A 71,758-nucleotide genomic window follows, 5' to 3' on the forward strand; every position below is an offset into this window, starting at 1 on the left:
TGTTCCAGTCATTGCCTCTTTCTAGAACAGCCTGCTCAACTCCCTCCTGGTCTCCAGCGGGTTTCTGATCTTTTACTTATCCTAAAAGCACCTCCTACAGTCTAACATCGTTTATAACTCCTTCTTTTTGTTGTTGTTTTTTGTTTGTTTGTTTTGAACAAAGATAGGAGATAGCAAAGCAGCCTGGGTCTTAACAGAACAGCTTGGAATTCCAGGGCCTAAATTTCTTTTGCAAACATAAACACACACACAGCAACCATGAGAAAAATGAAAATTAAAAATGGCATCCAATTCAGAATGCCAAGAGGCTCAGCCTAAATGGCCTTCTGCATAATTCACTTTGGACACTTTCATCCTCTGTAGGTGAGGGCAACAGGTCTGGACCAAGGTTAATACCTTAAATGGTTCAAAATAACTGACTTTGGGCCGGGTGCAGTGGCTCATGCCTGTAATCCCAGCAGTTTGGGAGGCCGAGGTGGGTGGATCATGAGGTCAGGAGATGGAGACCATCCTGGCTAACGCGGTGAAACCCTGTCTCCACCAAAAATACAAAAAATTAGCCAGGTGTGGTGGCGGGCTCCTGTAATCCCAGCTACTCGGGAGGCTGAGGCAGGAGAATGGCATGAACCCGGGAGGCGGAGCTTGCAGTGAGCCAAGATTGCACCACTGCACTCCAGCCTGGGCGACAGAGTGAGACTCCTTCTCACAAAAATAAAATAAAATAAAATAAAATAAAATAACAGACTTTGAAATAATCAGCAGGGTCACCCAGTTATTGCTAAAAACACCTCATCTTCTTTTTTATTTTTTTCAAATTTTAAGTAATAGATTTAATTATCACATTATGAAATATTATAAAAAGAGAAGATGACTTCTTCTATAACCTCCCTGGGTGAGGTTGACCAACCTTCTCTGTGTGCCCTTTATTCTCTTAGCTTCTATGAAGCAGGTCAAAAAAATCACATCATTGAAATTACACTCTCCACTAATAAGGAGCTTCTGCTAGATAAGATGTCTAAGTGGTATTTTCTTTGGTGTTTTTATTATGTGGTGCTTTCTCCAACATGTATTTGTGCCATTGGTATTTTAGAGGCAATCCTGAAACATGACATTGTCATTTATCTTATTTTGAACCCATAGCTCTGGCTGGGCAAGGTCCGAATTCTGCCTGATTCTGATTCCCTGTAGTTTGTAATTATCACAACATTGTATCAGCTATAAATCTGGTAAGTATACTATTTATATTACACTGGTAAAACTGTAGAACCCTACAGAGATGGGGTTAAGTTCTGTGTCAAGTCACAAGAAAAGCATGTCTATTAATGGTAATAGCCTGAAGCTCATCACTCACTAGATTAAAAATTTGTCTAACATGTTCGCAATATTAACGTGTATTTTGCACTAAATGGTTTATCCAAGTAAGAGACATTTCTCTCTCACTTCCCTAATTTAGCAGTCCAGGAAATTTGTTAGTGAAAGAGAGTGTGCCAATTTTATTCTTAGTAAATCCAAAGCAGGGCTTCATGCTCCCTTAAACTTGCCTTAAGCATTATCCTAAAACATTTTTAGATTTGACGTCATGCTTTGTAGCAAGCACTTTTCAGAATCCATCTTCCCTAACTGGAAAGGTGTTCATCCATGGTTTCCCGGCACTATTTTTACTTCCTCAGGTTTTCAAAAGCTACCAAGGATATGAGATGCTCTAAGGGAGCTCACGGTTTATTGGATAAGAGGTGGGCAGATGGCAAATTGTTCCCCTATGATCCCTGCCTCCTGGTATTTATGGCCCTGTATAATGTGTGTAATGCCCTGTCATCAACTGTGACTAGTACTTGTGTCTTTATTCTAAACAATTGACTATTGTAAAGAAGAGTGATATTATTTCCATCATTAGGAAATACAAAATTGTAATTTCCATTGTGCTAGGAAACTCTACTGTTTTCTCAGTTTTCAAACTTTGATAAAATTGGTGGCAACATAGGAGAGGCTCACATGGAGAGGAGCTGAGTGGGCCCTCTGGTCACCAGCCAGCTCAAAACTGAGGCTTTCATTCAGACAGTCCAGAAGAAACCAAACCCTGCCAGTTCCCCCCTGACCTTGGAAGCAGGTTATTCCCCTCTAAGCCTTCAGGAGACCCTGCTTTAGACTTATGCCTTTACTGCAGCCCATTGAGGATCTGAGCAGAGGTACTAGATCAACTCTGCGTGGCTGCACACAAGTCACTACAACCTTAGCAGCTTAAAACCTACACAAGGTGACGGAGTGCAAATGGCAATTATAATACAGCACAGCACCCAAGGAAACAGAAGGACATGTGCAATTCTGGAAGAAGGGGTGGAAGGAGTGCCAGAAAATACGTTGCAATGGCCTCCATGGGACATGTTCAAGAATTATATGAAAGTGTATTTCATTCAAAAATAAATAGTGAGTAGCTATAATGTGCAAGATACTGTTGTAGGCATTAAAAACAGACAAAAATCTAAGCCTGCATTGAACTCACTTTCAAGGAGAAAGAACTGGACAAAAAACTAATAATTACATAGAATGAAAATCATGTTGTATGATAGGAAGCACTGTGAAGGGAAAAAAGTAGGGAAAGGGGTAGAGTATGGAAAGAGTGCAGGGACAATTGAAATTACAAATAGCTTAATAGCTTAAGCAGGGAATCCTCACTGAGACAGAGACATTTGAGAAAAGACCTGAAGGAGCAGAGGAAGCCAGCCTTGCTGACAGCTGAGGGAAGAGGGCTTCAGGCAGAGGGATCCTGAAAGGCATAGTCCCTGCAGCCAGGGAAGGCCACATGTGATCTGGGAAGAGCAGGGTTAGGAAAGAGGTCAGAAAGGAAGGGAAGGCCATGTTTAGGCAGAGCCCTGTAGGCCACTGCAAGCATTTGGCTTTCACTCTAGGACAGATAAGGAGACACTGGATGAAACTGAGCTGCTGTGTGGAGAGTAGAATGTAGGTTGGTAAGGGATAAAAGTGGAAAACTAGTTAGGAAGCTATTTAATAACCAATGTAAGAAATTGAGTAATTTGGAACAGGATGGTTGTAAAGCAGGTGAGGAGAAGTGGTCAGATTCTGGGTAATTTTTAAGGTGAACATCGGAGGCCTTGTTCACAGATTTTATACTGGTTATGAGAGAATATTAAAAGGCAAGAATCACTCCCCAAATTTGGTTCTTTATGATGGAAAGAAAGAATCATTGAGACTGTGAAAATGTAAGGTGGAGCTGAATTGCATGGAGATTAAAGAAATTTTTTTCTGGGGCATCCTGAGCTTGAAATGCCCATTAGACCCTCAAGAGAGGTACTGAACGGACAATCTGTCATTCCAGTCTGAATTATTGGGGAAAGGTCTGAACTGGAGTTCAGATTACAGGCTGCTGAAGGTTCAGATGGTTGTTAGCATTTTGTAACAAAATTTTTTTAAAATTAAGGTATGTACGTTGTTTCCTTAGATACTATTGCTCACCTAATGTATTACAGAATAGTGTAAGCATAATTTTTATATGCAGTTGAAATAAAAAAATTATGTAATTCATTTTTGTGCTATTTTTTATGTTGGTGGTCTAGAACCCAACATTTAGTATCTATAACATATGCCTGTGTACTATGTCTTGATTATCTCTTGTCAGAGTTTTTGACTAAATTGTATTGTGTCTGGTCCTAGTATAGCTATCACAGCCCTTTTTTGGTTACTACTTTCATACAATACCTATTTTTGTCTTTCATGTTCACATTATTTATGTCCTCACCTAAAGTGAGTTTCTAGTTCAGAACATATAGTTGGGTCCTAGATTTTTAAAAATCCATTCTGCAAATCTTCCTTTTAATGTGAAAATTTAAGCCAATTTCATTTAATGTACAGTTATGAGACACACAACAACATTCTGATAAAGGATGAAACACAGAAACAATGGTGGCTTCCCCCAATTAAGTAGGTGTTATCCCTGGGATTCAAGGTTGACTCAACATACACAAATTAAAAATGTGATTCATCACATTAACATAACTAAAGACAAAAACCACATAATCATCTTCATAGATGCAGAAAAGGCTTTTGATAAAATTCAACACTACTTCATGTTAAAAACTCAATAAACCAGATATTGAAGGAACATGCCTCAAAATAATAAGACCCATATATGACAAACCCACAGTCAATATCATACTGAACAGGCAAAATATAAAAGCATGCCCTTTGAAAAGTGGCACAAGACAAGGATGCCCTCTGTCACCACGCCTGTTTAACATAGTATTGGAAATCGTGGTTAAGAAATCAGGCAAAACAAAGAAATAAAGGGCATCCGAATAAGAAGAGAGAAAGTAAAACTACCCCTGTTTGCAGATGACATGATTCTATATCTAGAAAACCCCCTAGTCTCATTCCAAAAGCTTTTTAACAAACTGATAAACAACTTCAATGAAGTCTCAGAATACAAAATCAATGTACAAAAATCACTGGCATTTCTGTACACCAACAACTGTCAAGCCAACAGCCAAGTCAGAAACACAATCCCATTCAAAACTGCCATAAAAACAATAAAATGCCTATGAATACATCTAATCAGGAAGGGGAAAGATCTCTACAATGAGAACTACAAAACATTGCTCAAAGAAATCAGAGATAAAACAAACAAATGGAAAAAACATTCTATGCTCATGAATAGAAAAAATTAATGTCACTAAAATGGCTGTACTTCCCAAAGCAATTAATAGAGTCAATGCTATTCCTATTAAACTACCAATGGCATTCTTCACAGAACTAGAAAAGAACTATTTTAAAATTCATATGGTACCAAAAAAGAGCCCAAATAGCCAAGGCAATCAAAGGAAAAAGAACAAAGCAGGAGGCATCACACTTCAAACTATACTACAGGGCTACAGTAACCAAAACAGCATGGTACTGGTACAAAAACAGACATATAAACCAATAGAACAGAATAAAGAGCCCAGAGGTAAGGCCACACACCTACAACCATCTGATCTTCAATGAAGCTAAGAAAAACAAGCAATTGGAAAAAGACTTCCTATTTCACAAGTGGTGCTGTGATAACTGGCTAGCCATATTCATATGATTTAAATCGGACCCCTTCCTTACACCATATTCAAAAATGAACTGAAGGTAGATTAAAGACTTAAATGTAAAACCCCAAATTATAAAAACTCTAAAAGACAAGCTAGGCAATACCATTCTGGACACAGAAACGAGCAAAGATTTCATTACAAACACACCAAAATCAATTTTTATAGTATATATTTTTTAAACATATATTATAATAATGGAAAACAAAAGTGAACAGAAGTAGCCATTCTTATGTAAGTTGAAAGTGACTTTGAACTGAAAACAGTAGAAAAACACAATCTATCCTAAATATATATATATATGCATTCAACTCTGAAGCACCCAGATTCATGAAACAAATACCACTAGACATATGAGAAAAAATTTGCTGCTATACTTCCACACGCATAGATAACACCTGACAGGTCATCAAGGCAGAAAGTTAAAAAGAAACTTCAGATATAAACTAGCCTCTAGACTAAATGGATCTAATGGGTATTTACAGTACATTATACACAACAACCACAGAGTATATATTTTTCTTATCTCTGCGTGGAACATTCTGCAAAATCAACCACATGGCTGACCACAAAGCAAGTCTCAATAAATTCAAAAAATTGATGTTATATCAAGTATCTTCTCAGTCTACAAGAGAACAAATTTAGAAATCAATACCAAGAGAAATTGTCAAAATTATACAACTACATGGAGGCTAAAAACTTGTCTTCAATGACTTTTGGGTAAACATTAAACAAAGGCATAAGTCAAAAATATACTTTGAAAACAATGAAAATAGAGGCACAACTTACCAAAACTTCTAACATACAGCGAAAGCAGCGCTAAGAGGTAAGTTTATAGTGTTAAATGTCTACATCAAAAAGACAGAAACAGGCCAGGCACGGTGGCTCATGCCTGTAATCCCAGCACTTTGGGAGGCCAGGGTGGGTGGATCACAAGGTCAGGAGTTCGAGACCAGCCTGGCCAAGATGGGTGAAACCCCATCTCTACTAAAAATACAAAAATTAGCAGGGCGTGGTGGTGGGTGCCTGTAATCCCAGCTACTCGGGAGGCTGAGGAATGAGAATCACTTGAACCCAGGAGGCAGAGTGTGCAGTGAGCCAAAATCATGCCACTGCACTGTAGCCTGGGCAATAGAGCAAGACTCCATTTCAAAAAAAAAAAAAAAATAGAAACATCTCAAATTAACCACCTAATGTCACACCTCTAAGAACTAGAAAAACAAGAACAAATCAAACCGAAAGCTAGCAGAAGAAAAAAACAAGAAACATTAGAGGAGAACCAAATGAGATTGAGACTAAAACAATGATGCCAGAATCAAAGATATTAAAAATATGTTATTTGAAAGGTTAAACAAAATTATAGACTGCTGGCTATATTAACCAAGAAAGACAGAGAAAATTCAAATGAGCAAAATCAGAAATGACAAAGGCAACATTGCAACTGTTAGAACAGAACACAAAAACTAACAAATATTACTATGAACATCTCCGTGCACACAAAATAGAAAACCTAAAGAAAATGATTGAATTTTTGGAAATACACAACTTCTCAAAATTGAACCAGAAATAAATAGAAATTCTAAACACACCAATAATAAGCAAGCACATTTAATCAGTAAAAGAGTAAGAACAAAAAAATCCCTGGACGAGACGAATTCACAGCCAAATTTTATGAGATGTACAAAGAAGATCTGAAACAAACCTTCCTGAAGCTATTTCATAATATCCCTCATTATAGGAAACAAGTGTCACCTTGATACCAAAATCAGGCAACAACATGACTAAAAATGAAATCTAAAGGCCGATATCCCTGATGAACATGGATGCAAAAGTTCTCAACAAAATACTACCAAACTGAAACAAAGAGCACATCGAAGAGATAATTTATCATGATCAAGTGGGTTTTGTTGCAGGAATAAAGGATGTTTCAACATTCACAAATTAATAAATTTGATTCACCGTTTACCAAAGTTTAAAACAAAAACCATATGGTCATCTCAAAAGAGACATAAAAGTATTACATAAAATCCAACATTTCTTTCTCATAAAACACTTAACAAACTATGTATTGAAGACATATCTCAAAATAATAAGTCATACATAACAAACCTGCAGCCAACATCTTCCTGAATAGGAAAATGTTGAAAGCATTCACCCTACAAACTGGCAAAAGACAAGAATGCCCATTGTCACCACTCTTATTTAACATAGAACTGGAAGTCCTCACCAGAAAACCCAGGCAATAGAAAAAAATAAAAGCCATCCAAGTTGGAAAAAAGAAATTCAAATTATCAATTTTTTTCTGAGGACATGATTTTATACCTATCAAACTATAATGACTCCTTCAAAGGACTGCTAGACTTGATTGAAAAAAAAAACTTCAATAAAATTTGAAGATACAAAATCAATGTAGAAAAATCAGTAGCATTTCTATACACCAATAATGTTGAAGCTAAAACCCAATTAATAATTCAGTCCCATTTGCAATAGACAAAAACAGAATAAAATATCTAGATATAAATTAAATTAAGCAGGTGAAAGATCTCTACAAGGAGAAATACAAAATACTGATGAAAAAAATCATGGATGAAACAAACAAATAAAAAGATTACCATGCTCATGGACTGGGAGAATCAATATCATGAAAATGATCATACTGCCCAAAGCAAACTACTGATTCAATGCAGTTCCTAACAAAGTACCAACATTATTCTTCATATAATTACAAAAATATCTAAGTTTCATAAAAAGGCAATCCTAAGCAAAAGAACAAAGTCACAGGTATCACTTTACCTGACTTCAAATTATACTAACAGGCTATAGTAACTAAAATAACATGGTACTGATACAACAGTAGACACGTGGATAAATAAGAATAGAGAAACTAGACATAAAGCTACATACATACAACAAACTGATCTTTGACAAAGTTAAAGAAAAACAAACAATGAGAAAAGGACACCGTAATCATTAAATGGTATTGAGAAAATTGGCTAGCCAAAGCAGAATAATGAAACTAAACCCCTATCTCTTACCATTGGCAAAGTTAAGTCAAAGTGGATTAAGGACCTACAAGGAAGATCTGAAACTATGAATGTCCTAGGAGAAAACCTTGGAAAAACTCTTCTGGACATTGAGCTAGGCCAAGATATAATGATGAAGACGCCAAAAAGGAAATGTAACAAAGACAGATATGGGAATTAAACTAAAAAATTTACGGGCAGCAAGAGAAATAATCAACAGAAAATCTACAGAATGGGAAAAATATTTTCAAATTTAGGCTCCAACAAAGGACTTTTACTTAGATTCTATAAGGAACTCAAACCAACTCAACAAGTAAAAAACAAACAATCCCATTAAAAACTAGGCAAAAGACATGAACAGACATTCATCAAATGAAGACATACAAGCAGCTGACAAATATACAGGAAACTGTTTTTAATAATCATCAGAAAAATGCAAATTAAAAGCACATTGAGATATCATCTTGCACCAGTCAGAATGACTATTATTAAAATGTCAAAAAACAACAAATATCAGTGTGGATGTGGAAAGAAGGCAAAATGTGCATATACATACTAATATGCATTATATATATATACACTAAATGTACATACATATACTAAGCATATATGCTTATGGAATACTAAGCATCCACTAAAAAGAGTGAAATTATGTCCTTTTCAGCAACATGGATGGAACTAGAGGATATTATTCTAAGTTAACTATCTTAGAAGCACATCAAAATACCACATATTCTCATTTATAGAGGAAGCTAAACAATGGGTACACATGGACATAAACATGGAAATAATAGACATCAAGTACTTCAAAAGGGAGAAAGGTGGAGACAGGGGCAAAGATTACAAAACTTCCTATTGGGTACAATGTTCACTATTTGAGTGATGTGTACACTAGAGGCCCAAACCTCACCAGTATGTAATGTGTCTATATAACAAACCTACACATGTGCCTATTTAATCTAAAATAATTTTTAAGATTTTAATAAGAAATAAAAATCTGAAAGTCTTTCCTTACTAATATCAATGCCTGTAATTCTTCACAGTTTCTGTCAGTTTATTTTCTTCCTCTTAATGAACCCTGTTTTCCTGTTTCTTTGTAGCTTTGTTATTGTTTTTATTGCACATTTGAAAAACAGCCACATTTCATAATCTATATATATTCTGCGTCATGACAATGATCAGCTAATATGCTTGGCATATTCTTAGTCTCAACATCAGCTCTACATGAAAACTTAAGGTCTTCTCAGTTCTTTTCTGAACGTGTATCTGCCTAGACTCTGCGTGCCCTATTTGATTTCTCCAAATACCCAATGGCTTTTGAATACCTTATCATGTCAAAAATTCACAGTTCAGCTTCTCCTAAGTGCCATAGATGGCCTATTGTATGTCTCTTCTCCCTAGTCTCTTGCCAGCGGCTTCTGTGCATCTATAGTCACCCTGCATCTCTACTGAGCCACTCTATAAATAAATGAGTTTATTTTAGTTCATTTCAGATTGTTTTTTGATAATTTGAGAGCTTTCTAATCTACCATCCTGCTGATCACACTCTGTGTGAAAATTTTTAAATGGCTCTATTATATTCCATTGCTTCAATGTGTAGTAATTTACCTAATTATTTTCTTTTATTGTTTCTTTTAGGAAGAAGTGAATAGAAGAAAACAGGGTGTTGCAAATCAAAAGCACATAGAGATATCATCTTACACCAGTCAGAATGGCTATTCTTAAAATGTCAGACAACAACAGATATTGATATGGATTCTTCACAGATGTTAATCATTTTCCTTTTTTTTTTTTTTTTTTTTTTTTGAGACAGTCTTGCTCTGTCGCCCAGGCTGGAGTGCAGTGGCCCAATCTTGGCTCACTGCAACCTCTGCCTCCTGAGTTTAAGCAATTCTCTTGCCTCAGCCTCCTGAGTAACTGGGATACACGCATCCACTACCACTCCAGACTAATTTTTGTATTTTTCATAGAGACAAGATTTCACCATGTTGGCCTTGATTGGTCTCAAACTCCTGACCTCAAGTAATCCTACCGCCTTGGCCTTCTGAAGTGCTGGGGTTACAGGCGTGAGCCACTGCCCCCGGCCTAATCATCGTGTTCTGATCTGCCCTCCAATGGGAGAAACAAGTAAAATTATGCCATGTGAGGATTATTCACCGATTTATTTTAATTACTTTTTTCTTTATAACATTTAAAAAGATCACAAATTATATAAAATAGTTATCAGTTTTTTGGGAAGTTACTTTTGCTGGTTTCTTATAAAACTGATGGAAGATACAAACACTATTAAAGAACTGTCTGTATGTTGCAAATGATGTCCAAAGTCCAAACATTGTTAATAATTAATACTCCAATAAACATCATGTCAGAATTTGTTTTCTTTTCCCTTTGAACCTTTGCAGGATTGCCACATCATCAGGACCGCACCTTCATCAGGAATGAATATTCCTACTATAATTAAAGAAGAAACAAAATTAATTTGCTGGTGAAAAACGTAAAAAGAGAAATTTTCTTTGGTTTTGTTTAATTTCTTTATTGAGGGTCACCATTAAAAAAAATGCTCACTGGCCATTCTTTTGAATACTGTCTGAGAGAAAGATGTAAGATGGTTGATTATTTCAAATGACAGAAGATAAAGATGGGATATCATCATGGCATGAACAAAAACGAGATTTGTAGCTGGAGGTATTTTATAGTCTAACATGATCACCAATCATTCTATAAATCTGTTGGATGAGTTTATTAGATAGATAGAGAGAGAGAGAGACTGATTGATTCTGAATAGAAAATTTCACTTTAGAAAAAAATATTTTGACTATATAATAATGTACGTAAAAATTCTCTTTGATAAGAAACAAGTGAACCAGATTCAATTTTCTTCACAGCCTGTGTAATACACCATCACTTGCTTCCTCCTACATGCCATTGATTAGCCCCAGGGAGCAGTGCAGCATTGCCTGCCCATTTTTTACATAACCCCTGAATATAAATGCCAGATGTTGCTGAAGGAAACAGGATCTGCTTAGTGAAAGAAGTGGCATGCAATGGATCCCAAATATCAGCGTGTGGAGCTAAATGATGGTCACTTCATGCCGGTATTGGGATTTGGCACCTATGCACCTCCAGAGGTAATAATCACATTTTCAGCATTGAGCATTTAAAAGAGCAAAGCTAGAATAAGTGGACGATGACCTGGGTTGTTCAGCTTTGTGTTTCTGTTACCCTGAGTGACTCACCTGGTCTGTCTTACTGGGCTAGAGCTATTCTATGTTCAAAGAGAAAAGGTAGTCAATGTTTGTTTTGCACTGAGGTCTGTCATACGGTAATTTACTGCTTATTTTTATTTTGTACACTGTTTTTATATGCTGTTTCTGTGTATTGTCCAGCTTGGCAGAATATATAAAACTCAACAGTGAAGAACACTGCCTGGCAGTTCCCTTTCTAGGAGATGACTGCAGTGAGAATGGTTTCTCCATTTATTTCTGTGGTTGAAGAAATCTTTTATTCTTCTACTAGACGTGATCAAAAGAAACATTTGTGGTAACAGCACCTAAAGATGGGGTGTATGAAAACTGTTGGGAGAGTACTGCTGAGCTGCCGCGCGGCCTTGAGCATGACACAGTAATACTGGTCCTGGACTTAATACAAAACCCTGGACAACTCTCACCTCTAGGAAAATTACCTGAAAGGAAAAATAACTTTATTCTAAGGAAAACCTAGAACCTCACAAGAAAAATTTTAAATTTTTGGTCCGTGTTAATATGCATCAGATTTGTATCAAAATGATAGGGGTGGTCCTCTGAAACGGAAGTGGGCAAAATGGAGACATTTTTTCTAGACTGAGCTATTTTACATTGGAAGAAAACTTGTATTCGAAGACTACTAAGTGTGTTAATAAGGAGTAATCACATAAAATTTGTGTCTAAATTTGATCAACTATACGTTGTAAGAATTCACAGAGAAACACCTTGAAGACCATCGACAGGAGTGGCTCACTTTGTAATGCAAATTGGCATGAAGAGGAAGTAAGGAAAAGCACAACACAGAAGCTCTAGCCTTGGTAAACCTTGAGTGCCTGCACAGCAAAGAGAGGATCAGGGTTGGTATCAGGGGAAGGTAGTGAGACCTGGCATCTAGTTCCTTTTAATTTCACTAGAAAAAGAAAGCTTCTGAAATGCTTATATTAAAATAGAAAATTGTTTCATTTACGGTTTTGTCATTTAAAAAATATACCTTTCAAATCTTTATCCAAATTTGGTAGATAAGTCAATAATTTTAAATTTCACTGAAATTATATCATTCCTAAAAGAGTTGGTCTTATTTTTTAGGGATAAAGCGTACCTTACTAATCTCTCACAGGTTGCAGTTAATTTCTTGGGTATAAATCTACGTACTTGGAGTATATGTCTTTTCTCCTAGTATTTAGTTCTGTCATGCACACAGAATGGCTAATGGCTGTGTAGAAAGGAGTTAACACAATAGACTGCCACCTGTTTTCAAAGTTTGAGCCTGGCTGGTATCTGAGAAGTTGAATTTCTCACCCCTTCCTAACTGATAAGGGTAGCATCTATAATTAACTGGTTGTACAAAGTGTGGGGTTTCTGTATACCTGCTTTCTTTACAAGACCGGAAGTTTGGTGTGTGCTATACAGACTGGGTCAATTTAACCAGCACCCAGTTAAAATCTTGGGAATTGAGTCTCCAAATAGCATCCCTTGTAGTCAACATTTCCCCTATGTTGCCAAAATGTGATGCTGGAGGAAGTCAGTGTGTTTCCTGAAACATCACTGAGAGACGAATCATAGGAACTTACACGGTATTCTTACCATAATTTCTTCCATGTGCCTTTTTCCATGTGTTAATTTCACTATATTAAAAATAATTAGGAGTGTGTATGCAGTGACTCATGCCTGTAATCCCAGCACTTTGGTAGGCCAAAGCAGGTGGATCCCTTGAGCTCGGGAGTTTGAGCCTGGGTAACATAGGAAATCCCGTCTCTACCAAAAATACAAAAACTTAACCAGGCATCTTGGTGCCTGTCTGTGGTCCTAGCTATTTGGGAGGCTGAGGTGGGAGAGTCACTTGAGCCCAAGGTGAAGAAGGTGGGGGTGGGGGCAGATTTTGTAGTGAGCCAAGATTGTCCCACTTTACACCAGCCTGGGTGACAGAGTGAGACTCTGTCTCAAATAATAATAACTATTTATAAGTTGAGTCCTGTTAATTTTTCCAACAAATGACTGAATCTGAGGTTGTTGTTGGGAAACTCCATGCTAGTGATTAACCAGTAAGTGCCTGGGACTGAAGAGTTCCAGGGATACCCAATCTTTATTACTAACCAGGAAAGACTTAAGCCAATTGGGATGGGTTTATCACCCCACATATAGAACCAACCCAAGACACGAGGATAATGTGATTTTTGTGAAGGTCAGTGCTGGTGCCTGAACTACTGATAGGGATGTGCTGGGAAGGGAAGAGCGTGGTCCCTTTAAATGATACAGAAAGCGGGAAGAGAAGTGCTGGCTAGAGGAAGACGTGGTCCCTGGCTACGGCTCCACCTCCACGGACCTAGGTGAGGACAGGCATTTTTGTTTTCCTGCCCAAATGTTGCATTTCCCAAGACCACCCTGGCCTGCCACGCCCCCATCCTGTGCCTATAAAAACCCCAAATTCTAGCAAGGCGGAGACAGAACCGGATGGACTTTGAGAGGCGCACGTCGGCAGAGGAACACACAGGCAGCTGGATGTCGAGAGGAGCACATCAGCAGAGGAACACACAGGCGGCTAGACATCTAGAGAAAGGCACCAAAAGGCACCAGCACACCAGGGGGCCACCTACTGGCAGCAGCAGAATGACGCTGAGTTTGGCTGGGGCAGTCAGAAGACAGTCCAGGCTGCTGAGCAGCCAGATTCTAGGGGAAAACGTTCCTACTCCATCCGCTTCTGACTTCCCCCCAAGCTACCTCCACTCAATGAAACCCTGCACTCATTCTCCAAGCCCAGGTGTGATCCGATCCTTCCGGTACACCAAAGCAAGAACTCCGGATACAGAAAGCCCTCTGTCCTTGCCACAAGGTAGAGGGTCTAATTGAGCTGGTTAACACAAGCCTGTAGATGGCAAAACTTAAAGAACAAAATTAAAAGAGCACCCTGTAACACATGCCAACTGGGGCTTCAGGAGCTGTAAACATCCACACCTAGACACTGTCAAGGGGTCAGAGCCCCACAACCTGCCCCCATCTGTATGCTCCCCTAGAGGTCTGAGCAGCAGAGCACTAAGAAGTGAGCCACACTCCCATCGCACACCCTGTGAGGACAAGGGAACTTTTCCTATTTCACTACCTCTCAAGCACATTGATCATCTAATACTACCTTTCGTTGCTCTTTCAGGTTCCGAGGAACAGAGCTGTGGAGGTCACCAAATTAGCAATAGAAGCTGGCTTCCGCCATATTGATTCTGCTTATTTATACGATAATGAGGAGCAAGTTGGACTGGCCATCCGAAGCAAGATTGCAGATGGCAGTGTGAAGAGAGAAGACATATTCTACACTTCAAAGGTACTGTGTCTATGATGAGCATGTATGCACATGTATTTAATGGGATTGTGTGGAGATGACAATTCTGTAACTGGTTCAGTAGTTGTGGGTGAATTGTGCCTATTAGTTCCAATTTATTCACACATATTCATGTATTAAAACTAAAATAAAAGGCAGAGAATGATGATGCCTTTCTCATCATTGTTGTGTTCAAATTTACTACTTGAAAGTTACTTTAGGTTTTGAGCCTCAGCTCAGATCAGTATAATTATTTTATGAATTCATATTTTAATTTCAACAGGTTTTGGGGTACAAGTGGATTTTGGTTACATGAATCAATTCCATATTAGTGATTCTGAGATTTAAGTGAAGCTGTCAGGCGATCACTGGACATCATACTCACTATGTAGGCTTTTATCCCTCACCTCACTCCCAACCTAACCCACACTGAGTCTTGAAAGTTCATTATATAATCTGTATGTCTATACATCCTCGTAGCTTAGTTCCCACTTATAAGTGAGAATGTACAGTGTTTGGTTTTCCATTCCTGAATTACTTTACTTAGAATAATGGCCTCAAACTCCAAGTTCCTGCAAAATATATTATTTCATTCCTTTCTATATATACACTATTCCATGATGTATATATATATATACCACATTTTTATTATTCATGCATTGGTTGATGGGCACTTGGATTGGTTTCATATTTCTACAATTGTGAACTGTACTGCTGTAAACATGTGTGGGTATGTGTTTTTTATATATAATGACTTCTTTCTTTTTGGTAGATACCAGTATTGGGATTGCTGAATCAAATGGTAGATCTACTTTAAGTTCTTTAAGGAATCTCCATACTGTTTTCCATAAAGATTATACTCATTTACATTCCTACCAGCAGTGTAAAAGCATTCTCTTTTTACTACATTCATGCCAACTTCTACTGTCTTTTCAGCTTTTTAATTATAACCATTCTTGCAGAAGGTGATATCTCATTGTGATTTTAATTTGTACTTCCCTGATTATTAGTTAGGTTGAGCATTTTTTCATATGTTCGTTGGCTGCTTGTATACTTCTTTTGAGAAATGTCTATTCATGTTATTTGCCCACTTTTCAACAGGGTTATTTGTTTTTATCTTGGTGACTTGAGTTCCTCGTAGATTCTGGATAATCAGTCCTTTGCTGGATGCATAGTTTGCAAAAATTTTCTTCCATTCTGTAGGTTGTCTGTTTATTTGCATGATTATTTCTTTTGCTGTGCAGAATCTTTTTAGTTTAATTAGGTCCCATTTATTTTTGCTTTTTGTGCATTTGCATTTTGGGGTCTTAGAGATAAATTCTTTGCTGAGGCCAATGTACAGGCCAATGTAAAGAAGAGTTTTTCCAATGTTATCTTCTATAATTTTTATGGTTTCAGGTCTTAGACTTAAGTCTTTGATCCGTCTTGTGTTGGTTTTTGCATAAGGTGAGAGATGGCTTCCAGTTTTATTCTTATACATGTGGCTTAACCGTTGTCCCAGCACCATTTATTGAATAGGGTTATTTTCCCTAATTTATGTTATTGTTTGCTTTGTCGAACAAAGATTAGTATTTGGCCTAATTTCTGGGTTCTCTATTCTGTTTCATTGATCTAAGTGCCTATTTTTTATACCAGTACCATGCTGTTTGTATAACTATAGTCATGTGGTATAATTTGAAGTCTGGTAATGTAATACCTCCAGATTTCTTCTTTTTGCTTAGTATTGCCTTGGCTATTGAGGCCCTTTTGTGGTTCCATATGAATTTAGAATATGGCCATTTTTATACTATTGATTCTTTCTATCCATAACCATGGGATGTGTTTCTATTTGTTTATCATTTCTTTTTAGTAGTGTTTTGTATTTTTTTGTAGAGATCTTTCATGTCTTTGGTTAAGCATATTCTTAGGGATTTTATTTGCAGCTGTTGTAAATGGAATTCTTAATTTGACTCTCAGCGTGGTTGTTGTTGGTGAATAGCAGTGCTACTAATTTCTGTAAACTGATTTTGTAACCTGAGACTTTATTGAATTTGTTTGTCAGAGGAGCTTTTTGGATGAAGCTTTGGGGTTTTGTAAGTATATGATCATATTACTGGCAAACAGCAATACTTTGGCTTATTCTTTTCCAATTTGGATGCCCTTTATTTTTTTACCTTGCCTGATTACTCTGGCTAGGACTTCCAGTACTATGTCTAATAGAAGTAGTAAAAATTGGGCATCCTTGTCTTGTTCCAGTTTTTAGGGGAATGCTTCCAGTTTTTCTCCATTCAGTATGATGTTGGCTATGGATTTGTTATATATGCATTTTATGCCTAGTTTGTTGAGGGTTTTTATCATAAATGGATGTTGGATTTTATTAATTGCTTTTTTGCATCTATTGAAATGATCATATGGTTTTGGTTTTTAATTCTCTTTGTGTGATATATCATATTTATTGGCTTGTATATATTATAGCATCCCTGCACCTATGGGATGAAACCCACTTGATCATGATATATTTTTGATGTGCTGATGGATTTGGTTAGCTAGTATTTTGAGGATTTTTGCATCTGCGTTCATCAGGGAGATTGGTCTATACTTTTCCTTCTTTTTTTTTTTTTTTTTGTTATGTCCTTTCCTGGTATTGGTATTAGGTGATACTGGCTTCATAGAATAATTTAGGCAGGATTCCCTCTTTCTCTGTATTTTTGAATAGTTTCAGTAGGAATGGTGCCAATTCTTCTTTGAACATCTGGTAGAATTCAGCAGTGAATCCACCTGAACTTGGACTTTTTTGTTGGCTATTCTTTATTGCTGATTCAATCTTGCTGCTTGTTGTTGGTCTTTTCTGGGTTTCTATTTCTCCCTGATTTAATCTAGGAAGGTTGCATGTTTCCAGGAATTTATCCATTTACTCTAGATTTTCTAGTTGGTGCACATAAAGGTGTCCTTAGTTATCTCAAATGATTGTTTTGTATTTCTGTGGTATGGTTTGTAATGTGTCCAGTTTCATTTCTAATTGAGCACTTACTTCAATCTGCTCTCTTCCTTTCTTGGTTAATCTCACGAACGGTCTCAATTTTCATCTTTTCAAAGAACCAGCTTTTAGTTTCATTGATCTTTTGTGATTTTTTAATTTCAATTCATTTAGTCCTGCTCTGATAGTCATTATTTTTATTCTGCTGCTAGCTTTGGGTTTAGTTTCTTCCTCTTTCTCTAGTTTATAGAGGTGTGACGTTAGATTGTCAATTTGTGCTATTTCAGACTTCTTGATGTAGGCATTTAATGTTATGAACTTTCCTCTTAGCAGTGCTTTTGCTGTATCCCAGAGGTTTTGATAACTGTGTCACTATTATCATTTATTTCAAAAAATTACTTATCATTTTTATTTTATTGTTAACCTAAAAACATTCAAGAACAGATTACTTAATTTCCATGTATTTTTGTAGTTTTGAGAGTTCCTTTCAGAGTTGATTTCTAGTTTTATTCCACTTAGTTTTGAGAAGATATTTGATATAATTTGGATTTTCTTAAATTTATTGAGACTTGTTTTGTGGCCTATCATATGGTCTATCTTGGAGAATGTTCTATGTGCTAATGAGAAGAATGGATATTCTGCAGTTGGTGGGTAGAATGTTCCATAAACATCTGTTAAGTCCATTTTTTAAGAGTACAATTAAATCCATTGTTTCTTTGTTGATTTTCTGTCTCAATTATTTGACTAGTGCTGTACAGTAGAGTATTGAGTCCCCCACTATTATTGTGCTGCTACCTTATGTATTAGGTCTGGTAGTAATAGTTTTATAAATCTGGGAGCTCCAGTGTTAGGTGCATATAAATTCAAGATTGTAATATCTTCTTGTTGGATTGATTCCTTTGTCATTATATAATGGACTTGTCTTTTTTTTTTTTTTTTACTATTTTTGCTTTAAAGTCTATTTTGTCTGATATAAGAATAGCAACTGATGCTCACTTTTGGTTTCCATTTGAATGGAATCTCTTTTTTCACCCTTTTACCTTGAGTTTATACAAATCCTGATGTGTTAGGTGAGTTTCTTGAAGACAGAAGGTATTTGGTTTGTGGTTTATTATCTATTCTGCCATTCTGTATCTTCTAAGTGGAGCACTTAGGCCACTTATGTTCAATGTTAGTATTGAGATGCGAGACACTGTTCTATTTATCATTTTAGTTGTTATACACTTTGGTTTTTTGTTGTTGTGTTATTAATAGGCTTTGTGAGTTTTGTGCTTTCAGGAGGTTCTACTGTGGTGCATAATGAGGCTTTTGTTTCCGGATTTATAACTCCTTATAGAATTTCTTGTAGTGCTGGTTTGATAGTGGCAAATTCCTTCAGCATTTGTCTGAAAATCCCTTTATTTCTCCTTCATTTATGAAATGTAGTTTTGCTGGATACAAAATTCCTGGCTGACAATTGTTTTGTTTAAGGGGGCTAAAGATAGGACCTCAATCCCTTCTCGCTTGTAGGGTTTCTGCTGAGAAGCCTCCTGTTAGTCTGATAGATTTTTCTTTATAAGTTATTTGATGCTTCTGTCTTACAGCTTTTAGAATTATTTCCTTCATATTGACTTTGGATAGCCTCATGACCTTGTGCCTTGGTAGTGATATTTTTGCAATGAATTTCCCAGGGGTTGTTTGAGCTTCTTGTATTTGGATATCTAAATCTCTAGCCAGGCCAGGAAAGTTTTCCTCAATTACTCTCTCAGTTAAATTTTCCAAACTTTTAGATTTTTCTTCTCCCTCAGGAAAACTAATTATTCTTAGGTTTGGCTATTTACAAAACTCCCTATTTTGTGGAGATTTTGTTCATTTCTTTTGATTCTTTTTTATCATTGTCTGATTGCGTTAATTCAGAAGCCTTCTCGTTGAGCTCTAAAATTCTTTTCTCTACTTGTCCTATTGTTGAAACTTTCCACTGCATTTTGTATTTCACTAAATGTGCCTTTCATTTCCAGAAACTCTGATTGGTTTTGTGTGTATGTGTGTGAGAGAGACAGCTATCTCCCTGGAAAATTTTTCATTCATATCCTGAATTTTCACATTTCTTTAGGTTGATTTTCACTTTACTATGGTATCTCCTCGAGTAGCTTACTAATGAACCTTCTGAATTCATAAACTGTTATTTCAAAGATTTTATCTTTGTTTGGATCCATTGCTGGGGAGCCAGTGTGATGTTTTGGGAGTGTTTTGGGTGACTCCTGGATTTTGGGTAACAAAATAACATTTTGTCATGTTACCATGATTACTTTTCTGGTTTCTTACCATTTTGATAGACTATTTCTTCTAATTGTTCTTGAATTTATTTATTTTGTATTTTTTTCTCCTTTAAGGATCTGACTGTAATGTTTATACTTTATAGTAGCCTAATTTGATCCTTAGTGCTATTAGATATGAAGACTTTTATGAGTTCCTTGGTTATATGGAGTCTTTGTATCATGGCTTCCTCAGATGCTGGGTGTAGTATCTACATACTCAGCATGTGGGCAGGTTCACTGTCTCCTATGGGATTGGAATGGCAGCAGTCTCTTGAAAGCTCATCTCATTCTCCTGTTGTGTGCATTTTTTATTTATTCAATTTTCCCAGTATTTTATATTAAATTTATTTATTGAGTATTCCCAACCAAGGATATCATCCCAGGCCAGTAGAGATTGTATCTCTGGATAGGAAACATTTGTAGCCAAAGAAGCTTGCTAAATGCAGTACCCAATGGTGGGCGGAGGTCCCAGCCTTGATGAAGATAGTAGAGAGAGCTCACAATTGGACTCAGTATCTTATCAGGGTGAAGGGTGGGAGCTACCTCAGCTCACCTGCCAGGCTAACAGGAAAGCTATCCACCTCCCAGCCTCTCTTTTATCCCAGTGTTCTGGATATTGAGATCAGACAGGCACCACTTTTCATCTGTAGGAATGCTGATGTTCCAAAAGTAGGGAGAAATCATGACTGCCTCTCATGCAAGTCTGAACCTGGGAAGTGCTCCTCCTGTGGTGATGCAGTCATGCTGAGATGTTCCAGGAAGGCTGGCTGTAGGTGACCAATGCTGAACTCCTTTGGGAGAAGCCCTAGGTATGTCTGCAGTGATGGACAAGAAGGGAAAGAAGACCCCTTCTCTAAGACCTTTCATGAGCACCAAGGCTGCTTGAATGTTGTGGGTAGAGGTTTAGACTTTCTCTACTGAACCCAGCACTGCCATTGTGTCTCTGCTGAAAGAAACTTTCCACCTATGGAAAGATGTGGGACTCAAGGCCTGCTCTCTGGATTATTTTGTCCCACGGAATGTTCCCTTGATGTGATGCTCTCCCCCTTACCCTGAGAGTAGGAGTTCTTGAGAGCCAGACTACAGTGATTGATTTTTATTACTATTCTGGGTCTAGCCAGCCAGTAGTGGGGTTGCCTCACTCTGGGCTAGTGCTGGTGAATATCTGCAAGGGATTCAGTTATGTGACCTGTTTTCAAGTCTCCCAGCAGTGGGTGCCAGCTCCAGCTGTCATGGGGGAGGCAGGGAAGTGACATAGACTCTGTGAGATGCCTTGATTATAGATAGCCCTGATGTGCTGGCTTTCTCAAATGTTGGTTGTAATAGTAGTAAACTTGTCCCATGGACACACTCAGGACTTCTGGCTAGCCAGGTAGTTGCAGGCAATAGTGGTAGCTGAGATCATGCACAAGTTTTCTCCTACCTGGTTGCAGTGTTACTCTACTTGAATATTCTGTGATGGACTGTGTTGGTTGCAAGAGATGGCACTTGCAAAAGAGCACCAGCTGTGGTAGTAGCAGTGAGATTTGAACTTGCCTTATGTTGCCCTGAGGAGGTATTCTGGTTTCTCAGGTGATGGGCAGGGCCATCAATTTCCTAAAAATTTATTGTGTGTTAAGCTACCAGGGTGGGTGGAGGAACACAACCAAGTTTGATCAGGGTTAGGCAGGTATGCACTCTTTCTGGAGACTAGCTACAGCTGCTGTGAGGGTCAGGGGATGGTGCTCAGACCACTGGGGTAATGTTCCAAAGGGGAGCATAACTGCCTTTGCCGCACAAAAGCATTCACACAGAGAGTAGGGAGTAGCAAGTGGCAGTAAGCCTCACCGAGATCACCTGCAGTTGGCAAGGCAGATCTGTCCCACAGTGCTCTGCTAAGAGCACTGGACTAAGTTCCAAGCAGCCTGTGCTCAAAACTCAGACTTGCCATGGGCCGTAAGCTTTTCCTGTGGAGATAGCAACTTTGGCTTTCAAGCTATGACCCTCCCCATCCACCTGCAAGGCCAGGTGCCAGGCTGCTGCATTTGTCTGCAGCACACTTCCTGCTTTCCCCCAGGGTTCTGGCCAAAGGACCTCATTCCCACTTGAGATAATATTAATATCATGAAATTCAGTTAGGAGCTTCTTTCGATCTGTGACATGTGCCTGAACTCCCCAAGTTCAGGTTGGCTGACTTCGCTGATGTTCCCTGTGAGATAAAATAAATGGCTTCCCTCAGTCCATGCTGGAGATTGGTAATACCTTTGTGGCACTTCTCACTGCTGCTTCTACTTTATTTCTCACCTCTCCCTAAATCAGCTTTGGGCCTGGGTAGGCTTAAGGCCTTACCCATAGCCTGAATTCTCAGATTCCCTGGTGGGGAAGAGTATTCTGGAGGCAGTTTCTCCCCTTCTCACACTCTGGGCACTTACAGTTTTTCATCTGTCTCACAGTGTTGGCTGCAGTCTGCCACTTCTTTCAAAGCGTCTGTGAATTCTTTTAGTTTTCCTATTAAGTTCCTGCATTGCTTCTTGGAAAAAAGTTTGCAGTGTGAATCTCTATACACTATTCTGTCTTTCCAAGTGGGAGAGGCATGCTAACACTGCCTCCAATCCACAATCCTGGGAACAAAAAACTCAGACCAGGATGGTTTAACATAGACTACAGATTCATAGAGACCTATAATCATATTTTAGTTTTTCTTATGTCTGAGATGACTTTCTTCAATATCTTATTCTGAATCTCAACTGTCCTTTTCATTGAAGAGTGTGGGAGGCAGGGAGATGCAACATAAGAGATGTTATGAGTATGAAACAACAGATAACAAAAGTATCTTGAATGATGCTCAACACATGTCAGCATGTAAAAACTTTTTGCTCTTCAGTTTCTAAACAGGAATGCTTATTCTTGCCCATCGGGTTCAATGGATGAGAAAATTAGACTATTCAAATGCTTTATAATTTCTCTCAAACACAATTCAGATAATCAGAATTACTTGATATCAATTTTTACCTATTGAAAATTTTAATTCCATTGTTCAGCAGTTGTACCAACTACATATGCAATATGTAGTAGCTTTCATATGGGTAGGTCATATCAAAATAAAACAAAGGGAATTTTTGCCAGAGGTAGTCTGTTTGGAATGGTGAAAAATGTCTAAATATTCGGTGAAGCAAACTAATAAAACTAGCTCATGTTTTTATTCAACATAAATCCTTTATTTTACCATGCAGCTTTGGTGCACTTTCTTTCAACCACAGATGGTCCAACCAGCCTTGGAAAGCTCACTGAAAAAACTTCAACTGGACTATGTTGACCTCTATCTTCTTCATTTCCCAATGGCTCTCAAGGTAGGGAATTTGTGAGATCAAACTTCTGTTCTCAGCATGACCATCCTTTATGATGGTTGAATTGAGCTTCTTCTAAGGAGGGTTTAGGTATTATTACATGGGAGAAGAGTCCTAAGTATAATGCCTAAGCCATTTTATTGAAGAGTGAAACCTTCCTTCTGTAACGTATGATGACAACAGAAGACAGTACATCAACCTCAAAGCCTCTGCTTCAAAAACTCAAGAAAATAACAATAGCCCACCTTCAAGGCTCTGTCTTAATTGGGGTTCCTGAGTCCATCTCTTAGGATGTTCACAGATACAGAGGTCCATGCAGCTGTGGTATCCCAAAAAACTGCTGCACATGTGGTGTACAGTGAGTTTCCATTATCTTTCCCCATTTTAAGCTGAAGTAGATTTGGTGGAACCCACTCTGGGTGAGTTTTAAAAAGGAAACTGTAATAGGACCTGAGAATCCTTGCCTTTTTCACTAAGGCTTGTTTCACAATGGAGTTTGTAGCTTTGCTTAGTCATGAATTTCGGTTGTGCATAACTTTTAAATTTATAGAAAAAAACTCAGGCTAGTTTATTTAAAAAAGAGTTTATTGCATGATGCAAATGGGTAGTCACTGCCATGAATACATTTAAAGATTTGACATAGACTCTAAAAATGTGAACTTTTCTCCATAATTATCTATGAACTCCAAGAGGTTTTCTGGATTTTTGTCCCAGCCTTTTTGATTGTCGGCAATGATAGCTTTGAGGCAGCTCAGTGCTCATGGTGATTAACATAAAAGAGCCTCCGTGGGTCTTACAACTTTCAAATTAATATTGAAAAGAACTTCCATTTGAACATGTTTAGTTTATGATCCTGCTCATGGACTATCAAGTCTTCAGGGGGATAAGAAACTCTTATTGTATCACCTGGATCAAGAATACAATCCCTTATTGCTGGATATCAAGGGCTGTTTGAGTCAAAGAGGCATTTCCCCAGAGAAAATTACAGGATCAGACAAAAGTAACAAAAGTCGACTGTGAAACCCCATTAAAACCTGTAAAATGGTTATTAATATATATAATGGAAGTAGGAGATTAAAGGAAGCCTGTCTCCTAAAGACATTCCTTAAAACTTTGTACGTGAAACACTTGGCCCACATCACTTTCTAGAACATTGCAGCGCCTACCTCACGGTGGATTATTATCCTAAAATGTACATGGGAGCATGCCTATGGGTGGAGAAGTTAAATTGTGACGTTAAAATGACTGCTTCTACTTCAGCCAGGTGAGATGCTACTACCAAAAGATGAAAATGGAAAAGTAATATTTGACACAGTGGATCTCTGTGCCACATGGGAGGTGAGTGCTTGGAGGACAGAGTATAGAAAAGGAAGACAAGAAGAGGTAAACCTGTTCCCCAGCTTTCATATGCAACAATGGAATATGCACCATTGGAACTAGAAATTAAGGAGCTTGACAAAGGAAGTTTTGCTGAGCGGTAGGGAAGAATACATGACTGAAATAGAATAGCGGGAAATGAAGGAGATAAACTGGGGACAGGGAAGACAGGTATCCCTCCCCTTCCATGTACATTTATCTCTCCAGCTTCCTAAAGAGGATACACAAATTCTTCTTGCTGTCACTATCCTTTTGTTATCTGTTGTAATTTTTTCTCTTGAGAATCACTGCTATTTTCATTGTCATATCTTAACAGTTGTTGCTTTAACAGTTCTGTCTTGCATTTATCATAATCTGCAGCCAACTGCACAAATAATTCCTCACAGCCCCTTTCTCCCCAGGTCATGGAGAAGTGTAAGGATGCAGGATTGGCCAAGTCCATCGGGGTGTCCAACTTCAACCGCAGGCAGCTGGAGATGATCCTCAACAAGCCAGGACTCAAGTACAAGCCTGTCTGCAACCAGGTGAACACCCTCAGCCTCCTCTCCTTTCTCTTCTCAATGTCCATCTTCCTGTCCTACTGCCTGGCTTCCATTTGTTTTGTTCCACTTACATTTGTGAAACAGAAGATTCTAGAAAGCAAAACATCTGTCTAGAAGAAAACGGAAGACCCTTAATTGCACCTCTCCTTGGAGAAGTCTTAAGGAAAATGGTACAGAGACCTTCATGCTAAATTGTGTGTAACATTTTTGGGGGAGGTAAATTTCATCAAGGAGGACTGAAATGGTTAATCAGAACTCAGGGAGAAGGTGGACTTATCTCTAAGGTATGAAAGACCACCAGAGAGTAGATTGGTAAAGATGATGTGGAGTAACATGTATATAATTATAGAGACCATAAAAACATGGGATGAGCAATAAATCAGGAGAGAGTGAGAATAAGAGAAGATAGGTACTACGGGTTTAAATAGGGTTTAGATGTCTGAATGCTTTTTCTTGGCATCTCTGTTTTTGTAGTTCTTGAGCAGGTACTAAAAATTAACTGGAAACAATGAAAGTCATCCAGGTTAGGGAGAGGAAGTTACCCATTTATGAGAGCTGCTGGAGAGATAAGCTGAAAGGACACGGCGTGCTACCCCCACCCCTGCCTCGTGTAGAAAAGCCTGCCAGTGTTGCCTCATTTAGACCTAGACTCCAAAACGGGAGTCTTATAGCTGGACCACCTGGGAAGAGAGGTTCTAAAGCACAAAAAAGAAAGCATTTTGTTTTGGGACACTTATTTGCAGCTGGAAATGGGGGAATGAGCTAACTGGCTAAACTACTATCTTGTCCATCCTGCCTTCATTTCAGTCCTTTCACATTGCTATTTGGTGTTTGGACTGTGCTGGAAGAACTGTTTTATACAGGCTGCTATTCAATAAATTTGTAAATACCATACCCACCAAAGAATTTAACACTGAAAAGATTAAGGTAACTTTGGAAAATTCTAAAAGTCACTTTTCACTCCTGAGATATAGGTGGTCAGGAGAAATAAGGAACACTGTAGAAGCCATATGCAAGATGCATAGATGGCATTGTGTTTGTTGTGGACTGTTGATGTTAACAGGATGGAAGAAGTCAAAACTGAACTTTGTAAAATAGGGTATAATAAAATAAAGATGTCCCTGTACTTACAGGTGCTAAGAAAGTAGACTTGAAGAACTTGTCTCTCAGAAATTGAGAAATTGTTAGCAATGGTTGAACTGAGCTCATCAACTCCTTGGCATTTGCAGCCTACCTGTGCAATCATAGGACATGAAATAAAGGAAGGACTTGAGAAACTCCATGATGTGATAATGAAAAGAAAAATATTGCAGTAATATAAAAAGATGAATATGATACCTTTTCTATATATGTAGAATAGATTTTCTCTGGTCTGATCTTGACAAATGCAAGACTGTCTACAGCCTAGTTTTCCTGTATGCCCTCCTGGGTGCTATCAAAGCTTCATTTCATTGAACAATCAGATGCCCAACTCTGTGGCTTTGTGAAAGATGAGTAAATGCAGTAATGCTTGAAATGGTCTCTTCTCCCTAGCCCACAAATATTTTGGTACTATCATTTTGGGAAGCCAAGCAAGTATAGTAAATTAACCAGAACACAATTGTGGAAATTTGATGCAAAGTTAGTGAAATAAAACTTTAAAGAGTGAAAAAACGAAAGTTAACTATTTATGGAGATAACTAGTTATGGTGGATGAAATCAACACTAGGAAAATTTAGCAGAACACTGAGCTGACCTTGTGACTGCCCACATCTTATTCTGATGCACTGCTTTGCTTTCTGTCATCAAATCAACTGTTTAGAAGCATTTATTCTGCATATGGTTCTGTTCTCTTACTCTTTTACTACTTAGAGTCAATGAGTACAGGTCTACAGTTGAAACATGTATTTAAAATTTATGTATTTGGTAATATAATACAAAATCATGATTTTCAATTAAAAAGGAATTAATGTGGTTTTAATATTAGTTTTACTCAATTTTTATTATGACAACTTTCAAATTTTAGAGAAATTTGAAGGGATAATACAGGACATCTACATGTTACCATATATTTCCAAAATTGTCGACAGTTTGCCAACCTGGCAAATATATAGGCATATATGAGTATATCTGCATCAATACATGTAGTATTTGTTGAATCTCTTCAAAATATATTCCAATGATCACAACTCACCTCTACAGACCTTTCAAAGCATGGCATAGGAATGAAGATATTCTCCCAATAACAGTGCAAGTATTATATCTAAGGAAATAACAATAATGCCCTCATATCATTGATTATCCAGTCAGTATTCATATTTCCCATTGTTTTATTGAAAGATCTCTTATACCTCTATTTTAACCATAAATAGAAGATGAAAAAATTTAAAGATACCATATAATAAGATATCAAGTACCTGAAATTATACCTAATAGAAGATGTGTATGAGCTCTAAGGAGAGAATTATAAAACAATGAAGAGTAAATAAAAGATGTATCATGAAAACAAAAACAACAAAAAAAATCCAATTGTGACTTTCAGTTTGTTGTACTTTGGTCAGTTAACTTATTGCTCCAAGTTTTTAAAATGTAAGTTTGTGTAGGTTAGAAGTTATACTTGAATGCTTTATATCATAGAAGTTAAACATTTTTGGTGAGAAACTGCCTCTACATTGCTGTATCCCTGAAATTACACCACAGTAGGCAGCATGAAATGACAGATAGTCCCACAGTTAGTGATGCTAATTTTGATCACTTGGTTAAACAAGTGGTAACCAGATCTAATTTCCAGAGACATGTGTTCTCCCCTTTGTAATTACTAGTAATCTGCTGGGTGAAATAATCAAGAGGGAAAGTTATATTACACAGCAAATTTTCACATGATGATTGAGTATATATCAATGATGTTTTACATTTTTATATTGTATTATTGTATTTGTTCTTTCCTTGGGGCTTTAAAGTAATTATTTTCAATTTTAACTACAAGTTTTACTATTCTTACTTTACATTTTATTATGAAAAAATGTTTTTCATGAAGTCAAGAAAAGAAACAATTACTGCTCTCAGATATGCCAAAAGCTTAACTCCTTCCCTTTAATTATTCATGTCCTAGAAAAAAAATTATTGTAATGATCACTGTATTAGTCCATTTTTATGCTACTGATAAAGACACATCCAAGACTGGGACTTATAGTCCCAATATGGCTGGGGAGGTCTCACTATCATGGCAGAAGGCAAGGAGGAACAAGTCACATCTTACATAAATGATGGCAGGCAAAGAAAGAGCTTGGGCAGGAAATCTCCTCCTTATAAAACCATCAGATCTCATGAGACTTATTCACTATCTCAAGAACATCATGGGAAATATCTGCCCCCATGATTTAATTATCTCCCACCAAGTCCCTCCCACAACACGTGGGAATTATGGGAGCTACAAGATGACATTTGGGTGGGGACACATAGCCAAACCATGTCATGCCACCACTGGCCCCTCCCAAATCTCATGTCCTCACAATTCAAAACTAATCATGCATTCCCAACAGTCTTCCAAAGTCTTAACTCATTTCAGCATTAGATCAAAAGTCCACAGTCCAAAGTCTCATCTGAGACAAGGCAAGTCCCTTCCACCTATAAGCCTGTAAACTCAAAAGCAAGTTAGTTACTTCCAGGATACAATGAGGGTACAGGCATTGGGTAAATACAGCTGTTCCATGTGGGAGAAATTAGCCAAAACAAGGGGGCTACAGGACCCATGCAAGTCTGAAATCCAGCAGGGCAAATTTTAAAGCTTCAAAATGATCTCCTTTGACTCCATGTTTCACATCCAGGAGTCAATGGAACTCTATTTACATCCATGCTGATGTAAGAGGTGGTTCCTATGTTCTTGGGCAGCTCCACCACTGTGGCTTTGCAGGGTACAGCCTCCCTTCTGGCTGCTTTCATGGGCTGGCATTGAGTGTCTGCAGCTTTTCCAGGTGCACAGTACAAGCTGTCAGTGGATCTACCATTCTAGGGTCTGGAGGATGGTGGCCCTTTTCTCACAGCTCCACTACGTGGTGCCCCAGCAGGGACTGTGTGGGGGCTCTGACCCCAGTGCACTGCCCTAGCAGAAGTTCACCATGAGAGTGCAAGCCTAGCGGTAAACTTCTGCCTGGACATTCAGGCGTTTCTATACATCCTCTAAAATCTGAAATCTAAGTGGAGGTTCCCAAACCTCAATTTTTTTTTTTTTCTTTTTTGAGATGGAGTCTCACTCTGTCACCCAGGCCCAGGCTGGAGTGCAGTGGTTCAATCTCAGCTCACTGCAACCTCCGCCTCCCGGGTTCAAGTGATTATCCCGTGTCAGCCTCCTGAGTAGCTGGGATTACAGGCACATGCCAACATGCCTGGCTAATTTTTGCATCTTTATTAGAGACGGGGTTTCACCATGTTGGTCAGGCTGGTCTCAAACTCCCGACTTTGTGATCTGCCTGCCTCAGCCTCCCAAAGTGCTGGGATTACAGGCGTGAGCCACTACGCCCAGCCCCATACCTCAATTCCTAACTTCTGTGCACCCATAGGCTCACTACCACATAGAAGTTGCCAAGACTTGGGACTTGCACCCTGTGCAGCCTTGGCCTGAGCGGTACCTTGGCCCCTTTTAGTCACGGCAGGAGTGACTGAGATGCAGGGCACCAAGTCCCTAGACTGCACACAGAATGGAGACCCTGGGCCCAGCCCATGAAACCATTTTTTCCTCCTAGACCTCCACACCTCCCTGTGGACCTGTGATGAGAAGGGCTGACACAAAGGTCTCTGACATGCCTTGGAGACATTTTCCCCATTGTCTTGGTGATTAACATTTGGCTCCTTGTTACTTATGCAAATTTCTGCAGCTGGCTCGAATTTCTTCTCAGAAAATGGGTTTTTAATTTTTACTGCATCATCAGACTGCAAGTTTTCTGAACTTTTATGCTGTTTGCCTTTTAAAATTGGATGCTTTTAACAACACCCAAGTCACTTCTTGAATGCTTTGCTTAGAAATTTCTTTGACCAGATATCCTAAATCATCTCAAGTCCAAAGTTCCACAAATCTGTAGGGCAGGGACAAAATGCCACTAATTTCTGCTAAAACATAACAAGAGTTACCTTTGCTCCAGTTCCCAACAAGTTCCTCATCTCCATCTGAGACCACCTCAGCCTGGTTACTATCAGTATTTTTGTCAAAGACATTCAACAAGTCTCCAGGAAGTTCCAGACCTTCTTATACTTTTCTGTCTTCTCCTGAGCCCTCCAAACTGTCAGAACCTCTACATGTTACCTAGTTTCAAAGTCACTTCATTTTCAGGTATCTATCTTTCAGCAACACCCCACTCTACCATATTAGTCCATTTTCATGCAGCTGATAAAGACATACTCAAGAGTGGGGAAAAAGGGGAGTTTAATGGACTTACAGCTTCACATGGCTGGGGACACCTCACCATCATGGCAGAAGGCAAAGAGGAGCAAGTCATATCTTACATGGACGGCAGCAGGCAAAGAGACAGCTTGTGCAGGGAAACCCATTTTTAAAATCATTAGATCTTGAGAGACTTATTCACTATCATGAGAACAACACAGGAAAGACCCATTCCCATGATTCAGTTATCTCCCCTGGGCCCCTCCTACGCATGTGGGAATTATGAGAGCTACAAAATGAGATTTGGGTGGGGACACACAGCCAAAACATATCAATCACCATTGGTGAAGGCAAATACTTTTGATCACTCTGTCTTTTAACCACTCAACACTATGAAGACATGGATTGTTTTGCTATAATTTGTGATTCATTTTATTCATTATTGGTTTTTGATGCTCAAATCTATACAAATGTTACTGGGATTCCTATAAAACTACTTTTTTCTTTTAAACCTGCCCTTATGAGTCTTTAAATAAATTCTTACATTCTGGCACAATTTGATGTTCAAAGCTCAGAATCTTAACCTATCCCAAGTCTAGAATTGGCCATGTGCACTTCTAGTGGTCAAAGGTTGTTAGAAACTGGCTCTGGTTCATAGAGCTGCTTATGCTCAGAAATAACATTTCTATATATACTTTTAGACCAGCAATATAAACTGTATTTTTATAAAATGATCGTTACTTGACAGTAATATTCCGATCAAATTTAATGTTATACTTTATTCAGCTTATTTTAATCTTTATATTTACATATCTGTTTTGAATTATCTGATGCTTTTCTGTCTTGATCATCTGCAGGTGGAATGCCATCCTTACCTCAACCAGAGCAAACTGCTGGATTTCTGCAAGTCAAAAGACATTGCTCTGGTTGCCTATAGTGCTCTGGGAACCCAACGACATGAACTATGGTAATAAAAGCAACAGGAAGTTTACCTAAAATGCCATTTTGATGAAAAATTTTAGTTATAGCATACTCAGTCTCCTAGAGTTCACTCTCAATGGGTCAGGGTAAGGGGATGATTTGCATTTCTTATGAGATCCCAGGTGATGCTGTTGCTGTTCAGGGGCCTCACTTGAGAGGCTCTTGTGCAGAATGAACACCTTGGTCTGTTTAGGGAGCCTCCTACCAAACTGAATCCAGCCTCAAGACTTCAGAATTTCTGGCTTTCCTTCCAGGGTGGACCCGAACTCCCCAGTTCTTTTGGAGGACCCAGTTCTTTGTGCCTTAGCAAAGAAGCACAAACGAACCCCAGCCCTGATTGCCCTGCGCTACCAGCTGCAGCGTGGGGTTGTGGTCCTGGCCAAGAGCTACAATGAGCAGCGGATCAGAGAGAACATCCAGGTGATGAGTTGGGTGGGCATCAGAGCTCCTACACAGTGTCCTTCACACATGTGCTTCTTGTAAGGTTCTCAGGACACCCTTGGACTAAGTCCACTTCCTGGGCATTTCTTATGCACAAATGCTTTGTGTGCATAAGGGTTTTCTACTCTACCACAGGAGGGGCAGCATGGGTGGAGAGAATCAGGATGGGACCAAAACCAGGAATTTTGGTTTCAACATAAAATTGGCAACTTAACTCTATCCCTCTGCTAGGGACATCACCTTTTCTTCATTTTCTGAAGTGACGAGTTGGGTTAGGTGTTCTCTAATCTTCAAAAATCATTGCAGATTTTTTTTCATGTCCTTGTTTACTCAGTATAAATTTCATATATTTATTCTCTTAGAATTATTTGTTGAGTGCCTGTTGAAGTCTTTGGGTATTTTATTAGGTTGCATGTCTTTTTCTATGTGTAGAAGACCATAATTATACTAAGTAAACTTATTAAAGAAAACCTCTCAACATAGAGGTTTAATACAAAACCATTTATTTAACTGACAATTCCATGGTTTGAAATTTAGCCTAAGCTCCACCTGAACTCAGTCTAGTCCTGTTTCTGGCTGGGCTCTCACGTGTGTACAGGGCAATGAAGGAGCTCTACAGAATTAATCCAGAATTCATATTCTGGATATTCTTTAGAGCTTCAAATGTATTGTTGAAATAGCCTCTCCCAAAATGTACCCGTATTTTTATTCCCTTTATGGTGGTTTTAATAAGCAAAAGTTTCTACTCTTAATGTAGTCAAATTCTTTATGACATTCTTAATGTAGTCAAATTCTTTATGACATTTTCTTGTAGTTGCTAATATCATGACTTTTTCTATATTGGAAACATGACAATATGTTACTATATTTTATAGTAATACAAAGTAATATACTATTTTCTATTAATATCTTATAAAAGTATTAACGTACTTTTATAAACTGGGATAGTAATTTGATTTTTAATATGTGAAATAAAAGTACAAATGTACATATACATAATCTTCACTTGATACTAAAATGTCCTGCTAAGAATTATTGAAAAGTCCATATTTGCTCACTTATCTTGATTTTTCATCCTGAGTGTCCATAAGTACTTCACTGACATTTCCCCTCTTTCAGAGTTAACTTTCCTGTACTGTCTAGATTATGTTGAATAGAAAGTCCGACTTATTCTCTTATATAATAATGGCTTGGCTAGTCCTGAATGAGTGTTCTGTTACATAACATTCAATATTATCAACTTCAACAAAAGGGCTAATATTTTGTTCTCTGGCTGAAATTGCTATGAAGCTGCAGATCAGTTTGGTGAGAACTGATTGAGACTTCCAGTTTACGACCATAGACCATAGAATATTCAGTTATTTACGTGATATTTTAATATATGCTTCAATTTTACGACCATAGACCATATGAATATTCAGTTATTTATGTGATATTTTAATATATGCTTCAATTAGTTACATAGCATTATTTATTAAGGCATTGTGTATGTTTTCCTAGATTTATTCATAGAAAACTTATACTTTTAATAGTCTTTGGATAACTTTTTTTGAGAACTTTCTAATCTATGCAAATGTTCTAAGAATACAATGAATGCTTCTTACCTAGATTCATCAATTGTTAAATTGATGACATTTTTATTCTCTTTTCCTCTCGTTCTCTGTATCATTAGAGTATTCCATTAAAATTTAGTAATTTAGTATTATGTTAGCAATGAGTGACATCTTTTTGATATTTAAATTCTTTCCAATTTGAATACGGAGACCCTCTTCAAGCAACTACTTGTGTTCTTTGAGCATGATGTTATTAGGATTGGACAATTACTGTCTTGAATTTTATTGAAAACAATTGTTTTTCACATTATACCTGTTTGTCAAAGATGGAAATACAGATGAATATATTTGGAGTTCAGTATTTCTACATCTGATGTGAAACTGTATAATGCTGCAGACAAAGAGGATCTCAACAGACACTAGAGATGAAATAAAGTTAACCGTGTGTGTACATGACTGGGTCATGTACATATAAGGTTCGGAAGAATCTAGAGAAAAATTTTGAAACTTATAGACAGTTTGATGGTGATATAATTTGGATATTTGTCTCCTTCTAATCTCATGTTAAAATGTGATCCCCAATGATGGAAGTGGGGTCTGGTGGGAGGTGTTTGTGTCATGGGGGCAAATATAGAAATATAGAAATCCAATAATATCCATGTGTATTAGTCTGTTTTGTGCTGCTCTAAAAAAAATATTTGATGCTGGGCAATTTATACAGAAAAGAGCTATATTTGGCTCACAATTTGCAGGCTGTACAAAAAGCATAGCACCAGCATCTCATTCTGGAGAGGCTTCAGGAAGCTTTAAGTTCCAACGTTAGGTCATTCCTTTGCTCCCATACCTGATCATAGGCTGTTAGAAGCAGTCACACTATCTCTTAAATGTTTTCCTGCTTAGAAATTTCTTCCACCAGATACCCTTAGTCATCACTAAGTTCAGACTTCCACAAAGTCCTGGAATGGACACAATGCAGCCAAGTTCTTTCCTAAGGTGTAACAAGGGTGATCTTTGTTCCAGTTTTTAATAAGTTTCTATTTTGATCTTAGACCTCATTAGCCTAGACTTAATTGGCCATATTTTTAATCGGCATTTTGGTCAGAATCATTTAACCAATGCCTAACAAGTTCCAGACTATCCCTTATCTTCCCATTTTCTTCTGAACCCTCCCAACACTTCCAAACTGTGCTAATTACCCAGTTCTAAAGCCACTACCACATTTTCAGACATTTTTAGCAATGTCCCACTCCTGGTAACAATTTTCCATATTAGTCCATTGTGTGCTGCTATAAAGTACCCGAGGCCAGATAAAATATGCCAAAAGTTGTTTTGACTTACCATTTTGCAGACTGTACAAAAATCATGGCACCAGCATTTAGTTTTGGTGAGGCCTCAGGAAGCATTTACTCGTGGTAGAAGGTGACAGAGGAGGAAGCATATCAAATAACGAGAGATGAAGAGGGAAAAAAAGAAAATGTCAGGCTCCTTTTTAAACCAGATTTCATGTGAACTAATGCAGTGAACACTCATTACCATGGGGAGGGCACCCAGCCATTCATGAGGGATGCCCCCATGGCACAAACACCTCCCACCAGGACCCACTTCCATAATTGGGGAATTACATTTTAACATGAGATTAGGAGGGGACAAATATCCACATTGTATCACCATCAAACTGTCTAAATTATACATTTCAAAATTTCTCTAGGTTCTTCTGAATCTAAGTACATGAACCAATCATGTACACATAAGGTCAACTTCGTTCCATCTTTAGTTTCAGTTGAGATATTGTCTTCAGTTTTGTGCAGTTTCAATATATAATATCTAGGAATAGATTTATACTTTATCTGATATTCTTTAATCACTTGAGAGTTTAGAGATGGTCTTTCATAACTTTTGGAAACTTATCAAGTATTTTACATATTGCCTCTACACCCTACTGTGTGATATACTTGGCTATTCCAAGTTGACAATTATGCAATCTAAGAATAAAAATTTTCTACTTCTTTGGTAGGTTTTTGAATTCCAGTTGACATCAGAGGATATGAAAGTTCTAGATGGCCTAAACAGAAATTATCGATATACTGTCATGGATTTGTAAGTAACTTTGGAAAGTGGGTTGCCCAGTTTATTTTTAGAGGAGGAATGTCAGATGGATGTTGAAAGTGACCTCAATACCAGGGAGACAGAGGCCAGTGCAAGTGAGAGGTGAGACAGGAACTCTCTGGAACTCTCCTTCTGGATTCACTCCAGAGCTCTGTTCTCTGACAGGGTGAGTGGACCCAGGGTCAGCATGGGTCAACCTGTGCCTCTGCTCTCCTGACTCCATGGAAATTTCCAGAGCAGCCAATATTATTGCTGAATCTGCAACTTTCATGTAGGCCTGGCATTTCTGCTGTGGCCTAGTGGACAGTAGATATTGCCCATGTGGCTTGATTAATGTTTTTCCAAATCTGTACTTATAGCTTTTTCTTCCAAATCCACTCAGTTCCTTATCAGATAAAAAACATTTCCAACAACATTGGTGTCCATGCCAGAAATTCTCTTCTCTTCCATATGAAATTGCTCACTAGATCATGTCAATTCAGTGTCTTTAATTGTCTCAAATTTCTTTCTTCCTTCTCTTTAGACATTTGCTCATGACCCAGACACTGCATTTTGCCTCCAGGAAGTTTGCCCTTAGTGGGCAATAGAACTCTTGGCTTTAATTTTTGCAATATGGAAATCTCAATGCGGAGTATAAAGAAGTTTTAGAGAAGATAGATTAAAAATCAAGGGAAGAGCCAGGCTCAGTGGCTCATGCCTGTAATCCCAACACTCTGGGAGGCCAAGGCAGGTGGATCACTTGAGGTCAGAAGTTTCAGACCAGCCCGGCCAAAATGGCAAAACCCTGTCTCTACTAAAAATACAAAAATTAGCCATTCATGGTGGCACACACCTATAAATCCAGCTACTAAGGAGGCTGAGGCAGGAGAATCCCTTGAACCTGGGAAGCAGAGGTTGCAGTGAGCCAAAATTGTGCCACTGCACTCCAGCCTGGGCAACAGAGCAAGACTCAGTCATTAAAAAAAAAAAAAAAAATCAAGGTAAGAGTTGAGTTGGAAAGTCCCATCTTTGAGGATAATATATAGCTGACAAAAGATCTTACTCTTTCTATATGCTCCAAGGTTCTAGGATTCACAGAAAGGCACTCATGTGATGAGGGCAAAACAAGTTATGTCACTTCCTGCAGTGGAGATGTTAACAAGTAATAGACATGAGATAATGTATTAAAAAGGATAAGCACAGCAGCACATCATAAGAACTCAAACATTTTTAGATATCATTGTTTATATCTTTATTAGTTTAGAGGAAAATAGTAAAATAGAAAATCATGAAAAGGAAAGGAAGAGTGGCAAACATCAGTAATTCTCACCAATCAATTATTCAATATTAATGAATCACTTATTGATTCTATTTTGTGTGATTTTCACCTAAAGATTGCCCTTAGCATATTGTAGGGTTTTGAATATGGAACCCCATATCACATACGACAATTTACATGTCTGAATCAAAGAAAATATTTTCCATATGGTAAGCAGCTACTCAGTAATGAATACATTTTTTAAAAGGATATGTGATTGCTACCAATAACATTTAACCCTCAAAACTTTTTGTTAGTGATGAACATATAGCGGCTTATTTCTATTCAAAACAATGCAGGATGAGTTCCTGCTTTCACTGAGAATTTGAAATAGAAAAGGTCAGAATATCTCTTTGCTCTGTTGACAGATATGGAGGAGGACTATGTTTGAACAATTGACCCTGTGTAGTTTGTGTGATAAATTCCAGGTGAGGGAATATAAGTTGAAAATTTTATTTTGAAAAAAAAAAAATTATAAACTAATGTTCATGAAAGACATATTCTACAAATAGTCCGAAAATAAACTTCTTAACATTCACACTAATGGCAGCTTCATATAAATCACTTTGCTACCAGCTTTTTAATAGAGTCATTTCATCCGTATTATGTACTATCCTTTCTCTTTTCAGTCTTATGGACCACCCTGATTATCCATTTTCAGATGAATATTAGCATAGAGGGTGTTGCACGACATCTAGCAGAAGGCCCTGTGTGTGGATGGTGATGCAGAGGATGTCTTTATGCTGGTGACTGGACACACAGCCTCTGGTTAAATCCCTCCGCTCCTGCTTGACAACTTCAGCTAGCTAGATATATCCATGGTCCAGAAAGCAAACATAATAAATTTTTATCTTGAAGTAATTGAATGTTTTTCCTTAAAGATTATTTTCCTACTCCTTTCTCTGTTACTTGTGTGTTTCTTTTCCTTCTAGTTCTTTAGGGCCAAAAACTGATTTGCCTATAAGTTTGGGGCAGAGAGTAGATGATAACAAATATTTTATAGACATTTTTGAGGTGAGAGTAGGTGGCGTTTTCGGCCTCTAGAGGAGGAGCAAGTGACATATTTGTTAGTCTATCTTTAGCTCTTCCAGAAAGAAGAAAACACACAGCATAGAACCTGAACGTGAGCCATATTGACAGGATGACCAACAATCCATGGCCTCCTTCCAGCATCGCAAGAATGGGAGCTCCAGCAACCTAGGGGTGCAGCATCCCTGTGGGGTAATTGTTAGGGAGGTGGGAGGGCACCCATCCAGGAGAAATAATTAGAAGTCAGATATGGGAGAGGTGAGGAGAAGGGAGTTGAGCACATTCTGCTTGGGAAATACAAACACATGCTCTTTTGTTAATTACATCTTGTGCATAAAAGGAAACTTCCCACATCGTTTTAAGGCTGAGAGCCAGGCCTTGACCTCCTCTGTGTGCCCAGTATCAGCAGTGACCTTGCTGGGCTGTGGTGGAGCAGGACATCAAAGACACCAGTGACTGGCCACATTCTCCTGAATATCAGCTCCATTTAGAACAAATAATAGGTTCTAAAAATATACTCAATTTGTTCTACTCAGTCTTTTGAAATACTTCATACATTCAAAAAGGCACACTTACTAATATTAAATATCTGAAAGCCATTATGTGTTGTAAAATTAATTTCAAAATTGCAAATACATCTAATTATCCAAAATTTCAAAACTCTTCTGTAAACAGTGTATGTAAATAGCATGATGCTTTCAAACTTTGTAAGAATTATTCCTGAAAGTTACTAAAGACACCTAATTATTCGTATAATTTGTAGGGGTACAAATTTAATCAGCTAGTCAAGAAAATAAAATTTCATTCCAGACAACTTTTTGAAAAGTTGGGACAATGTTATGGGCTACTGGCCAAAGCACTTTGAGACTGACAGGTGTTTATGACCTGTGCACATTTGCCAGTGCTTTTACCCTCCACTGATTTAACCCCATTAGAGGGGTTTCCTTAAGCCATGTCTTGCAGCTGAGAAATGTCCTGCCAAGTTTTGTAGTTTACAATATTTCCTAAAATGATTTATTTCTTAGAATTGGAAGAGGCCATAAACTTTGGAAGACCCTTGGGTGATCTTTGGACTGGTTTTCTGTCTTCACTCATTTCCTTGATGATGTCAAATATTCTCAAGGCTTTAAATACAACCTCTAGGCCAAGAAACCACAAATCAATATCGGCAGGTCAGCTTTTTCTCCAAAACTCCAGAATGAAACATCATATTGTCTGCATCTCTACATTAGTGCCTAATGGACTTTCACACTTAGCATGACTCAAACAAAGCTCATTTCAATTGCTGCCTTTCTGTTCCACCTCAATGTTCCTAGACTAAGTAATGATTATTTCACATCTTGTAAAGTTGATTGACATAATCAAAAATTAATGTTTTTAACTTATTAGTCAAGTATGTAATGCTAAAGAATTTCAGATTTTCTTAGTATGCATGACATTATTTTCCCCAAGATGTGAATAATTAGAAGTCATTTATAAAGAGTAAATCTAAAAAAATAAAAAATAAATAAATAGTAAATCTGCTACAGGCTTATTCTAGTTGTTTAACCTTCATTTTCACAGAAATCTTATTTTGAAAAGAAAGTTTAGGCCAGGTGCTCTGGCTCACACCTGTAATCCCAGCACTTTGGGAGGCCAAGGTGGGCAGATCACGAGGTCAGGGGATCGAGACCATCCTGCCTAACACGGTGAAACCCCATCTCTACTAAAAATATAAAAAATTAGCCAGGCATGGTGGCGGGCACCTGTAGTCCCAGCTACTCAGGAGGCTGAAGCAGGAGAATGGCGTGACCCCAGGAGGCGGAACTTACAGTGAGCAGAGATCGTACCACTGCACTCCAGCCTGGGTGAAAGAGCAAGACTCCATCTCAAAAACAAACAAACAAAAAATGTTACTCGGAATTTTTTAAAGCTTAAATTGGGAACACACGGAGGTTATAGAATTTTGTTACATCCAATTCGTCATTTCATTATATTTTTTCTATAAGAAATGCTAAAGTGAGGCTAGAACAGTGGTTCACGCCCATAATCCCAGCAATTTAGAAGGCCGAGGTGGGCAGATTACTTGAGGTTAGGGGTTTGAAACCACACTAGCCAACATGGTGAAATCTCATCTCCACTAAAAATGTGAAAATTAGCCAGGTGTTCTCTCATGCACCTGTAATCTCAGCTACTCAGGAGGCTGAGAGAAGAGAATTGCTTGAACCCGGGAGGCGGATGTTGCAATGAGCCAAGATCAAGATCACGCCATTGCACTCCAGCCTGGGCAACAGAGTGAGACTCCGTCTCAAAAAAAAAAAAAAAAAAAAAAAACGGAAGAAAAAGAAAAAGAAAAAAGAAATGCTAAAGTCAGTACTTCAGGTTGAAATAAAAGACAGTAACTCAAACCCATAAAGATGTATAAAGACTGCTTGTCTCTATATATAGGACAAAATATGAAAAAAATGTATTTTTGAAGTTCACATTTTTACTCCATTTATCTCAAGATTTGAAATATAAATGTATGCAAATAACACAAAATTAATATGTACATAATGTGTAATCTCACTGACAAAAGTAATATGAGGTGAAGAGAAAGAAACCCTGTGGAAAGGTTTATGAAATACTGGTAGATTGGTATGAATTCAAAGTAAATTAGTATTGATTCAAAGTAAATTGTTATAACTTTATAAAGTTGTATGTCATCCTCACAGCAACCACAAAGAAAATAACTATAGAACATACTTAAGAGGAAATGATATGGGAATTCCAATGTCACTTTTAAAAGTCATGCAAACACAACAAAAAAATAGTAACTGTGGATATGAAGGCCAAAAATCTATGGACAGAAAGGAAAAACTGAAAATAGCAAAAGTCACATTTTCCCTGTCACCAATTCAATCATGCATCACATCACACCTCTTCTGAAAGAGGCTTTATTAGGCAATTTCTCTTTCTTTGTGCAAAGATGAGGGAGTATAATTACATGAACTTGGATGGCATAGCTTACTATTCATTAAAGCTATATGATATAGAATATGGGGCTGGACACGATGTTTCATGCCTGTAATCCCAGCACTTTGGGAGGCTGAGGCAGGTGGCGGACCACTTGAAGTCAGGAGTTTGAGACCAGCCTGGCCAACATGGTGAAACTCTGTCTCTACTAAAGATACAAAAATTAGCCAGGCATGGTGGTACACACCTGTAATCCCAGCTACTTGAGAGGCTGAGGTAGGAGAACCGCTTGAACCAGGGAGGTTGCAGTGAGCCGAGATGCCACCACTGCACTCCAGCCTGGGCGACCGAGCGAAACTCTGACTCAAAAAAGAAATTCATAGAATAAAAATATGGGGAACTGGGATTACAGGCGCCTGCCACCACGCCCAGCTGATTTTTGTATTTTTAGTAGAGAGGGGGTTTCACCATGTTGGCCAGGATGGTCTCAATCTCTTGCCCTCATGATCCACCCAGAGGATGGAGTCTTTAAGGATACTGTAAGATGCTCTATAAGAAACCACAGTGTCTACATAGGTAAATGAGAAATTCAAATGATCTGAAAAACAAATTAAAAGTAAGAACCAGGGGAGGGCAGCCAAGATGGCTGAATAGGAACACCTCTGGTCTACAGCTCCCAGTGTTAGCGACGCAGAAGGCAAGTGATTTCTGCATTTCCATCTGAGGTGACGGGTTCATCTCACTAGGGAGTGCCAGACAGTGGGCGCAGGACAGTGGGTACAGCACACCGTGCGCAAGCCGAAGCAGGGCAAAGCATTGCCTCACTCGGGAAGCGCAAGGGGTCAGGGAGTTCCCTTTCCTAGTCAAAGAAAGGGGTAACAGACGGCACCTGGAAAATCAGGTCACTACCACCCTAATACTGCACATTTCTGACAGGCTTCAAAAATGGCGCACCAGGAGATTATATCCCGCACCTGGCTTGGAGGGTCCTACGCCCACGGAGTCTCGCTGATTGCTAGCACAGCAGTCTGAGATCAAACTGCAAGGCGGCAGCGAGGCTGGGGGAGGGGCGCCCGCCATTGCCCAGGCTTGCTTAGGTAAACAAAGCAGCCTGGAAGTTCCAACTGGGTGGAGCCCACCACAGCTCAAGGAGGCCTGCCTGCCTCTGTAGGCTCCACCTCTGGGGGCAGCACAGACAAACTAAAAGACAGCAGTAACCTCTGCAGACTTAAATGTCCCTGTCTGACAGCTTTGAAGAGAGCAGTGGTTCTCCCAGCACGCAGCTGGAGATCTGAGAATGGGCAGACTGCCTCCTCAAGTGGGTCCCTGACCCCTGACCCCTGAGCAGCCTAACTGGGAGGCACCCCCCAGTAGGGGCAGACTGACACCTCACACGGCCGGGTACTCCTCTGAGACAAAACATCCAGAGGAACGATCAGACAGCAGCATTCGCGGTTCACAAAAATCTGCTGTTCTGCAGCCACCGCTGCTGATACCCAGGCAAACAGGGTCTGGAGTGGACCTCTAGCAAACTCCACCAGACTTGCAGCTGAGGGTCCTGTCTGTTAGAAGGAAAACTAACAGAAAGGACATCCACACCAAAAACCCATCTGTACATCACCATCAAAGACCAAAAGTAGATAAAACCACAAAGATAGGCAAAAAACAGAGCAGAAAAACTGGAAACTCTAAAAAGCAGAGCACCTCTCCTCCTCCAAAGGAATGCAGTTCCTCACCAGCAATGGAACAAAGCTGGATGGAGAATGACTTTGACGAGTTGAGAGAAGAAGGCTTCAGACGATCAAACAACTCTGAGCTACAGGAGGAAATTCAAACCAAAGGCAAAGAAGTTGAAAACTTTGAAAAAAAATTTAGACGAATATATAACTAGAATAACCAATACAGAGAAGTGCTTAAAGGAGCTGATGGAGCTGAAAGCCAAGGCTCGAGAACTACATGAAGAATGCAGAAGCCTCAGGAGCCAATGTGATCAACTGGAAGAAAGGGTATCAGTGATGGAAGATGAAATGAATGAAATGAAATGAGAAGGGAAGTTTAGAGAAAAAAGAATAAAAAGAAACAAACAAAGCCTCCAAGAAATATGGGACTATGTGAAAAGACCAAATCTACGTCTGATTGGTGTACCTGAAAGTGATGGGGAGAATGGAACCCAGTTGGAAAACACTCTGCAGGATATTATCCAGGAGAATTTCCCCAATCTAGCAAGGCAGGCCAACATTCAGATTCAGAAAATACAGAGAACGCCACAAAGATACTCCTCAAGAAGAGCAACTCCAAGACACATAATTGTCAGATTCATCAAAGTTGAAACGAAGGAAAAAATGTTAAGGGCAGCCAGAGAGAAAGGTCGGGTTACCATCAAAGGGAAGCCCATCAGACTAACAGCGGATCTCTCGGCAGAAACTCTACAACCCAGAAGAGAGTGGGGACCAATATTCAACATTCTTAAAGAATTTTCAACCCAGAATTTCATATCCAGCCAAACTAAGCTTCATAAGTGAAGGAGAAATAAAATACTTTACAGACAAGCAAATGCTGAGAGATTTTGTCACCACCAGGCCTGCCCTAAAAGAGCTCCTGAAGGAAGCACTAAACATGGAAAGGAACAACCAGTACCAGCCACTGCAAAATCACGCCAAAATGTAAAGACTATTGAGACTAGGAAGAAACTGCATCAACTAATGAGCAAAATAACCAGCTAACATCATAATGACAGGATCAAATTCACACAAAACAATATTAACTTTAAATGCAAATGGACTAAATGCTCAAATTAAAAGACACAGACTGGCAGATTGGATAAAGACTCAAGACCCATCAGTGTGCTGTATTCAGGAAACCCATCTCACATGCAGAGACACACATAGGCTCAAAATAAAAGGATGGAGGAAGATCTACCAAGCAAATGGAAAACAAAAAAAGGCAGGGGTTGCAATCCTAGTCTCTGATAAAACAGACTTTAAATCAACAAAGATCACAAGAGACAAAGAAGGCCATTACATAATGGTAAAGGGATCAATTCAACAAGAGGAGCTAACTATTCTAAATATATATGCACCCAATACAGGAGCACCCAGATTCATAAAGCAAGTCCTGAGTGACCTGCAAAGAGACTTAGACTCCCACACAATAATAATGGGAGACTTTAACACCCCACTGTCAACATTAGACAGATCAATAAGACAGAAAGTTAACAAGGATATCCAGGAATTGAACTCAGCTCTGCACCAAGTTGACCTCATAGACATCTACAGAACTCTCCACCCCAAATCAACAGAATATACATTTTTTTTCAGCACCACACCACACCTATTCCAAAAATGACCACATAGTTGGAAGTAAAGCTCTCCTCAGGAAATGTAATAGAACAGAAATTATGACAAACTGTCTCTCAGACCACAGTGCAATCAAACTAGAACTCAGGATTAAGAATTTCACTCAAAACCGCTCAACTACATGGAAACTGAACAACCTGCTCCTGAATGACTACTGGGTACATAATGAAATGAAGGCAGAAATAAAGATGTTCTTTGAAACCAACGAGAACAAAGACACAACATACCAGAATCTCTGGGACACATTCAAAGCAGTGTGTAGAGGGAAATTTATAGCACTAAATGCCCACAAGAGAAAGCAGGAAAGATCCAAAATTGACACCCTAACATCACAATTAAAAGAACCAGAGAAGCAAGAGCAAACCCATTCAAAAGCTAGCAGAAGGCAAGAAATAACTAAACTCAGAGCAGAACTGAAGGAAATAGAGACACAAAAAACCCTTTAAAAAATTAATGAATCCAGGAGCTGGTTTTTTGAAAGGATCAACAAAATTGATAGACGGCTAGCAAGACTAAAAAGAAAAAAACAGAGAAGAATCAAATAGACACAATAAAAAGTGATAAAGGGGATATCACCACCAGTCCCACAGAAATACAAACTACCGTCAGAGAATATTACAAACACCTCTATGCAAATAAACTAGAAAATCTAGAAGAAATGGATAAATTCCTCAACACATACACCCTCCTAAGACAAAACCAGGAAGAAGTTGAATCTCTGAATAGACCAATAACAGGCTCTGAAGTTGTGGCAATAATCAATAGCTTACCAACCAAAAAGAGTCCAGGACCAGATGGATTCACAGCCAAATTCTACCGGAGGTACAAGGAGGAACTGGTACCATTCCTTCTGAAACTATTCCAATCAATAGAAAAAGAAGGAATCCTCCCTAACTCATTTCATGAGGCCAGCATCATCCTGATACCAAAGCCTGGCAGAGACACAACCAAAAAAGAGAATTTTAGACCAATATCTTTGACGAACATTGATGCAAAAATCCTCAATAAAATACTGGCAAACCGAATCCAGCAGCACATCAAAAAGCTTATCCACCATGATCAAGTGGGCTTCATCCGTAGGATGCAAGGCTGGTTCAATATACACAAATCAATGAATGTAATCCAGCATATAAACAGAACCAAAGACAAAAACCACATGATTATCTCAATAGATGCATAAAAGGCCTTTGACAAAATTCATTAGCCCTTCATGCTAAAAACTCTCAATAAATTACGTATTGATGGGACGTATCTCAAAATAATAAGAGCTATCTATGACAAACCCACAGCCAATATCATGCTGAATGGGCAAAAACTGGAAGCATTCCCTTTGAAAACTGGCACAAGACAGGGATGCCCTCTCTCACCACTCCTATTCAGCATAGTGTTGGAAGTTCTGGCCAGGGCAATTAGGCAGGAGAAGGAAATAAAGGGTATTCAATTAGGAAAAAAGGAAGTCAAATTGTCCCTATTTGCAGATGACATGATTGTATATCTAGGAAACCCCATCATCTCAGCCCAAAATCTCCTTAAGCTGATAAGCAACTTCAGCAAGGTCTCAGGATATAAAATCAATGTACAAAAATCACAAGCATTCTTATACACCAATAACAAACAGAGAGCCAAATCCTGAGTGAACTCCCATTCACATTCACTTCAAAGAGAATAAAATACCTAGGAATCCAACTTACAAGGGACGTGAAGGACCTCTTCAAGGAGAACTACAAACCACTGCTCAATGAAATAAAAGAGGATACAAACAAATGGAAGAACATTCCATGCTCATGGGTAGGAAGAATCAATATCGTGAAAATGGCCATACTGCCCAAGGTAATTTATACATTCAATGCCATCCCCATCAAGCTACCAATGACTTTCTTCACAGAATTGGAAAAAACTACCTTAAAGTTCATATGGAACCAATAAAGAGCCCGCATCACCAAGTCAATCCTAAGCCAAAAGAACAAAGCTGGAGCCATCACGCTACCTGACTTCAAACTATACTACAAGGCTACAGTAACCAAAACAGCATGGTACTGGTACCAAAACAGAGATATAGATCAATGGAACAGAACAGAGCCTTCAGAAATAATGCCACATATCTACAACTATCTGATCTTTGAAAAACCTGAGAAAAACAAGCAATGGGGAAAGGATTCCCTATTTAATAAATGGTGCTGGGAAAACTGGCTAGCCATATGTAGAAAGCTGAAACTGGATCCCTTCCTTACACCTTATACAAAAATTAATTCAAGATGGATTACAGACTTAAACGTTAGACCTAAAACCATAAAAACCCTAGAAGAAAACCTAGGCATTACCATTCAGGACATAGGCATGGGCAAGGACCTCATGTCTAAAACACCAAAAGCAATGGCAACAAAAGCCAAAATTGACAAATAGGATCTAATTAAATGAAAGAGCTTCTGCACAGCAAAAGAAACTACCATCAGTGTGACAGGCAACCTACAAAATGGGAGAAAATTTTCACAACCTACTCATCTGACAAAGGGCTAATATCCAGAATCTACAATGAACTCAAACAAATTTACAAGAAAAAAACAAACAACCCCATCAAAAAGTGGGCAAAGACTATGAACAGACATTTCTCATAAGAAGACATTTATGCAGCCAAAAAACACATGAAGAAATGCTCATCATCACTGGCCATCAGAGAAATGCAAATCAAAACCACAATGAGATACCATCTCACACCAGTTAGAATGGCAATCATTAAAAAGTCAGGAAACAACAGGTGCTGGAGAGGATGTGGAGAAATAGGAACACTTTTACACTGTTGGTGGGACTGTAAACTAGTTCAACCATTGTGGAAGTCAGTGTGGAGATTCCTCAGGGATCTAGAACTAGAAATACCATTTGACCCAGCCATCCCATTACTGGGTATACACCCAAAGGACTATAAATCATGCTGCTATAAAGACACATGCACACGTATGTTTATTGCGGCACTATTCACAATTGCAAAGAACCAACCCAAATGTCCAAAAATGATAGACTAGATTAAGAAAATGTGGCACCTATACACCATGGAATATAATGCAGCCATAAAAAATGATGAGTTCATGTCCTTTGTAGGGACATGGACGAAATTGGAAATCATCATTCTCAGTAAACTATCACAAGGACAGAAAACCAAACACTGCATGTTCTCACTCATAGGTGGAAATTGAACAATGAGAACACATGGACACAGGAAGGGGAACATCACACTCTGAGTACTGTTGTGGGGTGTGGGGAGGGGAGAGGGATAGCATTAGGAGATATACCTAATGCTAAATGACAAGTTAATGGGTGCATCACACCAGCATGGCACATGTATACATATGTAACTAACCTGCACATTGTGCACATGTACCCTAAAACTTAAAGTATAATAATAATAAAATTAAAAAATTTTAAAAAAGAATAAAAATATGGGTCCCAGGCTACAAACCTGTACAGCATGGTCCTGCAGTGACTACCGTGGGCAAGTGTAGCACAATGGATAGTATATACATATCCAAATATATTTTAACATGGAAATGGCAGAATAAAAATAAGCTATTAAGTTATGAAACTGCTGTTGTATATGTGGTTTGTCATTGACCAAAATATTATTATGTGTGCTGAGAAGGGAGGTGGTCTGAGAGGGTGGTGAGCCTGAGCAGGAGGTGTTCTGAGAGGGTCGTGATTCTGAGGGGGGAGGTGGTCTGAGGCAGGGCCCTGGGTCTGGGGCAGGTCCAGGTGAAGGGGCGTGGGTCTCAGAGAGGAGGTCAGCTGAGAGAGGTGTGAGTCTGAGCAGGGAGGGCCACCGAGGGGGCTTGGGTCTGATGGGGGAGAGCAGAGGAGGCAGGCATTGGTCTGAGGGGGGAGGTGGACTGAGGGGCATGTGGGTCTGTGAGAGGCATGGGCTTAAATGGATTAAATTTCTATTTCAAAAGCAAATCGATTGGCAGAATAGATTTTCCAAATATAGGATCAAAATTTAGTCAAAAGCTGTGACAAAAGATAAACAAGACATTAAATATAGGCATACCCTAGAAATATTGCAGCTTCAGTTCCAGACTACCCCAATTAAGCAAATAACCCAATGAGTGACAAAGGTTGTTTGAATTCCTAGTGCCCATAGAATGTTTACACTGTATTGTAATCTATTAGGTGTACAATAGCATTCTGTCTAAAGAAAATATACATACCTTAATTTTAAAATACTTTATTATCAAAAGAGCCATCAGCAAAGGAAAATCTCTTTGCTGGTACAAAGTCTTTCCTTGATGTTGACTGCTGACTGATTAGGGTAGTTATTGAAGGTTGGAGTTGCTGTGACAATGTCTTTTTCTAAAGGCAAAAATGAAGTCTGCTGCACTAATTGATGCTTCCTTTCCTGAAATATTTCTCTGTCACATTATGCTGTTTGATAGCACATTACCCCTAGCAGAACTTACTGCAAACTCAGTCAATTCTATAATCCTGCCACTGCTTTATTAAGTATGTGTATGCAATATTCTAAATGCTTTGTCATTTCAACAATGCTCACACCATCTTCATCAGGATTAGAATCCATTTTACCAAACCTTTCTTTGCTCATCCATAAAAAGCTACTCTTCATTTGTTAAAATTGTATCATGAGATTACAATTCCATAACATTCAAGCTCCAATTCTAATTCTAGTTCTCTTGCTATATCTACCACATCTGCATTTACTTTCTCCACTGAAGTCTTCAATCCCTTAAAGTCATCCAGAAGGGTTGAAATCAATTTATTCCAAAACTCTCATTAATGTTAATATTTGGCCCTTGTCCCATGAATCATGAATGTTTCTAATGGCATTTAGAATAAATCCCTTCCAGGTTTTCCATTTACTTTGTCCACATTCTTTGTAGGAATCACTATCTATGGCAGCTATAGCTTTATTAAATATATTTTGTGAACAGCAAGACTAGAAAAAAAAAATCAAAATTACTCCACAATCTGTGGGACAAAAAAATGGATGTTGTGTTGGCAGGTAGAGACACAACAGTAATCTCTGTATACATCTCCAACAAAGCTCTTGGGTTATTAGGTGCATTGTCAACAAACAACAAGCAATATTGTCATAGAAATTTTTCTGAGCAGTGGGTCTTAACAATGGAATTAAAATATTCAGTGAGCTATTATTTAAAGAGATACATTGATATCTAGGCTTTCTTGCTCCATTTACAGAACACTTGCAGGATAGATTTAGCTTAAACCTTAAGGGCCCTAGGATTGTTGGAATGGTAAATGAGCATTGACTTCACTGAATATCACCAGCTGCACTATCTCATAACAAGAGAGTCAGCCTGTCCTTTGAAGATTTGAAGCCAGCTATTGATTTCTCTTGAGCCATAAATGTCCTACATGACATCATCTTTCAATAAAAGGCTATCTTTTCTACATTGAAAATCTATAGTGTAGCTACCTTCATTAATGATCTTGGTAAGTCTGGATAACTTGCTACAACTTTTCCAGCACCACTTGCTGCTTCACCTGGCATTTGTTATAGACATGGTGTCTTTCCTTCAATCTCAAACCAATCTCTGGTGGATCCCATGTTTTCCTCTGCAGCTTCCTCATCTTCATCAACCTTCCTAGACTAGAAGAGTGTTAGGGTTTGTTCCAGACTAGGCTTTGGTGGAAGAGAATGTTGTGGCTGGTTGACCCACACCATCAAAACTTTCTCCATATCAGCAATAAGGCTGTTTTGTTGCTTTCTAGTCATTTGTGCGTTTACTGCGGTAGTGTTTGAATTTAAGAACGTTTCCTTTGCATTCATGACTTGGCTAAAAATTAGTTCGACAGGCCAGATGTGGTGGCTCACACCTGTAATCCCAGCACTTTGTGAGGCTGAGGCAGGCATATCAAAAGGTCAGGAGTTTGAGACCAGCCTGACCAACATGGTGAAACCCTGTCTCTACTAAAAATACAAAAATTAGCCAGGCATGGTGGTGCATGCCTGTAATCCCAGCTACTCAAGAGGCTGAGGCAGGAGAATCACTTGAACCCAGGAGGTGGAGGTTGCAGTGAGCCAAGATTGTGCCACTGCACTCCAGCCTGGGTGACAGAGTGAGACTGTCTCAAAAAGTTAGTTCAACACACCTAGCTTCCAGCCTATCTTAGCTTTCAACATGCCTTCCTCAGTAAGCTTAATCATTTGTTTTCAAGTTAGAGATGTGCAATTCTTCCTTTCACTTGAACACCTAGAGGCCATTGTAGGATTACTAATTGGCCTAATTTCAATGTTGTTGTTTCTCAGGGAACAGGGGAGGGTTGGTGCTGAGGAGAAGGAGAGAGACTAGGAAACAACCAGTTGGTGGAACATTCAGAAAACATTTATCGAATGTTCACCATGTTATCTGGTCACAGTTCATGGCACCCAAAAACAATTATAATAACATCAAAGATCAATGATGATAGACCAGTAAAACAGGTAAAATAATAAAGTATGAAATATTTTAAGAATTACCAAAATTTGACCCAAGGACATGAAGTGAGCATGTGCTGTTGGAAAAATGCACCCGTGGACTTGCTCAAAAGGGATGTCACTAACCTTGAATTTGTAAAAAAAAAAAAAAAGTAATATCTGCAAAGTACAATAAAGTAAAGAATAAAATGGGGTATCCCTTTTTGATAAATGGGTCAAATCATGAAAAATATAATGTGTAATGGTTCATTTTATGTGTCAACTGGGTTTATTAAATGGTACCTCGACTGCTGGTAAAGCATCATTTTGGGGTTTATCTGAGGATAATCCTGGAAGATACTGGCATTTGAATTAATGATTAACTAAGGAAGTGCCACCATCACCACTATGGGAAGGCACAATCCTATTGGCTGAGGGCTCAGAAGAAAGCAGAGGAAAGGTGAATTTGGTCTCTTTCTCTTTTATGGAGCTGGGACACCACTTTTTTCCTCCCCTTTGACATCAGAGCCCCAATTTCAGTGGTCTTTGAACTCTAGGACATCTACCAGTGGCTCCCCAGGCTGAAAGATAAAGTATTGGCTCTGCTGGCTCTCAGGGCTTCATATATGGACTGAGCCATGCTACTGGCTCCCTGCTTCTCCAGCTTGTAAATGGTATATGGTGCCTCCATATCCCTCCATAATTACATGAGCTAATGCTCCTGATAAATCTCCTCTCACATACACATACATACACACACACACCCCAACACACAATTGGTTCCGTTTTTCAGGAGAACCCTAACTAATAGATTTTGGTAACAGGAGTGGTTCTAGAGGAACAGGAATGTAAGTATAAGTTTTCTGTACTGGTTGATTGGTTGTGGGGTTTCTAGATTGTCTCCCTAAGATTAGACTTGAAAACACTGAGGACTATTTTCAGTAATACAGAAAACAATGATAATCCATGGCCTGAATTGTTTATAGAGATGTACAAGATATCTGTAATCATACTCTACTTAATGACCCATAGGAGGCAAGGAAATTGGTGACTCTACATGAGATACTTTTTCACATTAGTGGAAAAACTAAAGAATATAATCAGTTGGTTGGTGGCACCTAATGTTGCCAGACAGTGTTAAGGGAAAGACAAGGATGAGCTCTTGGGTGAAATTCCCGGATCAAGCAATGCATGAGTTTGTTGGGAAGGAGAATCTTATGTCCTGTAGCCACAGGGCTAAAATTGCTGAAAATCAAACACAAGTGACAAAAAAAAGCACAATGAAAGGAGAAAAAAAGACAGATAAATTGGACTTCATAAAAATTGAAACATCTTTTCATGAAAAGAAACTACAAAGAGAATCAGAAGGCAACCCACAGAATGAGGAAAATATTTGCAAGTCCTATTTCTGATTAAGCCGAATTCGATGGAATTACATAAAATAGTTTATTGGATTACATACATGGGAAGGTCAAGACATTATTAGACTTAATTCCAAGTTGTCTTCAAAAACATCCTCCTTTTTTCTCTTGTATCTCTGCATTTTATAGCTTGCTTTTTGTCCCAGCATTTACACTGGTGGAAAATATGACCATGGGACAGTTCAAGACTCAAGGTCATTAATACATGAGAGTTCTCTAGACCTTCCAATATCCACTGGGGGGACTGAAAAGAACATTGATTGACACTGTTATGCTCTTTTACCTGCCTTTGGACCATCACATGTCCAAAGGTATAAGAAACTGGTTGTCTACCCTGGGTCAAAACTGCAATCCAGTATTGCTGAACTTTAAGGTCAGGTAACTACTGCCTTTCCCAGTGAAAAGCATTTCCGCAAAGCAACATACAGGAAGCAAGAAAAAGTAACTTAAGTCAACTAGGAGACCCCATAAGAAAATGGTATTTATTAGTACACATAATAGATGCAAGATGTTAGATGAACCTGTCTTCTAAAGACAATTCTAACAATGCTATATGTAAAACACTTTGAAAACACCAGTATCTGAATCATTGCACCACTTTCCTCATGGAGGTTTAATGTCCCAGGCCTAGATTTACCTGAGAATACAGCTATAGGTGGGGACATCAATTTATGATGGTGGTAAAACCACCACTTCTAAGTATTCGTTATTCTATTCCAAGTGTGATATTGGCCCTTCAATTTCCCACAGTGGAGTCAAGTTTCAGATGTAACTTTTAGTAAGAATTTAAAGATAGTTTGGAGAATCAGAGAACAAAGCAGAAAATAACTTAGAACTACCCAATGTGGCCATGCTCAGAGCTCAGTTTCATTTACTTCAAATATTTACTGAGCATTGACTATGCATTAGGTGAGTGCAAAAGTAATTGTGGTTGAGCAATTGGACTTGGCAGGCTGTCTTGACACACCACTGTGCTGAGTGCTTGAGGAAGTGTTTCAACAGATGGCTGGGGTTAGTGTGTGTCAACACATTTGAGCAGGGATTAAGAGAAGGCAGGCTTCCTTGCTGAAGCTATGTGGTCTTCAAGTGAGAGTTGCAGGCAATAGAACTACTTTCCTTTTGGAGTAAAAGGAGGAATTCATTTTCAGTAGCCACAAGAAAAGTTTTTTTTTTCAGGGTGGCTGGCAAAATGGCCAAATAGTAACAGCTCCAGTCTGCAGCTCCCAGTAAGATCAACACACAAGGTGGGTGACTTCTGCATTTTCAACTGAGGTACGTGGCTCATCTCACTGGGACTTGTTAGACAGTGGATACAGCCCACAGAGGGCAAGCAAGCAGGGTGGGGTGTCCCCTCACCTGGGAAGTGCAAGGAGTCTGGGAACTCCCTCCCTTAGCCAAGGGAAGCCGGTAGGGACTGTGCCTTCAGGAATGGTGCATTTTGGCCCAGATACTACGCTTTTCCCACCATCTTTGCAACCCACAGACCAGGAGATTCCCTCGGGTGCCTATGACACTAGGGCCCTGGGTTTCAAGCACAAAACTGGGCAGCCAATTGGGCAGACACTGAGCTAGCTGCAGTTTTTTTCATATCCCAGTGGCATCTAGAATACCAGTGAGACTGAATCGTTCACTCCCCTGGAAAGGGGGCTGAAGCCAGGGAGCCGAGTGGTCTAGCTCAGTGGATCCCACCCTCCAGAGCCCAGCAAGCCAAAATCCACTGGCTTGAAATTCTCACTGCCAACACAGCATCTGAAGTCGACCTGGGATGCTCGACCTTGGTGGAGGAAGGGGCATCCACCATTACTGAGGCTTGAGTAGGCAGTTTTCCCCTCAGTGTAAAACAAAGCCACTGGGAAGTTCGAACAGGGCAGAGCCCACTACAGCTTGGCAAAGCCACCATAGCCAGACTGCCTCTCTAGATTCCTCCTCTCTGGGCAGGGCATCTCTGAGAGGCAGCAGCCCCAGTCAGGGGCTCATAGATAAAACTCCCATCTCTCTGGGGACAGAGGACCTGGGGGAAGGGGCTACTGTAGGTGCAGGTTCAGCAGACTTGAAAGTTCCTGCCTGCTGGCTCTGAAGAGAACAGATCTCCCAGTACAGTGCTCGAGCTCTGCTAAGGGTCAGACTGCCTCAAGTGGGTCCCTGACTCCCATGCCTCCTGACTGGGAGACACCTCCCAGCAGAGGCCAACAGACACCTCATACAGGAGAGCTCTGGCTGCCATCTGGAAGGTGCCCCTTTGGGACAAAGCTTCCAGAGGAAGGAACAGGCAGCAATCTTTGCTGCTCTGCAGCCTCTGCTGGTGATACCCAGGCAAACAGGGTCTGAAGTAGACCTCCAGCAGACCTGCAGCAGAGGGGCCTGACTGTTAGAAGGAAAACTGAAACAGAAAGGAATAGCATCAACATCAACAAAAAGGACGTCCACACAAAAACCCCATCCAAAAGTCACCAGCATTAAAGACCAAAGATAAATAAATCCACAAAGATGAGGAAAAAAATAAACAGCAAAAAGGCTGAACATTCCGTAAACCAAAACGCCTTTTCTCCTCCAAAGGAGCACAACTCCACGCCAGCAAGTGAACAAAACTGGACGGAGAATGAGTTTGATGAATTGACAGAAGTAGTCTTCAGAAGGTGGGTAATAGCAAACTCCTCCAAGCTAAAGGAATATGTTCTAACCCAATGCAAGGAGGCTAAGAACCTCGAAAAAAGGTTAGAGGAATTGCTAACTAGAACAAAAATTTAGAGAAGATCATAAATGACCTCAGAGTTGAAAAACATAGCATGAGAACTTCATGAAGCATACACAAGTATCAATAGCTGAATTGATCAAGCAAAAGAAAGGATATCAGACTGAAGATCAACTTAATGAAATAAAGTGTGAAGACAAGATTAGAGAAAAAAAGAATGAAAAGGAACAAAGCCTCCAAGAAGTAGGGGATTATGTGAAAAGACCAAACCTATGTTAGATTGGTGTACCTGAAAGTGACAGGCAGAATGGAAACAAGTTGGAAAACATCCTTCAGGATATTATCCAGAAGAGTCCCCAACCTAGCAAGACAGGCCAACATTCAAACTTAGGAAATACATAAGGATGGCCGAATAGGAACAGCTCCGGTCTACAGCTCCCAGCGAGAACGATGCAGAAGACGGGTGATTTCTGCATTTCCATCTGAGGTACCAGGTTCATCTCACTAGGGAGTGCCAGAGAGTGGGCGCAGGACAGTGGGTGCAGCACACTGTGCGCGAGCCGAAGCAGGGTGAATCATTGCCTCACTCGGAAAGCACAAGGGGTCAGGGAGTTCCCTTTCCTAGTCAAAGAAAGGGGTGACAGACGGCACCTGGAGAATCGGGTCACTCCCACCCTAATACTGCACTTTTCCATCTAGAGGGAAAGTAGTTCTATTTCCCCTTTTACTCCAAAAGGAAAGTAGTTCTATTGCCAAACTATCGCAAGGACAAAAAACCAAACACCGCATGTTCTCACTCATAGGTGGGAATTGAACAATGAGAACACATGGACACAGGAAGGGGAACATCACACTCTGGGGACTGTTGTGGGGTGGGGGAAGGGGGGAGGGATAGCATTAGGAGATATACCTAATGCTAAATGGCGAGTTAATGGGTGCAGCACACCAGCATGGTACATGTATACATATGTAACTAACCTGCACATTGTGCACATGTACCCTAAAATTTAAAGTATAATAATAATTTAAAAAAAGAGAAAAAAAAAGAAAGTTAGGAACCAACTTCAACAAAAGAAGAAATCAACTTAATCTACTTAGGTTAATTTTTAATTGAATCCAGATAGCCTTACTATTTCACTGAACCAGTTATTCCTTTAAAATAAAGAGCCACATTCATCAGCTAAATTCCCATTAAATGTCACCAAAATGATCATCTCATATCAAAATATGTATGCCTTACAGATGAAATGAAAATTAATCCTAGTTACAGTGATCTCAAGTGAAGATCTGTTGGATATTTTTAATGTAAATCAAATTCATATTGTAAAATTTACTGACTAAAATGTAATATTTACTAAATTAAAAAAAAAAAGAAAAGAAAAAACTACTTTAAATTTCATATGGAACCTAAAAAGAGCCTGTACAGCCAAGACAATCCTAAGCAAAAAGAACAAAGCTGGAGGCATCATGCTACCCGACTTCAAACTATACAAGGCTACAGTAACCAAAACAGCATGGTACTGGTATCAAAACATATATAGACCAAAAGAACAAGAACAGAGCCCTCAGAAATAACACCACACATCTACAACCATTTGATCTTTGACAAACCTGACAAGAACAAGCAATGCTGAAAGGAATCCCTATTTAATAAATGGTGTTGGGAAAACTGGCTATATGCAGAAAACAAACTGGGCCCCTTCCTTACACCTTATACAAAAATTAACTCAAGATGGATTAAAAACTTAAACATAAGACCTAAAACCATTAAAACTCTAGAAGAAAACCTAGGCAATACCATTCAGGAGATAGGCATGGTCAAACACTTCATGACTAAAACACCAAAAGCAATGACAACAAAAGCCAAAATTGACAAATAAGATCCAATTAAAGTAAAGAGCTTCTGCACAGCCACAGAAACTATCAGAGTGAACAGGCAACCCTGGGAGAAAATGTTTGTAATCTATCCATCTGACAAAGGGCTAATACCCAGAATCTACAAGGAACTTAAATTTACAGACAAAAAAAAAAAAAAAAATCAAGAAGTGGGCAAAGGATATGAACAGACATTTCTCAAAAGACTACATTTATGCAGTCAAACATGAAAAAAGCTCAACATTACTCATTAGAGAAATGCAAATCAAAACCACAATGAGATACCATCTCATGCCTGTTAGAATGGCAATCATTAAAGTCAGGAAACAATAGATGCTGGAGAGGATGTGGAGAAATAGGAATGCTTTTACATTGTTGGTGGGAATGTAAATTAGTTCAACTATTGTAGAACACAGTGTGAAAATTCCTCAAGGATCTAGAACCAGAAATACCATTTGACCTAACAATCCCATTACTGGGTATATACGTGAAGGATTATAAATCATTCTACTAAGACAACACATGCACACATGTGTCTATTGTGGCAATATTCACAATAGCAAAGACTTGGAAGCAACCCAAATGTCCAACAGTGATAGACTGGATAAAGAAAATGTGGCACATATACATCATGGAATACTATGCAGCCATAAAAAATGATGAGTTCATGTCCTTTGTAGGGACATGGATGAAGCTGGAAACCATCATTCTGAGCAAACCACTGCAAGGACAGAAAAACCAAACACCACATGTTCTCACTCATAGGTGGGAATTGAACAATGAGAACAACTTGGACACAGGGTGGGGAACATCACACACTGGGCCTGTTTTGGGGTGGGGGAATGGGGAAGGGATAGCATTAGGAGAAATATGTAATGTAAATGGATTGATGGGTGCAGCAAACCACCATGGCATATGTATACCTATGTAACAAACCTGCACATTCTGCACACATATCCCAGAACTTAAAGAATAAAAAAAAATGTGGTTTTTGCATTGTTGGAATTTGCTGTTTGATACTAGAATACATTCTTAAATAAATGTGATTATATTATGTATCATTTTAATGGGCATTTCTCACTTTATTTTGCTAGTGACTTATTACTTGTTGTTTATTTTATATTTATTTTAGACTGGAAATTACATTAGACAAAAAGCAAATTCGAGTGATTTTCTTATTCGAGTTCAAAATGGTTTGTAAAGCAGCAGAAACACACAACAACAAAAACACATTTAGCCCAAGAACTGCTAACAAATATACAGTGCAGTGGTCGTTCAAGAAGTTTTACAAAGACAAGAGCCTTGAAGATGATGTAGTGGCCAGCCATTGGAAGTTGACAACTACCAATTGAGAGCAATCAAAGCTGATCCTCTTACAAGAAGTTGCCAAAGAACTCAACATCGATCATTCTACAGACGTTTAGCATTTGAAGCAAATTGGAAAGGTGAAATAAGTGGTACCTCATGAGCTGAGCAAAAATCAAAAGAACCATGATTTTGAAGTTTCACTTTCTCTTATCCTATGCAACAACAATGAACCATTTCATGATTTGATTGTGACATGCAACAAAAAGTGAGTTTTATAAGACAACTGATGAGGATCAGCTCAATGGTTGGACCAAGAAGCCCCAAAGCACTTCCCAAAGCCAAATTTGCACCAAAAAAGGTCGTGGTCACTGCTCGGTGGTCTGCTGCTGGTCTGATCCACTATAGCTTTCTGAATCCCAGCAAAATCACATCTGAGAAGTATGCTCAGCAGATATACGAGATGCAATGAAAACTGCAATGCCTATAGCAGGCACTGGTCAACAGAAATGGCCCAGTTTTTCTCCACAACACCAAGTCGCACGTCGCACAACCAACACCTCAAAAATGGAAGGAATTGTGCTACAAAGTTTTGACTCATTCGCCATATTCACCTGACCTCTCGCCAACCAACTACCACTTTTTGAAGCATCTGATAACTTTTTGCAGGGAAAATGCTTCCACAACCAGCTTGACACAGAAAATGCTTTCTGAGAGTTCATAGAACGCTGAAGCATGGATTTTTATGTTATAGGAACAAACTTATTTCTCATTGGCAAAAATGTGTTGGTTGTAATCTTTCCTATTTTGATTAACAAAGATGTGTTTACTACTAGGGAGTTTTTCTTGGTGTGGTAGTTAGAGTTGGAAGAATCAGAAAATAATTATGAAAACACACCATGAAATAAGTGAATAAATCTAATAATTACTAATAGTGACAATTCTTAAGAAACTGAAACAGAGGGTTGAGAAGGAGAGAGATAATGGGGACTGGGAAGCTACATTGAATAAAGTGACACAGGGATGAAGACCTCACTGAGAAGATGAGACTGAAGCTAAGAACTAAATGATGAGATAGAGGGGGTGACATGGTGCTCTAGGGAACCTCTGCTCAGACAGGTACAATTCTTGGTGTGACTCAAGTACTTTCCTAAAGGAGAACTTGACAAGGACACGGTCATACTGTTGCAGGGGGAAGGGAAGTGAGTCTCAGGAGATTCGATTTGGAGCCAGTGCCTCTGCTGGACTTCTCCCAGGACCTAGGAGAAGTAAGCCAGAGACAGGAGATGAGATTTTGCATTGTGACTTAGATTTGCCCAAGCTCTTAACCATGACACCTGCTTCTGGTTCCAGAAATGTAGTGTCACACTTAAATGTGCTCCCCTACACATTACACCTAAAAACAGTAAAAGTCTCTGAAATGTTGAGAAAAGAAAGTAGACTGTCTAGGGACCTAGACCCCAGGACTGAGGAGATGACTGGGCAGTAAGTCCTCTGGATCTTTTTGCCTCCTGTGTATCCTGGACTGGGCACTGAGAAGGCTCATGACCCAGAAACACCAGTGGGCACAGTCAGCAAAACAAGGCAAACAAAGGTGGAGAAACAGGATGAGGTGGCTGTCTCTGGGCAGGAGAGTCAAACATGGCTAATGAAAAATGTAAGATGGTGCAGCCACATTGAAACACAGTGAGGCAGTTTAACAAGTTAAACATACACTTATTCTAGATCCCAGAAGTTCCATTCCTAGACAACCACCGAAAAGCAAAATGTAGATTCACAGAGACTCCTACACAAATGTTCATTGTACCATTACTGTTCATAATATCCAAAAACTAGAAAAATCTAAATTCCGTTCACTGGTGAATAGAGAAACAGAATGTGGTACATCCATACAATGGAACAAATACTTCTCAATAAGAAGGAACAAACTATTGATATAGGCAGGAACAAAAATTAACCACAAATATTTTAATCAAGTGAAAGAAGTCAAATATTTTTAAAAATTATTGTTTGACTTGATTTTTATAAAATTTCTGGAAGAGCTGAAGCTTTATAGACAGAAAGTAGGTTACAGGTTACTTAGAGCTGGTGTTGGGAGCAGGGAGTGCCTGCAGATGGGCACAGAGAATTTTTTTGAGGTGACGAAAGTGTTTCAAAACGAGATTGTGCTTATAGGGACAAAAAGGGAAATCTTACCTCTTTATCCTTTGAAGTTTCACTGAAAATGAATGAACAAAAAAAAATTATGAGGAGAGAAAAGGCATATGTGTATAGAATGGGAGAAATGCAGAAGAATCATGACCCAATAACCCGGGTGAGGTCCAGGTGCTTATATACCTCACTTCATGGGAGAAGGGGAGGTGGGGAAATAGGCGGTATAGGAGTCAATGATTTTCAGGGGAGATGAATGGACCTGGGAGGCAAAGATCATCCTGTAGTCTATTTACATTTGGATGTTGGGAGCACAGAACAAATAACAATTTGGGACAAAGTTGGTTTAGGCTGTAGATGTTGGTGTTTAATTTTCAGTCTCTTCCTCTGTTACATAAGTTCTAATTTTCTCTGGTTAATGAAATTTCAGGGACAGATTGAAAGCAATTGTGTTCCTCTTTGTGAGTCCAGTTTCTAGGTAAAGAAACTTCAGAAAAGAGCCTAATCTTGCCCTTCTTGGGAGACAGAGGGAGGAAAGGTGGGAGGAGGGGAGGGGTATGGTAGGGGAGACCCTGAAGATGCTGTCTGAGTTCAGCCTGTCAAAGCACCCTACCTTGGGGTATCATTTTCCACTTTGTAGTATGATTTTCTGAGCCTTAACACAGGGATGATTGCAGAATTCTAGCTATTTGCTAAAACACATTGAACTCTATGTTAAAAATTGGTGAGTTTCATGATATGTAAATTACACTTCAATAAAGGTGCTGGCAAACAGCAGTAAGTATTCTTGTTGTTACTGTTCCAATAACCTCAGCATTTGTCTAACTTTCTGCGGCATGAAAAACAGGAATGGAGACAATTTTAGGCAGGAGGCGCTGCACAGCAGAGTTCATTTGGTCTGGGGGACAGTGGGTAGGGGTGCCCTGGGGCTGAGAGCAGAAGGATCTGCTGTCTTTAGTGGGTTCTGATTACTCCCTACCGCTCTCTTGGATGCTGGGTGTCTTCTCTTTTCCTACAGTTCACACACGTAGAACACCCAAGGCTAGGAAAGGAGAAAACTCGGGGTGCTGATGGCAGCGAGCTTTTCAGTATTAAAGGGTAGCTGTGTTCTTTGAAGTTGGAGTGTCTTCAACTGTGGCTTATCGCCCCCTTCAGCAAGCACAGGTCCCATGGCATGGATTCTGAGGAAGACCTTGGTGAAGAATGCGCACTCCTAGCTCAGACCAAACTCTGCAACCTTAGCAAAGCTGGATATTCGATCTGTTGCATTCTTCTGATCATGTGTCACAACCTACAAATGGCAGAGCCATCGGCACTCAAACGCCTGATGTTTTTCCCTGGTGTAATCCATGCCCCAGAGAGACATGAAATTCTCCCTTGGTCTTCCAGGCCACAGGTTGGGAAGGTGTTTACCCCTGGGACCAGGGGCTTCAAAATTCAGCAATAATTACCGATATGATTTGGATATTTGTGCACTCCAAATCCTGTGCAGAAATGTAATCCCCAGTGCTGGCGGCAGGGTCTGGTGGGAGGTGATTGGATCATGGACGGGATCCCTCATGAATGGTTCAGCACCATCCCCTTGTGATTAGTTCTCGCTGTGAGTTCATGGGCAATCTGGCTGTGTAAAATGTGGCACCTGCCCCCTCACTCTCCTGTTCCCACTCTTGTGGTACGAGACACGGGCTCCCCCCTTACCTTCCGCTATCACTGTAAGCTCCCTGTGGCCCTCCCCAGAAGCAGATGCCAGCACCATGCTTCATGTCCAGCCTGCAGACCATGAGCCAATTGAACCCCTTTTCTTTATCAATTACCCAGTCTCGGGTATTCTTTCATCATGATGCAATTGCCCTAATCATCACTCCCGTGTCCTAGTTTCAAGGCAGGCTGTTGTTTTAGTCCCAACCCAAGGGAACACGTGAAGATATAGCCTCACAAAGTGAATATGGAACTCTTATTCTTATATGCCTGACTTAAAAAACAAAGTGTAAAAAGTTTCCTCTTCAACGTTTTCCTTGTGAAAGAATAAGTCATAAATGTTAGAAATGATAGTTTCTTTTAAAGACTAACTTCCTTCAAGCCTCCTTGCTTTATGCTAATAACTTTAAGCCCTATGCTATACAGCTGTTAGACATGCTCACAGGCAAGTTGTACATCCTATGTCCTTGTACCTTAACCAAGATATTTATGTTGGACATGCTCATAGGCATGCCCCAGCTCACAGCCTATGCCCCTTTCTTATTTGGGAATATTACTTTTCTACCCATTTAAAAAAAGCTTAAAATTAGCCAATCGGGTTTTAATTTAGATTGTGAGGTCTGGCTCCCACCAGTGGAGATAGGACACAGCAATAGGGACCTCACGCGTAAGGAATAAATATTCTGATGTCTGTTTATTCTATGTGTGCCCTCACCATTGTTCCATCTGCAAGGGGTACCCTTTCTGCAGAAAGTAAAAATTGCCTCACTGAGATAACTTTTTGTCTGAATGCTGATTTTTCCTTGTGGCACGAAAGAAGAAACATTTTGCATTTCTAACACTAGGAACACTGATTTCCACATAAACGATACTCAGTAAATATTTCTGGAACTGAATTTCAGGTAGGATATCTAACGCCACCTATTAATCCTAACGACTGGCAAAGGTGGCTTCAATCTTGTGAATGCTTAAGAAGCCTTAATGAGATTTAAGAATTTTCCCAGGGACAAATAAGTTTATATGTGTTCTAGTTATCTGCCTCAGTGAACACCGTGACAATTACATAACCCAGCATTCTCGCCCCATCAGCCTGAACTACATAAGGTGGCGGATTTCATTGATAACCTCACAGAGGAGGCAGGGCCAGGGTCAGCCTGACTGACACTCTTGTCTGCTCAGTGCCCCTACTTCCCCCTCCTGCTCTGCTGCAGCCCAGGAGAGCGGCCTCTTCAGCCCAGGGTGCTGCCGTCTCCGCCTGCTGCCTTCCAGCTGGGCTTGGCCACTGTGAGGCGCTGCTGAGAGCAGAAAGGGAAGCCAGAGTCCACGTGCCTTTCTTCCCTTCTCTGGGGGACACAGCAGCAGCTTCCATCCCTCCAGTCGTCCTGGCTGCCTCCCTCAGGCCCTCCATGGGTGCTGCTTCTTCCAGGGACCCTGGGCTCTGCCTCCAGCACTGCCTCCTCTGCTTCTCTAGCCTAGGAGGGTAGCGACTTCCCGTGTTTAAAAGCCTCTGGGTTGCTTCATTGTTCCCTACTGGCTTCCAGATATTCCCACTGTCTGATGACACATCCTGTTTAAATAAGCAGCATGGATTTTTATATCCTGGTTCATGACTGATGCTGTTACCTCAAGATGCCCCTGATCACCTCTGAACCTCCTCAGGGCTGCCACCCTGCACTTGTCCACAAGCAGCCATGTGTGAACTCCCCCCATGGCCGCCATGCCAGCCTCCTGTGCTGCTGTGTTCTCTGTGACTAGAGCATTTGTCACTCAGCTGGGCATAGCTGTACCCTGCTGAGGAAGGCCCTGCTGTTAGTCCCAGCCCCGAGGGGAGGGATGACGAATGCTTTGCTGCTCTGTTTGAGTTCAACATGGGCCTCTCAATTTCCCACTGCGAAAAACAGTGTTGGATGCAACCTTTCATAAGGATTCAGAGATAGTTTGCAGATCACAGAAAATAAGAACAGAGCACAGAAAAACTTAAAAACCCCACTGTGGCTATGCTTAGAGCTCAATTTCATTCATTCCACAAATATTTATTGAGCACTGACCACGTACTAGGGAGCTTTTCTAGGTGTGGTGATTAGTGTTGGAAAAAATCAGTCAATAAATATGAAAACACACCACAAAATAAGGGAATAATTCAGGCAATTGCTCTGGTCACAATTGTTCTGAAGAAACTAAAACAGAGGAGATGGAGAGACACAGTGGGGACTGGGGAGCTACTTCGATTAGAGTGACACAGGGACAAAGACATCACCAAGAAGGTGAGACTGAAGCCAAAAACCAATGATGAGATAGAGGGGGTGACAGGAGGCTCTGGAAAACCTCTGCACAGGTAGGTACAAGTCTCTATGTGACTCCCACATTTTCCTAGAGAAGAACTTGACAAGGACATGGCCATGTTATTGCAGGGGCAGGGAGTGAGTCTCAGGAGATCTCAATTGAGTCTGCACCTTTGCTTGGGAGCAGGACCTGGGAGAGGTAGCCCAGAGCAGCACGAAGGCCTTGGCTGAGGTGGGGCAGGCCTGGGACTGAGGGGCAGTGAGCAGCCCCAGAACACTATGACCCTGCTGCTATGGCCTCCCTTTGCCCTGTGCAATGAATGGGATCTTTACATCCCCACCAAAGTCATATATGAAGCCTTAACCCCCAAGGTGATGCTATTTGGTGGTGGGTCCTGTGGAGCTGATTAGGTCGTGAGGGTGGAACCCTCATGAATGGGATTAGAGCCCCTTTTAGTCCATTTATTATTGCTGTAAAGGAGAACCTGAAGCTGGGTAATTTACAGAGAAAAGAAGTTTATTCAGCTCACAGTTCGGCTGGCTGGAAGTTTCAGGATTGGGCTTATGGTGAGGGCCTCAGGCTGCTTCCAAGTGTGGAAGAAGGTGAAGGGGAGCTGGTGTGTGCAGAGATCGCATGGTGAGAAGGGAAGCAGGAAGGAGGGGAGGGGCCAGGTTCTGTTCAACAACCAGCTCTTATGGGAACTAATAGACTAACACCTTACCCCTCCCCAGAGAGGGCATTCATGTATTCATGAGGTGCCAACCCCATGACCCCAAACCTCCCATTAGACTCCACCTCCAACAATGGGGATCAAACCTCAACATGGGATTTGGAAGGGACAAACGTCCACACTACACCAGTGCTTCCGATAAAATAGCCCCCAGAGAGATCGCATGCTTGTTTCGCCACATGACGACAGTGAGAGGACAGCTGTCTGTGATACGGGACGCAGGCCCCCGCCAGACCCTGAATCTGCCAGCACCTTGATCTCGGACTTTCAGCCTACAGATCTGTGAGATATCTCTTTTTTGTTTATAAGACACCCAGTCGACAGTAGTTTGTCATAGCAGCCTTAATGAACTAGACTCCTAATCAGAAGGTGTGGTCTTAACCAGACTCTTCAGACGGCATTTTGAGAATCCTGAAAGGTGATCTTTTTGGCTCCCTAATTGTGTGTGGAGTGGTAAAGGAGGAGTGAGGTGTGTTTCCCTAGCGAGTCCAGCAGCATCTCTCTTTGTTGCTTGACAACGGACTTTCACTTATTCGGGGAGGATTATATGGGTGTGTCTTAGTCTGTTTTCTGTTGCTGTTACAGAATTACCTGAGGCTGAGTGACTCAAAGAAAATAGGTTATTTGGCTCAGTCTTGGAGGCTTGAAAGTCCAAGTGCATAGACTAGTAGACATCTACAGAACTCTCCACCCTAAATCAGCAGAATACACATTCTTCTCAGCACCACATTGCACTTATTCCAAAATTGACTACATAGTTGGAAGTAAAGCACTCCTCAGCAAATGTGAAAAGAACAGAAATTATAACAAACTGTCTCTCAGACCACAATGCAATCAAACTAGAACTCAGTATTAAAAAATTCACTCAAAACCGCTCAACTACATGGAAATTGAACAACCTGCTCCTGAATGACTACTGGGTACATAACGAAATGAAGGCAGAAATAAAGATATTCTTTAAAACCAATAAGAACAAAGATAACATACCAGAATTTCTGGGACCCAATAAAAGCAGTGCATAGAGGGAAATTTATAGCACTAAATGCCCACAAAAGAAAGCAGGAAAGATCTAAAATTGACACCCTAACATCACAATTAAAAGAACTAGAGAAGCAAGAGCAAACACATTCAAAAGCTAGCAGAAGGCAACAAATAACTAAGATCAGACCAGAACTGAAGGAGATAGAGACACAAAAAAACTTTCAAAAAAAAAATGAATCCAGGAGCTGGTTTTTTGAAAAGATCAACAAAATTGATAGACCACTACAAGACTAATGAAGAAAAGAGAAGAATCAAATAGGTGCAATAAAAAATGATAAACAGGATATCACCACTGATCCCACAGAAATACAAACTACCGTCAGAGAATACCATAAACACCTCTATGCAAATAAACTAGAAAATCTAGAAGAAATGGATAAATTCCTGTACACATATACCCTCCCAAGACTAAACCAGGAAGAACTTGAATCCCTGAATAGACCAATAACAGGCTCTGAAATTGAGGCAATAATTAAGAGCCTACCAACCAAAAAAAGGTCTAGGACCAGACAGATTCACAGCCAAATTCTATAGAGGTACAAAGAGGAGCTGGTACCATCCCTTCTGAAACTATTCCAATCAATAGAAAAAGAGGGAATCCTCCCTAACTCATTTTATGAAGCCAGCATCATCCTGATACCAAAGACTGGCAGAGACATAACAAAAAAAAGAGAATTTTAGACCAATATCCCTGATGAACATCAATGCAAAAATCCTCAATAAAGTACTGGCAAACCAAATCCAGCAGCACATCAAAAAGCTTATCCACCAAGATCAATTTGGCTTCATCTCTGGGTTGCAAGGCTTGCTCAACATAGGCAAATCAATATGTGTAACCATCATATAAACAGAACCAAAGACAAAAACCACATGATTATCTCAATAGATGCAGAAAAGGCCTTCAACAACATCCAATGGCCCTTCATGCTAAACATTCTCAATGAATTAGGTATTGATGGGACGTATCCCAAAATAATAAGAGCTATTTATGACAAACCCACAGCTAATATCATACTGAATGGGCAAAAAACTGGAAGCATTCCCTTTGAAAACTAGCACAAAACAGGGATGCCGTCTCTCACCACTCCTATTCAACATAGTATTGGAAGTTCTGGCCAGGGCAATCAGGCAGGAGAAAGAAATACAGGGTATTCAATTAGGAAAAGAGGAAGTCAAATTGTCCCTGTTTGCAGATGACATGATTGTATATCTAGAAAACCCCATTGTCTCAGCCCAAAATCTCCTTAAGCTGATAAGCAACTTCAGCAAAGTCTCAGGATACAAAATCAATGTGCAAAAATCACAAGCATTCCTATACACCAATAACAGACAGAGAGCCAAACCATGAATGAACTCCCATTCACAATTGCTTCAAAGAGAATAAAATAACTAGGAATCCAACTTACATGGGATGTGAAGGACCTCTTCAAGGAGAACTACAAACCACTGCTCAATGAAATAAAAGAGGACACAAACAAATGGAAGAACATTCCATGCTCATGGATAGGAAGAATCAATATCGTGAAAATGTCCATACTGCCCAAGGTAATTTATAGATTCAATGCCATCCCCATCAAGCTACCAATGACTTTCTTCACAGAATTGGAAAAAACTACTTTAAAGTTCATATAGGACCAAAAAAGAGCCTGCATTGCCAAGATAATCCTAAGCCAAAAGAACAAAGCTGGAGGCATCATGTTACTTGACTTCAAACTATACTACAAGGCTACAGTAACCAAACCAGCATGGTACTGGTATCAAAACAGAGATATAGATCAATGGAACAGAACAGAGCCCTCAGAAATAACACCACACATCTACAACCATCTGCTCTTTGACAAACCTGACAAAAACAAGAAATGGAGAAAGGATTCCCTATTTAATAAATGGTGCTGGGAAAACTGGCTAGCCATATGTAGAAAACTGAAACTGGATCCCTTCCTTACACCTTATACAAAAATTAATTCAAGATGGATTAAAGACTTAAATGTTAGACCTAAAACCATAAAAACCCTAGAAGAAAACCTAGGCAATACCATTCAGGACATAGTCATGGGTAAGGATTTCATGTCTAAAACACCAAAAGCAATGGCAACAAAAGCCAAAATTAAGAAATGGGATCTAATTAAACTAAAGAGCCTCTGAACATCAAAAGAAACTACCATCAGAGTGAACAGGCAACCTACAGAATGGGAGAAAATTTTTGCAATCTACCCATCTGACAAAGGGCTAACATCCAAAATCTACAAAGAGCTTAAATTTACAAGAAAAAAAAAATCATAGAACCCCACCAAGAAGTGGGTGAAGGATATGAACAGGCACTTCTCAAAAGACAACATTTATGCAGCCAACAGACATGAAAAAATGCTCATCATCACTGGCCATCAGAGAAATGCAAATCAAAACCACAATGAGATACCATCTCACACCAGTTAGAATGGCAATCATTAAAAAGTCAGGAAACAACAGGTGCTGGAGAGGATGTGGAGAAATAGAACACTTTTACACTATTGGTGGGACTATTGGTGGGACTGTAAACTAGTTCAACCATTGTGGAAGACAGTGTGGCGATCCCTCAAGGATCTAAAAGTAGAAATACCATTTGACCCAGCCATCCCATTACTGGGTATATACCCGAAGGATTATCTTGCTGCTATAAAGACACATGCACATGTATGTTTATTGTGGCACTATTCACAATAGCAGACTTGGAACCAACCCAAATGTCCATCAATGATAGATTGGATTAAGAAAATGTGGCACATATACACCATGGAATACTATGCAGCCATAAAAAAGGATAAGGTCATGTGCTTTTTAGGGACATGGATGAAGCTGGAAACCATCATTCACGAGCAAACTATCACAAGGACAGGAAACCAAACACCACATGTTCTCACTCATAGGTGGGAATTGAACAATGAGAACACTTGGACACAGGGTGTGGAACACCACACACTGGGGCCTGTCGTGGGGTGGGTGGAGTGGGGAGGGATAGCATTAGGAGATAGACCTAATGTAAATGACAAGTTAATGGGTGCAGCACACCAACATGGCACATGTATACACATGTAGCAAACCTGCACATTCTGCACATGTACCCTAGAACTTAAAGTATAATAAAAAAAGATATTCAGATTTATAGAAAAGTTGAAAGAGTAGACCAATGAATACTTATTGTTAGACTATTATCACATTTAATACTTTTCCTAGTTTTTATTGAAACAATAAAATAAGTGCAGACATCTTGAGCTTCCTCAGCCTGCATCTCCTATGGATAAGGACACTTTCCTGTATAACCACAACATTATTATCACACCTTAGAAAGCTAGCAATTTCCTAATATTGTCTAATAAACAACCCATGTTCCATGTTCAGATTTCCCCAGTCTTCCCCAAAATGTCCTTTTAGCTTTTAAAAAAGAATCAACTCAGAATCCAACCAAGGTTCATGAATTGGTTGTGTCTCTTTTGGCCTTTTAAATCTAGAAGAATTCCTCCTTTTTGGGTGTGTATGTTTCATGTCATTGACCTTTTTGAAGGATCTAGGACAGCTGTCTTGTAGAATGCTTCACAATCAGCATTTGTCTGTTTCCTCGTGTGCTTTCTATTTTGGGGGGTTTTTTCAGTGAATATTTTGAAATATACATACAGAAATGTGCTTAAGTTATAAATATGTGGGTTTGTGAAAGTTTACTTTTCAGCCTCTGGGATTTTAAACTTTTGGCTACTTTGCAAACCCTTATCTCTGCACTTCTTTCTCCATTGCCTGTAGAGAATGCCTATTGCCATGACAATTTCCTGGCACTTTCCTACAGATCAGAGTGCTAAGGCTGGGCAGCATCCAATTTAGGCAGTTCCATTGTATTTATCTCAGATCCCCCACTGGGGTTTCAGTTAAAGAAGTTATTGTTCAGTTCCCCTTCTAAAAATGTTGCATTATGTAATTATCCTGGCCTAGGAGATTTGGATTTTTATACCATGTGAATGAATTGGCTATCAGGAAAGTCATTTTAAAGCTTTTGGTGATCTAATTCAATTGTTAAAACTGAATTAGTTTTAACTATATTAACTGAATTAGTTTATTGTTTAATAACTAGGTTGTAGAAGACACTATATAGCAGGTCCCTGAATAATGTTGTTTTGCTCAATGTCTTTTTGTTACAATGTTGATGAGGAAAAAAAAAAATCAATTCCTGGCTGGGGCCACTGTCAGTGGAGTTCACACTCTCCCCATGCCAGCGTGGGTTTTCTCTGGATGCTGCGGTTTGCTCCCACATTCCAAGGACGTGCACATGAGGTTAACTGGTCCCATTCTGAGTGACTGTGGGCATAGATTATGAGTGCACCCTGCCATGGGATGGTGTCCTGTCCAAATGTGGTTCCTGCCTTGTGCCTTGAGCTGCTGGGATTTGTTCTGGCCACCCTTGGTCCCGAACTGTAATAAGCAGATTGGAAAAGGAACAAATGAATAAATACAAATTATTGTAAAATAAAAGTTTGTAAGGTCTACAATAATCCTACAAATGCATGAAAATAAACGATATGGTATGAAAGTGCAAAAAAGAACAAAACATTTCTGATAACCCTGAGTTGCCTTTTCCTCATGAATTGCAGAGTCTTTACTGAACTTTGTTTTGTTTGGTTAAATTCCCTATCAGAGTTTAAGCTCTATCCAGCTCCTCATAGTTTTCCTGTAAATAACTTTCTTCCCTTCCAGCAAAATGTTTTAAAACAAATACTGCCTTTTCTCAGTTTATACTTTTACATGGAAGGGCTCAAACATCCTTTATTTTTCTGGAAAGTAACTCACTTGGTGCAGGAAAGAAGAAATTCATTATCCCCTCATCATCCCACCTGGTGGTTCCTTCTAGAGAAAACCTGCCAGGATTTCCTTCAGTGCAGGTAGAAGAGTGACTCGAGAGTTGAGATTTGCTGAGAGGAGAGCAAATCTTGCTCAGTTCTTTAAGGTCTCAGTTACCCATGTTTCGCCGCATAGGTTAACAGCTGTTACTGTTTAGTTTGGCTTTCAGGAGACACCAAAGAGGGAGCGAGTGAGGTGAAGAAACAGTCCACCAATATCCAGAAACATGGCAAACGGGCAGCAAAGGTGCTCAAAGAAATAAAGTATTATGATACAGATCAAGAAATATCACAAAGAACTAGCTCATACTCCAGGGAAGATCTGGGGTATCGACTTCTGTAGATCTATGAGATTTCATGCGTCTCATCACTTTCCAGCTCCCGTGGTTTTATCTAACTGGTTCCCTTCAACTAAACAACAAAACTACAAACACGGAACATCTGAACCTTGCATTTTCTTTCGGACAGAATGGGATAAGAAAAATAAACTACAAAAGTCTCATTCTCTGAGAATACTCAGGTGAAAAAGAAAGGTGAATTAAACGTAAATGAACAGGGTAATATCTCTACTTTTGTAGCTATAAAGATGGTACCAAGTTACGAGTAAGAAACCCATCGTGCTGGGCCCCTATTAACCTATAGGGCTTATTTAGGGGTTACTTACAGGGCAATCCACTGTCAGCAGGCTGGATAGGAGAACTGTAATCGCTTGCAAAAAAGCATGCAGTTTATATAGCACCATCACTTAACTTCCTCCCACCAGTGACCTCCAAGTAGCAACCCTCATTTCTTAGGATAAGTTATTGCTGTCACGTGCGCCTGCCTTACAGGGTATGCCTAAGTTATTGTTGTCAGCTGAGTCTACCCTGCAGGTTATGGCTAAGTTATTGCTGCCGGGTGTGTCCACCCTACAGGTTATGCCTAAGTTATTGCTGCCAGGTGAGTCTACCTTACAGGGTATGCCTACATTATTGCTGACAGGTGCATCTGCCTTACAGGGTATGCCTAAGTTATTTCTGTCAGGTGTGTCTACCTTACAGGTTATGCTTAAGTTATTGCTGCCAGGTAT

General features: G+C 39.5%; 1 protein-coding gene and 1 pseudogene across 2 annotated transcripts; both read left to right on the forward strand.

Annotated features, from left to right (window-relative positions):
- The first annotated feature begins 11,119 nt into the window (after nucleotides 1-11,119).
- On the forward strand, nucleotides 11,120-37,743 carry AKR1C4 (aldo-keto reductase family 1 member C4). 2 transcript variants are annotated; one of them, XM_054437106.1, is made up of 9 exons: nucleotides 11,120-11,235; nucleotides 14,495-14,662; nucleotides 23,125-23,241; nucleotides 24,499-24,576; nucleotides 25,017-25,139; nucleotides 31,371-31,480; nucleotides 31,749-31,914; nucleotides 35,503-35,585; nucleotides 37,521-37,743. In XM_054437106.1, exons 1-9 carry the CDS (start codon nucleotides 11,152-11,154, stop codon nucleotides 37,561-37,563), a joined length of 972 nt encoding a protein of 323 aa, XP_054293081.1. In that variant the 5' UTR covers nucleotides 11,120-11,151; the 3' UTR covers nucleotides 37,564-37,743. The 2 variants fall into 2 exon arrangements, with proteins under 2 accessions (XP_054293081.1, XP_054293082.1); XM_054437107.1 differs by having other exon boundaries at nucleotides 37,553-37,743.
- LOC129045211 (ADP-ribosylation factor-like protein 4A) lies at nucleotides 25,444-26,955 on the forward strand (annotated as a pseudogene).
- Nucleotides 37,744-71,758: the final 34,015 nt, after the last annotated feature.

This window comes from Pongo pygmaeus, chromosome 8 (genome assembly GCF_028885625.2).
Source record: "Pongo pygmaeus isolate AG05252 chromosome 8, NHGRI_mPonPyg2-v2.0_pri, whole genome shotgun sequence".
Taxonomy (NCBI): Eukaryota; Metazoa; Chordata; class Mammalia; order Primates; family Hominidae; genus Pongo; species Pongo pygmaeus.

Bases quoted from the DNA above. Each gene is read 5' to 3' on its own strand.
- AKR1C4 (XM_054437106.1), top strand. From the start codon at position 11,152: ATGGATCCCAAATATCAGCGTGTGGAGCTAAATGATGGTCACTTCATG. The intron at 24,577-25,016 runs GTGAGTGCTTGG...CTTTCTCCCCAG, and splicing joins ATCTCTGTGCCACATGGGAG to GTCATGGAGAAGTGTAAGGA. The intron at 31,481-31,748 runs GTAATAAAAGCA...CTTTCCTTCCAG, and splicing joins ACCCAACGACATGAACTATG to GGTGGACCCGAACTCCCCAG.